At 37.9% G+C, this 60821-nt stretch overlaps 2 protein-coding genes across 2 annotated transcripts; both read right to left on the reverse strand.

The window, feature by feature from the left end:
* Nucleotides 1-4674: 4674 nt before the first annotated feature.
* LOC139710544 (amine oxidase [flavin-containing]-like) lies at nt 4675-39660 on the reverse strand. The gene is made up of 17 exons (XM_071622479.1): nt 39609-39660; nt 36517-36611; nt 28594-28731; nt 26697-26801; nt 24464-24659; nt 23486-23523; nt 22269-22332; nt 21474-21562; nt 21001-21084; nt 14296-14371; nt 12329-12416; nt 11235-11288; nt 10450-10507; nt 8876-8973; nt 7233-7344; nt 5615-5677; nt 4675-5050 (listed from the first exon to the last, which is right to left on the reverse strand). The coding sequence occupies exons 1-17, from the start codon at nt 39658-39660 to the stop codon at nt 4892-4894; spliced, it is 1569 nt and encodes a 522-aa protein (XP_071478580.1). The 3' UTR covers nt 4675-4891.
* Nucleotides 39661-49947: 10287 nt separating this feature from the next.
* Nucleotides 49948-57830, reverse strand: LOC139710535 (sperm microtubule inner protein 8-like). Its single transcript, XM_071622470.1, has 7 exons — nt 57420-57830; nt 56409-56470; nt 52928-52980; nt 52218-52282; nt 51391-51455; nt 50928-50992; nt 49948-50196 (listed from the first exon to the last, which is right to left on the reverse strand). The coding sequence occupies exons 1-7, from the start codon at nt 57604-57606 to the stop codon at nt 50133-50135; spliced, it is 561 nt and encodes a 186-aa protein (XP_071478571.1). The 5' UTR covers nt 57607-57830; the 3' UTR covers nt 49948-50132.
* Nucleotides 57831-60821: the final 2991 nt, after the last annotated feature.

The raw sequence follows: 60821 nt of genomic DNA on the forward strand, positions 1-60821 counted from the left end.
TTGCACATCTACAACCCAAGGCACACATCTGTGCCAAGTTTTATGGGAATCGGTTGAAAACTGAGGAAGTAGTTCGCGACGCAAGATTTGTACCCATTTTTGCCCATAATATGCCGTTACCATGGCAATGTACTTTTGGGTACTGTCAAAAAATACGTCTTGCACATCTACAACCCTAGGCACACATCTGTGCCAAGTTTTATGGGAATCGGTTGAAAACTGAGGAAGTAGTTCGCGACGCAAGATTTGCAACGGACCGACCGCCCGACCGACCGCCCGACCGCCCAACCGCCCGACCGCCCGACCGACCGCCCGACCGACCGCCCGACCGACCGTCCGCTGATTCCTATATACCCCCTTCAAACTTCGTTTGGCGGGGGTATAAACATGTAAAAAGCATTTCCTGATAATCACTCAAGTTATTGGAAAGTTATGACCATATACAAACATAATCACTCGGCAATTCTGGTTTCAGAGCAATCATTTTATCAAAAGGCAAATATAAGAGTATATTTCTGCACTTTCACTGATAACACTACTAATCATTCACTATGAGCAGGATTTCACACAAGAAAATGCAACAACATGAAGCATGTTCATTCTTCATTTGTATCAAGAGAGAAAGTTGTTACTTGCCAGGACTATTTTAAGAAGGTGAAACTGCTTGTTTTAATTCGATGGTAATATGCACTAAATTTCCTTGCACAAAAAGAGCACCCAGGCACTCTTGTAAAGACACCTTTCATGTACAGCTTTAAAAAGTCTAAATAAATCAGTGATGATTCAAATAATGATGAACAAAGAAAGTGGAAATTACAGCTTTGTTTCATTAGTAAACTCAAGAGGGCAGTATTTAAATATTAAAAAACTTTCAGACAACCCTCTTTGTTTTTTATACGCAACTTCTTGCCTTTCACATTTGTTATGAGGGAAATAATAACCTCTGGAATCATGAGAGAGAAGGCAGTTGGAATGGCTACTTCTTGACATGCGTGAAATTAGATGAAAAAGTGAATCTGAAAAAAAAAAAGTTGAGTTCATCACTATGCACAATAAGAATCATATGGTAAATCTAGCCATGCATCAACAGCAAGTGCCTCATAAGTAAAATATCATGCTTGAAGTGATACAATGTAGTCGTATTTCAGTATTCATCATTTCACAGACGAAAGAAAGTTTATGGTCCTGCATCAAATGTTACTACATCACGCTACATAATTTTCTTGTACACCTTAAATCATCCTACATGATATTCTATTACATGTCTGTAAAGATACAGGCTGTCATTTGCAACATCTGACAATTTACCATTGTGATCTGGACAGGCAAGATTTGTTTACAAAACATATTTTTACAAGATCATTCTGCTACTTTTTTCATCTTCTGTTTTCGACGCAAGTGGGCACAAACAGACACGGCAATTGGAATGTCTTGGGAATTCTTGGTACAACTGGAAAAGATGATAAGTCCCTGAAAATGATAGCTAACTTCCATTTTGTCACTCAAGAACCAGAAGGAAATTGATTCAATTTTGCATCATTTCTACATTATCCCTGAATGAATGATTATGATGAAGTATCAAACAGAAAAAAAGGCACTCTCAATAATTTTGACCTGCTTTGGTTTGAGCAAGGAAGGGGCTAATACACACAATGTGAGCTGTCAAAGGGGGAGAACAAATAGCCAAATTGGCATTTTGCAATTTGCATTCAAATTTACGGATACATTTTCTTCAATGACATAGTCAAGAGCTAATCATCCATTGCTTTTGAATATACAGTATCTCAATATGTGGCCCCTGGTTTTCATTCCATCATTTGTTGCTATGTCAGGCAATTCTCTGCAGGCACATTTTATTACATTATCATCAGGCATAATCCTTGTTTCAAAAGTGCACATAGAATTTGAACATCTTCAGACAACCTCATCTATTTGCACATCACATCAAAAGGCAAGTTTCCCTTCCGTTTAAATGCTAGAAGGGCATTCACGCATGGTGAGTTCATATGTAACAATGTAAGTATCTGAGATTTGCAATAAGGCCCCTCTGGCTCTGAAACAGTCATTATCCTTGACGAATGATATGAATACTACTTCAACCTATGACCCCTGTACCAAGATTAGTGGTCTCCTTACACTGATAAACACCATACTACTCGTTAAATTTCTCTACCTCGGCCAAAATTGTTTCATCCTTTCTCATGACATATTATCTAGAGTAGGAAAGACTTCGTCATGTGGAAAACAAAGGAATGCTTTGTGCATGCCAGTCCAGTGTTTACTACATCACCATCCTCTTGAGAAATTTTGAAAATGGTCAGGAAAAGAATGTACTCATATGAAAAATAATTGCTCTACACATGTGACTCTATGTTTTTGCGGACCTTTAAAAAGCTTGGTCATCAAGGGTTGACATTTAGTTTTGATTTACATGGGGCTTCAGATTTTTTTTTTGTGATATAATGGAAAACTACTTATGAATTATGGAAAAGTATACATGTACAATTCTAACAGGAAATCAAAGTTTATTTCAAGAAAATCAGTTTTGAAATGGCTGAGATATCCAAAAACAGGTCCTAAGAAGTGGTTTCTCAATATCTCACAAAAAACAAACAAACAACCTAAAGCCCTCTATCAACCAAAACTATACCATGCCTTTAAATCTACATACACAGAATATAAAACCTATAAAAGAGTTATCATTAGGCATTTTCACATCAGCCCGATAAAAATCCAAGCTCGAGATATTTTTTAATTTCCCAAGTCAGAAAATAGCGCGCTATTTCGAAACATCGGGCTGATGTGAAAACGCCTATTTTGTGAAAAGCCCATCCTAAAAAACAGTGTTTGTGAATTGAGGCAGAAGAGTTAAAGGAAGAGGACAGTGAAAGTTTGAGGATATTCTGATTAGAATGAAGACAGGTATGTTTGAAGTTGTGATCAATTAGGCACAAATTGGCAACTCCATGATGCAGGGCTGCCAACTCTCACGCAATCAGCGTGAGACTCACGCAATTCAACCAATTTTGACTGTCTCACTCTAATAAACGAAATCTCACGCTAAACCCCCAAAATGGAATGTAAAAAAAATAAATATATCTCTAAATTCTCTGATATTCCGAATATCGATATGCCCAAGCCCAAAGTTTCGAGATTTTCCCGCGCGGGTGTAAAGCTTAACCAATAATAATCGTTTTCGGTTCGCACGCAAAGACGAGCTATTGGATTACGATTGGTTTCTACACCATACCGCGTGAGCGTAGCTTGTACTTATGGCAAATTACAGTATGTATAGCAATGACGTGTGCTTTACATCGCTTGACGTACTGTGTACATACTAGTAACGTTAGTACGTACGTTCGTACGGCCGCACAGCAGGCCGCCATGCGCTAATAGCCAGGAGGTCGCTCCACTCCCTCGTGCAGTGTCTCACGCCAAACTCTCACTCAAGGTTGGCAGCCCTGATGATGTAGCACGAGAGCTCGCGATAAATTTTACCCTGTGCATAAAATTCCATGAAAACCTTTTTTTCTGTCATTAATGTCAGAATATTCTTTTAAAGGGATTGTGTATAAAAAAGTATTTGAAGTGATTATACTAAGGGTTCATAAATGATTGGAAATTTCCTAGTTTGGAAAATTATAATTTCATATTTCTATAGCACAGAGTAAATGGGGGATGAGCTCACATTGTGACACCACAGAATTGCCAATGTGTTTGATTGATCCCATCTACAAGAAATCATAACTTTCTCAGTGTTCATCAGAATTTGATCAAACTTTTACTGTCCTGTTCCGCTGTTTCTGCTTCTCTTCACACAAACTAAATTTCAAGGTGGATTTCCCCATTCACTGTTCATTATTTCATGACTCTTGTAATGTTGATCAAAACACATGAAAGTAATTTCCTTGATATATTACTTGTGTGACCTCATTCACATCAGTAAAACATATGCAGGTTATTCACTCAATACATTGTATCTCTGTGAAATATGAGATTTACACAACGACAATTTCATCAAATGTATACCTGTAAGAACACTGCATTAATATTCCCCATAACAGAATAAGAATTACATAAGTAGAAAGTAGCCTGAGCTCCATGTTATGTAGAACATACTCTAGATAGCTGATATCATATCACAAAAATATGTACAATTTGCATAACAAACATGCAGTACTATTTTGATATATCACATAAAATTTAGTTGCATAACTAGTTTGCACACACACACACACACTTAAGAACATTTCAAGTTTTTTTAAAAAAAAAATCTTATTTCCCATATGAATTATTTCCCTTCATACCAATGTCACACAACATTAAACTTAAAAGACATGACACATAATCTAGCCATAACCATAAAAAGCTGGAGTACATTGTATGTGCTGAAAAGAAATTATTGATTTGAAATTGCACACCTTTAAATACAAACCTTAAAACTCCAGAAACTTTGCATCAATTTTAGAGCAAATGATAACGCAGAAACTCCCAGTCAACCAGGCATTTCTTTGCAAGTGCAGGTACAGGGCAGGACATGGATTAAAAAACTAAACGAGACCCACTTTGACACTGTACACACATACATAGAGACATGTCTTGCGTCAACCTTTATTGGTTATGATGTGACATGCCTCCACAAGCACCAAGCATTTTGCTTCCATGCAAGGTTAGTACAGATGCACTCCATATGTGGTTTTAAGAAAAAAAAGTGCTGAACAGTAAAGGATGTTCAGCTTCCTGCACTCAATCTCAAAAATAAGGCCAATTCGAATCTCATTTCATTAAATCTCTCTGTCATGATGTGCTGGCATCTCACACGTTTGGAACACCTCTAGAACCCAGTGGACCCTGTCCTGATTGGCGGCGAGAACACTTCAACCAACAGGCTTTACTTGGCGAAGACCTTCTGAAGCTTGTCCTTGTGCACCCAGGCGGCACCCCCTGCACCTGCCAGAACGACGCAGGTCCCAACGAAACGGAGAAAGCCCGAGACCGACGGAATGAATTTCTCCTTCCACGACACGGCAAACGGCAAGGCGGGCATGTCCTGCGAGAAGTGGTAACGCACAACAAAGTTAAAGTGTTATACAGCTGATCGGTTTGCATACGTGTGCTTGCATGTATTTTACCATGAAACCTCTCATCCTGCCCATGCGTCCATTGTTTAAATCTACCTCATCACACTTTCTCTCTTTTTGTTCAGACTTGCCCTTTAATTTTTTTAATTTTCTACTCTCTTTCTTTTTCTCTTTTCTCACCATGAAGTATTGGTAGCTATACCTTTTCTCATCCTTTTCGGTTTTTTTTTTTGAACATTTGCCATTTACCTCCTGTCTCTATAGGTATAAAAATATATTATAGATAGGATAATGTGCATACCCTACAGAGCAGTGCCTCCCAACCAGTGGGCTCTCTCGAGTGGGCCACAATGTCAGCATGACATGATTACATTAATCAAGAGTACAGTGACAGTGATACAAAAATACTGATCAGAAGTACGATGATAACTACTACAAAGATATGATGAAGATTATGACAATGTTGAAAAGAAAATTAAAAATGACCTCTCAACTAGCTGTTGCTTCAAGCTTTATCACATTATCATTCTCACCTGTGCTTCTGGTTCTTCCTGCCATACTTCATCACTGGATATTTTTCCCATGTTGTGCAAAATCTGTTCAAGAGACAGGCAAAATCATTGATTGTAGTCATGTGAAAGGTGATGCTCAAATGATAATACATGCAATGACACAGAAGTAATCAAAAGCAACTCCATCCTCTTTACCCTTCCTCCTTCCCCTTTCCACCCTTTTATTTAATGATATTTCTTTCTTCTTGACCTTAATCACCCTCCTCCCCAACCACATCTTCTACAGCTTCCTAATGTTTATATTTTCCAAACTTTCACATTCCATTTTGAAGGGATACCAATCCGGAAAACAGCATTGCAGTATCTTGAGGCCTGAATAGGGCCATATTTGGTGGAAAAACAGTATTTTCATCTTTCTTGCAATGCACGTGTTGTAGTATAATTAGAGAAAAAACAGTTTTTTCCATGAAACTTGCAGTATTTTTCGGCTATTAAAAAGACATACAAAATACTGGAAAAAGTAAATAAATAAACAAATAAAGGAATAGTTGGCATATAATGTATCTGGCATTATTTCTGGTCCACTGATAACTGCAGCAGAGTCTATAAATTACTATAACACCCATACAGTATTATGCCTTCATATCTGTGAATCAAGTCTTTCATAATGAAGACTGCATGCAAGATGGAAAGCCAATAAAAAAGTACCCAAAGGCATGCTGCTACTATTTGCATAGCCTTTGAATGTCTTTTAAAACAGATATATGGTGTCATACTAATGTTGTGGATCATCATCATCAATTTACACCTACACCCTATTTCTCTCTTTCTTCTCTCTGTTGCCAAGGTGATCAACACATACAACATCTACACTTCATCACTATCTACACTGTCTTCTTCATCTTGTGAGTATTTACAATCCACTTGCTTGAGATACACGTTATATGACCTATCATTAAATTTTCTTCTGTCTCATTCCCTCTCATTTACAGATGTACGTGTACTGAACAATGATAGACCTACACAAAGTCTACCACAGCGCAACCTATAAAGGCTCATCAAACAGAAACTGGTCCCGTTTACAGTGAGTGAAAAGCCGGGCTCGGCAGCGGCTCGGCCGTGGCCGAGCCCAGCCTTTTCTCACTGTAAATGCAAAACTGGGCCAAATGCAGTACCAAATTTAGTCTGGCTTCCAGACCCTCTGCCCGTACTAATTTGCTATTCAGGATATTAACACCCTCAACGTTGAAAAATAGTATAGTTTAAGGTGGTTTTGTCCTGCAGAGGTCTCTTCGCCTTCGGCAGAGGCAGCGACTTCGTCGTGGGGCGGTGACTTTGTCGCCGTGGAGTCCAGTTGGCAAAGGGTCTGGAAACCAGACTATACCACATTGCGACCGGCGCCCTCCCAATAATAGTGTTTGTTTACAAGCAGAGCGCCACTACGACAATATATTGAAAGGTTTGAATTAATAGCCCAGGCCGAGCCCGACACTGTAAACAGACAAAATTGCGGGGCCGAGTACCGCAATTGAGGCCGCAGCTCGGCCCGGCCCTGCACTGTAAACGGGGTCTTAATCACTGCGTATAATGCTATTTATCTAAACTATCAAAAAAAAAGAAGAAAAGGATGACTACTGACCTCCCTGGCAGCCCTTTCTCCAGCCTGAACTGCCCCATCCATGTAGCCAGACCATTTAGTGGCCGTCTCTGTTCCAGCAAAGTACAGCCGACCGATAGGTTCTCGCAGGGCTCTGCCCAACAGAAGTACAACAAAGGAACAAGTTCTAGGAAATATTTCTAGTATTTCTTGTGCATCTTGGCAATATCACATTAACAAATTCTTTGAAAAAAAGAAGCAACAAAGTCCCTAGCATGCAAATCACTGTTTATAGTCTCAAACATCAATATTACTTAATAACAATTGATCTATTTGAAAATGACTTTTACTTCTTATGCTGGAAGGTACTGTCTACATTAAAAAAAAATAAATAAATTAATTTAAAAATAAAGAAAAAATGACAATAATCATTGTGATAGAGAATGATGTCTAGAGTAATCACATTCACAGGAAATAAGGAAATTCTGGGATGAGACATTTCAATTTTCCACTGCAGAAAGAGGAGGTGATTTAATGTCAGACTGTACACAATGATACATGGTAACTGTAATAACTCATTAATGATGGACATTTCTTTTCCATTTATCACTCAATTCTCCTGCACTTCAATGGCAGCCTCAAGAAATGTTATTGCTGTCATGACAAAATCCAGCATGACAGAAACCAGGAACAGTTTGTTGTGAATAGTCAATTATTTCAATTTTCCTCATACTCATCTATAATATCAATGACTACGTCATTCATTGAAAACTGTCAAAAACACGCCAAGATCATGCATACCATGCCCAAACTAACCTAACAGTTAGATGTGCACAATAAAGATCAATACAATGATTAGTCACAAACAGAGACTTAATTCAGACAATTCCATTGTCAGGAACTTGGTTATTCCGCAACTGTTTTGTCTTAATCCTCTCTGGCTCACACTTATAAAATTTTTACAGCTGCAGAGTATATCATGCTAGGAATCTAGCTTTTGGCTGTGATAGAGATACACTCACTTGAGCACGTTACATACCGTAAAGCAAGAGAAATATTCACGAATTGCACTTGACGACCTTTTTCGCTGCATGAAAATTTTGCTTATTGCCACTGGCGTCCAACGCATTACAGTGTAGACAAGAACTTTCGCATGCAGTTTGACTACCCAAATCTTTGTTGGCTCTTGTGAAATTCGCAAAATTAAAATGCACATGAACATTTCTGGTTTTACTGTTCTGCTTTCTGTCATCCAATCATGAGACAAACATTTGACAATTCTATAGTAGTATCTTAAAGACAAAAAATCTTTCTATTACTAATGTAAAAAAAAAGAAGAATAGTTATTGAGTTATTACTAATGTTTAGGAAAGAAAAACGAATACAGTCAACCTCACCTATGTCGGTACTATTTGGACTGAAGAAATAGCTTCAACTTAAGAGAAAAATCAGACTTATGAGGGATTAGAATCAATAGAATATAAAGTGAAGAGGACTTGAAAAGACCTTCGACTTAGGCGATTACTCGACTTGTGCAAGGTCGACTGTAATAAGGAAGGTTGACTGCACTTTTTCAATGATCTCCCAAAATGACTGTACCTTTGAACCTACAATCTATGACTTATTGTCTGTCTCCCATGAATTCCAACAAATTTAAACTGGGCACCGGTGACGATGAAACTCACTTCCAGTATTTTGTGATGATGCCTGGAACGGTGTAGCCCACGTAACCTCCACCAATGTATGGCTCCTCCATCCAATTCTTTTCAATGTACATCACGGGCTTGAAATGACATGGACCAGGGAACAGGAACCAACACCAACACACACAAACACACACACACACAAATAAAAATGAAGGAATACACAGTGATAAACCAAACAAAAATCAACATCAAACCCACATCCTCTCTCCCTACTTACCAGCAAAAAAAATGCCGTATGTTGTACTCAGAGCCCTTATATCTACACAATGAATACAGGTCCACAAGGCCTGGGTAGACCTCTCTTTGCCTTTATTTTTGCGATGAAATCTCATGCCATGCAATTTGTACAACATTTATTTAAAAAAAAAATCATTGCATTATTAAAATCAACACAAAGAACATGTATGACATTTGACCCAGGAGAAATAAAAGGATTATGGGAAAGGTGAGTTTGAAGGGGACATGCCTGAGCAGTAGGTATCTGTCAAGACTGTGCTTTCGAAAGGTTACAGTCCTTTGGTAGTAAACATGCATCTTTATACATGACAACATAAAATTGCAGGCCTGGTTTGTATGAACAGGTACTGCTATCTTATGTTATTGTGAACAGTCTGAAAGTTACTGAGAAGTCACAGCAAGATTTTTTTATTTCTATTTTTGGAAATAAATACTTCTAGTTTAATCTCACGATGAACAAGTCATCATCTGCATGAACTGAGACAAACTTTCCCTAAAAGAAATTACTTTTCCCAGGTTTAGTGAATTCAACACGTGCATGTTTAACTTTTATCTTTACACACGGAATAGAATCAGACCAACGGAATGGTAAAGGCTTTATCTAAATCATACATACAGTGCTGGAGTTACGGAATTTCCATGTTGCACATGCTTTCTACGAAGAAGCACTAATGGTTGCCAACAAAATAATGTTCCAGAGTAGCTAAATAAATGGTGACCACCTCACAACTCTCCCGTCAGTGTGCACACACGAACATCATTCAAATCATATTGTTGGTTAATGATCTAGCAACTTCAACACCATACCCCTGTGAGTCAACATTGTTGGGTTATCAAAAAAGAAATACTTTGATCCAACATATACAGGTTCTTCTCTTTCATTTCATGTAAAAAATAAAAAATAAAATAAAATAAACTTACTAGAAGAATTCTTAGGCAATGACATCACCTCATGTAATTTCCATTTGTGGTAGCAATATATATTGCTTTCTTGTTTAAAACAAAAACAAAACAACAACATAGAGTCAGACTGTTATTTATTTTTGTGCCTGAATTTGATGAAACTGCTATGATTCTGTCTGTTTGACTGTACTGTGAAGTCAAATTGAACACGAACTGGAATTGCATTTTTATATTCACTTAAAGGTATACATTACCTTTCTTGCCCATTCATGTACAAAGTATACTCATTCTTTGGTATCTGATTTGCGGAGCAAAGGTGTGGCACATTCTTGTCCTTATTTCAACCATAAAGGTGTCCCTTTGACGACTTTATCATCATAACTGAATGAATTTTATAATAGCAGGCAAATTACCTTCAGGGCCTCATCACTCTTCAGTATCTTGGCATAATGTTGACAGATCTTCTGTTTTCTGAAGGCAGGAATGATGAAGCAAGAATAGCACAGGGGGAAAACAAGAACACAGCAGTTAATCCTTATATCAAGAGACATAACTGATTTATTGCAAGACTCCAAAGGTAGATCAGTGCGGCTGACACAATTTTTGCAAAATTATTGCTCAACATGGTAACCAATGGATGTAGATCAGGGGGGGGCGTTTCACGAAGGAACTTGTCGGATAAAAATACAAGTCAATTATATCCGACAGGTTCAGAGAAATCAGCCAATCAGACTAAAGAATTTCTCACAACTTGTCGGATAGAATTGACTTGTCAGATATTTTATCCGACAAGTTCCTTCATGAAATGTCCCCCGAAACACTGCAAGAAAGAAAAACAAAAGAAAACAAAACAAACTAAGTAAAGTGAATAAGAAGGTTACAAACTATCCACAGACTGGCAGTTATACACCTTGGGGGGGGGGGGGTATTTCATAGACATTCAAGGTGCACAGAATGATACTGTGTCGTTATTCTAGCCCACAAACCAAGAAACACACCATATCCCTTGTCTTCTTAAACATTCTTCTCATCAGACAATAGAAAAAAAAAAATGATCAACTTGTCTTGCAAGACACAAAACTTATCTAAGAGAAGACATATGCAAAGCACTGTCAAAGTTTTTGTTGAGATTAAAAATATTTCATTGCTTAGACTGTAGAAAAAAAAAAAGAGGCAGCAAAATCAGACAACTTCTTACCGTTCTTCTTTAGAAACTTCACAGCATTCTCTGGCCGCATCTCCAGCAACGAACCTGCGGTAGAACGGAGGTGTGAATGGAATTTTACATCTCTGTCTACTTGATGGAAACAGCTTTGATTTGTCAACATTGAGACACTGACAAAAACAAAAGCAGAGTGGATCGTTAGCCACCGGATTGAGGAGAGTTTATGGTAACATGATGATGGAGTCTTATTGTCATAAAAGAGCATAATATTGGCGTCTTTATTTTTACAGAAAATTGTACAAACAACATATCCTTTACACTCCATTCCAATATGTTATGTTTATACAATCAACATTTCCATTGTCACCATTGACCCAGATTTCAAGCAAGAATTTACCATATTTTTAGATCAATGTCATCAAATTATCTCCATTATTTGCTTGTTTGTTGCTTGATTTCCTTTCTTTCTTTAGGGAGTGGGTGTTCTTTCTTGTAGGAAGGAGAAGGTAATTGAAGAATATGTATACTGTACAGCCTGAAATTTTTGCATCCAGGCATTTTTCCAAATTGGCATATGTTGGACATTTTTGCATGCTGTTAATTTCGCGGTTGCGATCAAGGGTCTAGATATTGTTACTGATCTGCCTTTCACAAAATAAGAATGAGGTACAAGCGACAATACTACTTCTGAATGATTTCACTCAGTGATTTCTTGTACAAAAACAAGTATGTTACTCCGCATTCAAAGAACTGACTGTACTAGCATGCTGTTATTTCCAGGATATTGTCACTTTATGGCCCAAACTGCAGGCTATACATGGACCTACAGTAGATACTAGTTGCACGCAATTTAGCTAGCTCTGCTGGCATGGTGTGATTTTTTTAAAGAAACTTTATTTTTGCAGTTCAAAGCACTATGTGAAATTCACAAATTTAAAACCATTGTGAAAATTTATGCTTGAATAATATACCCTCAATGCAGAACAAGGCAAAACCAGTAAAGAATTTTTTTTAAATGTGTGTGTAGTCCCATATGCAGCCTTTTATGTACTCTCCCCCACCCCTACCACCCCCAACACAAACACACACACAAACACACACACACACACAAATTTGGCATGCCTTACCCAATGATGGCAGGGTACTTTGCGTTAGGTTTGCAGTCATCCTGAGTCCCACAGACGATGCCATCAGCGACTGCCAGGCCAGAGTAATCTGGGAAAAACATTTGAGGACACCATAGGGCCTACGTTCCAAATTTTGAAAACACTGCCAAGCGATTATGGGCCTACATGATTGAGGCAGCCCACATCACCCTGGTGTCATTTGATAGATGTCTTTATATACCTCATAAGTGAGATTCGTATCACTGATTGGTCAAAAATATATCACGTGACAAGGTGCAGTCCCGTCTATCTTGCCTTAGGGTTTTCATGTAAGTGATAGAAAGGCAAAACCCTCGTGATAGAATTCGTAAACCCTCCGCGACTTTTGTACACATAACAAGTACACTAGACTTCGCGCGCGGTATCCGCAACCCCTCCAAGGACGTTCACTACGCGCATCGTATAAACACATGCAAAATCATCGCACTAGCGCACAGCAGGCATGTTTCAATGTGGCATGGTGATCGAGCGCTCCTCCGTGATTTGAAGGGTGAGCTGGATCAAAGATCGTACACTTTGTCTTTAGGATTTCTTAGGATCCCGAAGCAGAGACAAATCTCAGCATGTTGGAAATATCGAATTAAAACACGAGCGACGGGAAACTGGACGTATACTGTAATCTTCTGCCAAGATTTTATGCAGGAGCTCGCTGAAGACCGTGTGACTTTAACTGTGAGTACCGTGTGTACTGGGTTGTCTACGAAATGCACGAAAAACATGCAAGCAAGCGCAGGCTGTGGCCTGATTTTAGGGCTAACGTTTAGTCATAACAGTTAGAATTTACTTCGTATTTGCCTAGCCCTAGATCTTGGTTAAGTCTGAAACGATGAGGTATATAAAACAAATATTAACTGCTCTGTATTCGGATGGTGGTGGAAATTATCACTCCCTCGGTGCTTTTCATACCGACTCTTCCATCACCCCTCGGCTAACGCCTCGGGGTGATAGAAGGGTCGGTATGAAAAGCACCTCGGGAATGATAATTTCCACCATCATCCTCATGAGCAGTCAATATTTGTATAATGTGTATTGATGAACCTACGTTTGCAGAGTTGTCACTTTATATCACACCAGATCACTCACTGTGCATTGAAATTGTCAGACGAACGGTGTAGCTGCACACAAATTATTCATAACAGACAAGCTGGTTGCACACAAATGGTACCTAGGGGACATAAAGCAACAGCTACAAATGTAAATGCCCAAAGGTGAGCAAGTACGGGACCAACAGTTTTAGATCTGCTTGCCTAGGGGTACTACCACTGGTAAAATACCAGTGTGTAACCAAGGACACCAAGACTCTTGATGTCCCCACCAACCCCAAACAGCTCCTCTCTGTTTGGCATCACAGCCATCATTCAAAAATTTTGATAATACATTGCCCATTTCTTAGTGTATGGTAAAGTGGTAACACCAGAGCAAACAAAGTGCTAAAATACTGTATTACAACAGTCCACTCCCATTATAACGAACACGGTTATAACAAATTCCAATTACAATGAAGTAAAAATCAGGCCACAACATTATCTGCTCTGTGTATTTATACTGTTTATTTGTTCCGTTATAACGAAATTTTGATATAACGAAAGAAAACTGCTAATCCTGAGGACTTCTATTTAGCCAGACTGATTATTATTATTTTTTTGCATGTGTGCAAATGGGGACTTCCTGGCAATTTTGTGAGTGCCGAAATTCGCGATTGATCATGGGGTGATCAAGTGATAACAAGGGGGAAGGTAAGTGTGCACGTCAAATTCATGTCAGGATCAGATTAAATATTTTTGCATGCACAGCGAAGATAATAAAACTCATTAAGTATACGGATACACAGTTATGGACAACATGGAAACTACTGGTGAAAATGACAAAAATACTTGAGCAAAATGATGTATGTAACGGCCAGAGAATAAACAATCTGCAACACTTACTTGAATCTCTCCAGAAAGGACGACTGTAATACACCTGGGTCTTGATCACGGAGCCCATTGGATACCTCTGGTTTAGCTGTGAATTATAGAATATATATGCATATATGAATATATGAATATGAATATAAATATAGAATATAGAATATTAGAATAATTATAGAATATAGAATATAGAATATAGAACATAGAATGTAGAATATAGAATATAGAACATAGAACATAGAACATAGAACATAGAACATAGAATATAGAATATAGAATATAGAATGTAGAATATAGAATATAGAACATAGAACATAGAACATAGAACATAGAATATAGAATATAGAATATAGAATATAGAATATAGAATATAGAATAAAGAATATAGAATATAGAATATAGAATATAGAACATAGAATATAGAATATAGAATATGAATAAATTGGAATAGATAAACAAGAAGTCAGAATATATGTGATGGAAAGAGAGAGTCATAGAGCTTTGATGATCCAATCACTCATCTGGAAGCTTGTAACCAAGATCTAAAATCTTGTCGTCTTCATATGGTAGACCTTGGCTCATCGTTATAATATTTAAAAACATGTAAGTCTTGACACTGCTTTTACGATGAATACCTTCCATAGTATTTCTCACCCGCAACTTATGGAGAATAGGTAGCCATGTATACATACACATACTGAAAACCTCATGACCACGAACTGGTGGTAGCTATAAAATTAAGGGACAAGTTCACCTTCATAGACATGTGGGTTGAGTGAATGCAGCAATATTTCTAGAACACATCATTAAGAGTTTGAGGAAAATCGGACAATCCGTTCAAAAGTTATGAATTTTTGAAGTTTCTGCTCAGTCACGGCTGGATGAAAAGACTACGATAGCTTGTGATGTCACATGAGTGCCACGGTATAAAGAAAGAATAAAGAAAATTCAACATATTTTCATTTTTCTCGCATAACAAAAGATCACTCGACTTCTCTCTTTCAGAAGGCAGGGGGAATAATATTACCCTTATCATACGTCAGTAGCAAGTCGAAGAAACGTGTACTGTAAAAGTGGATATTTTCGCGCGACTAATTTTTCGCGCTCGGCGAGGTAAGAAGAGTTTCGCGTGTTTTTAATTCCGTGGTATCAAGACATCAACTACAGGAACATATGGCAAGCAAAAATATTCGCTTGCTTTTATTTTCCCGCTAGTTTCTGATTGCGCGAAATGTGCAAAATTTTCAACACCGCGAAAATTTCCAATTTTACAGTACTTTATTCAAAAAGTAAAGTTATGTGAAATTCTCTTTTTATTTTCCCTATATAGTTGTACGCATGTGACATCATACACTGTAGTAGTCTTCTCTTCCAGCAGTGACTGCGCAGATACTTAAAATATTCATAACTTTTGAACGGATTGTCCAATTTTCCTCAAACTTTCACTGATGTGTTCTACTAATATTGCTGCATTCTCTCACTCCTTATGTATATGAAGGTGGACTTGTCCTTTAAGGATGGGGGGGGGGGGGGTTCTCATTACAGCAGGCAAGCATTGATACAAAGCCTAGAATCCAAACAGAAATTAATGTGAATGTAAGCCTAAGTACTACAAATTACATGGACATAGAACCAACTAATGTTCATCAATAGTTTTTTTTTTTTTTTTTTAATCATATGACTCAATAGTTGTAAAACTATCAAAAATGTCACATGCTTGCACAACCTAAATATGCACACATGTATAAAGTACCCTGGTACATAATACATGTATAATTACAAATGGTGCAAAATTTGACTAAAGCATGAAACTTTCACCAGTGTTTGTACATGCTATAAGATTCATTTTAAGATCGGGAGGCAAGTCTGAATTGACCTCTGATGACTTCCAAAGGTCAATGACCTCAAAATTTCAGAAAATTAATATTTTGCATCATTGATTAATGTTTAACATGGTAATGATGTACTAAAAACTCATTTTTGTTACAGTGGAATTGTCTTCATGTTCCACAGAGCCCTGACAGGTTTCTGCCTTTGACCTCTGATGACCTCCAGTGGTCAATGACCTCAAAACATCAGAATATTGATATTTGGTGCAATTGGTTGATGATAAACATGATAACGATGTCCTAAAAATTAATTTGTGTTACAACTGAATCGTTTTCCTATTCCTCAGATCAAAGGATATTATTTACATGTCTCTGCCTTTGACCTCTGAGGACTGTGACAGGTCAATGACCTCAAAATATCAGAATATTGATATTGATGTATATTCACTGGTTAACTGTATACCTGGTGTGCAATCATGCATTATGCTATTAGCATTTATGCTACAATAGAAGTGTCTTCTCATTCCACAGAGCATTGGTCATTATCCTGTGTATATCCAACTTTGACGGCAAAGGACAATGTGAGGTCAGACTTTTAGAATATCAGAATTTGTGTAGGATTACATATTGATGTCTGGCTTCACTGGTATAATCCTAAATGTTTCATTATGTACAAATCACGCCTTGACGTTATAATCAAAGTATGCATGCATATTCCACAGAGCACTGGTTCATAGTAACAGGTCTCAGGAATGTGAGCGGTCAATTACTTCAGAAATGAAGCTTACTTTTCTTCAGGGATGGCAGTGACCTCAAATATAATATTTATGTTTGGGGTAGTGATGCAGACTAGCTTGCCGTTTTTGTACGCTTAAATATGGAAGGTGGGGAGAGAGGCACCATGTTTTGGGTTGATGTTTAATAGTTTGTGAACAGGCATATGGCAAAGTCCCTTGAACTGGATGAAAGCGTGAAAGATGCTAACCAGAAAACAACAGGCCCACCTCATCAGGTGTACGTCACAAGTCAAACAACCCAAGAGTCAGTCCAATCAGTCTTCCAATGGCAATATCTTTACAGTTAAGTTGAAGACAAGTTTGTCGCTATGATGGGTGCATTGCACATAGAGTACAGGGTGCATGAGATGATAAGAAAGCTTCTTTTTGACTCGCGGGGTCACCATCCTTTCTCAAGCAGAGGTTCTGAATTATCGGGTCGTGCTCAGTCTGCACACAGTGAGCTGAACACCATATCAAGTATACGCGGTATGCCCAACTGTATATAGGACCTGTATGTCCTACAGTGTTAGCTCTACAGGAAAATATACGAGACTATCCCATGAGACCAACACCCACGAGTCATACAGCCCACGAGTTCGACATTGAAAAAAAAGGTCCATGGAGTCATACAGCCCATGAGTTCGACACTATACAGCGTGCCCCAGAAAAAACGAAACCGGGTTTCCATGCAACTTTTTAACTATCAAAATCATACATTTTCTCTATGAGATATACATCAATGGAAAGATACATTTTTCTTCTTTCATTTGATGTACAACTTAATGCTCATTGTTCATGCATGACTGAGTTAGAACAATGAAAAGTGGTGCTACCAAATTTTCATTTGCATACGCAAATGGTGACTTTAAGTGAATTTTTCAGAATTTTAAAGTTTCGTTTTTGAAAAACAAAGTTCATAACCAAAATATTCATATTTTCTTCTTTCATATTCATATTTTCTTCTTTCATATGAGACCTTACGCATCAAATATGAGTAACGCATGCTTGAGAAAAATCTATATGAAAGCATGCTTCATTTCTACCAATTCTACGGATAGTCGAAGAAAACAAGCATTCAGCTCTCCCGACTTAGCATTAGACAATGAGCTCATCTGCACCACTGAATTCACACAAAACAACCACAGTGCTACAGTGAATGTTGTTCGGGGGGAGGGGGGGGGGGTATTTACAGAGAATGCTGTATGAGACGAACAGCCCTTTGTTGTCATTTATTTAGAATAAGCTATGAGACATAACCAATAACTGAAGAGTAATATCGGGAGTATTCTCAGGCTGCACACAGTCCAAAGGCTACGGGAAATCAACATTACAACAATGATACACATTTTCATGATTTTATACCTCAACCTTATTTCATTGTTTGCACTCCTCTCTACATTTCCCTCATGCGTGGTTAGTCCTTCATCACTGAAAGTCTTTGAAGGGGGAGGCAAAGCAGGAAGAGAGGGTACATCACTTTATTTATCACTGAACTTGCGCTTCTAACATTTCAAAGGAGCAAGTGCAGGGCAGAAAGTCTTTTTTTTTGGGGGGGGGGGTTGGGAAGGGTTTTTTTCAGTCTGTTACTCCCACCCTACCTTCCCACACATTCCGCTGATGAACACCCTTTGCTCTGTAATTAGCTTCATGGTCAGGCAAGCTCATGATCACGTGCTAATTTATGACCCTATTCACAACTGAACCCATCTGTAACATTCCTTTTTATCCCCTCCCTTCATGTTTGTGTAAATTCATTGAAGCATGAGGGCCATTGTTATCTGCCAAGTCGGGTAGGCGTCAGGAAAGCTAACTGCTCCTTTTGTACTATCTATCTTTCTCAGTAAAATGTAAGGATATTTTCAGATTAAGTTTTCTCGAGCAGGCGTTGATCATGTTTTACGCATGGGATATCATATGAAAGGAAAAAGAATGGATATTCAAGCTATGATTTTGTTTTTTGCAAAAGACTGCTGAAAAAGTCTGAAAAGTTCATTCAAAGTTGCCATATGCTTGTGCAAATGAAATTTTAGTAGCACCACTGTCTATTGTTCTAACTCAGTCATGCATGAATTATGAACAATGTGTTGTGCATCAAATGAAAGAAGAGAAGTGTATCTTTTAATCCATGTACATCTCATAAAGTAAATATATGATTATGATCACAAAGAATTGTAATGAAACTCGGTTTCGTTTTTTCTGGGACACGTTGTATAGGTAAAAACAGCCCACGAGTCCAACATTACAATAAGGGGCTTAATGTGTCAGTCGTGTGGGCCTTGTTTGCTTAGTGTTGAACTCATGGGCTGTATGACTCGTGGGCTGTATGATTCGTGGGTCGGTCTCATGACGTGCACCCAAATATACTCCCCAGCTAGGTCCAAGCACCTCAGAATCATAATGGACCCTGAATGTCGTCATGAATGACGTATTACAGCATACCCAATATGTACCGCCTTAATTAAATGAAGTTATACCTGCAAAACATACCCTTATGGCGTCACCAGGGGATATGGTACCAAGTACAACAGTACACCCTTAATGGTATTTTGAATAAATATTCCTCACATTAGTCGGGAAATATCAACAAAATGAGACTGTCGAGATTTACAATAAGGAATTCACTAAAATAATTAAAGTCAGATTTCATTGTATTTAGTAGTGATCTCTATATATTGTACTGCCGAATTTACATCCTTCAATTTTGAAAATCTATAACAAACTAGATAAATTGAAAGCACATAAATTCAACAAAACAAAAATTCTACATCAAATCAATTTCCAAACTTTCTTCAATCCCAATATACTTCAAGAGATTGACAGTTTATATCAGGGTAATTTTTAGCATTTCCCACATTTTGCACTTATTGACACTGCTTTGTGTGTAATGAAATGGGAAAAATGCATGGAAAAATAAAAATACATGTTTATGTATTTTACGTGGAATCAGTTCCAGTCTGTTGTCTTGGCAGAAATGCATCAATCTTGCAATGTTGTTGTTTATTATTTTCCCTCTCCATCTTGAGTATATATGGAACGTGTTGACCAAAGTTGTTGTGATGTCGGAAAATGTGAGGCTGAATTGCAGGTGGCCTATTGCAGGTGGCCTTTAATTTGTTTTTCACATTATATTGACATGTTTAACAAACTATAACTCATCAAGATGCCTCTTGAAATGCTTTGAAAAACTTCTGCTTGATTTCACATGAGCGGATGATTATCAGTTGTCTTCCTGCTATCATCTTTGTGAAACAAAGTATTGTTTCTCTTCAAAAGATTGCATGCCAATTAAAGATAATAAAAAGTTTTGGTACCTCAAAAGTGTCCTTGAATTTCCTTGTCTTAGTTTGTGTTTCAGGTTAAAGTACCTTTCATATAACTAGCACTGTGAGACTTACTCGCCCCAAAGTGCTCTCATGTCTTAGTAATCATGCAATTAACTGCGACCAGCAGCCCCATATGCATAGCGACCAGCAGTCCCATATGCATAGCGTAATCGGGCTTCGCATTGTAGCATTCAGGATCATGACAGATTTAGTATCGCAGGGTAAATGTCAACTTAAAATCCCATAAATTCTTCAATTTGAAGACTTACCAATTAAGTTGAAGTATTGAAAACAGGCTTCGGGCAACGTTTGGTTCTGCCTATAGTCCCTTTCTGTTCGAATTGACGACTGAATGTGACTCGGTCGACAGGACCTCAGGAGAGCTACATACAGTACACTGAATACTACAGCCAGTGCATGCGAACACATCACATGCAGCCCGCACACAAATTTCAAATCCATGAACGGATAAGATGTTTGTGTGCGCATGCGCTGGCCATGGTATCCAGTGTATGTAGCTCTCTTGGTCTACTGGCCGTCAAGCTACTTGGTAAATACAATAATCTCTCTTTGTTGAAAGAGGGACAAACAAAAATATAATGAAATTCATCCCCTGTATCGTCAGATGAACAGATAGTACAATGCAATTCATCTGGGAACTGCATGTTGTAGCAAAATCAGTCCGTCCTTAACGGGTTAACAGTTACTGTAACCATAGTGAGAAACTGTTTTGAGAGGCTGAAACTCTTCATCTCGCCTAAAAGCAGCATAATCCTCCTGGCCAACACTAACCTGATTTCTGAGGGGTGGAAGAGCCGGCGTGAAGGCAATCTTGTTCTGCATAGCTGGTGGAAGAGCAATGATTATGTATCTACTCTGCAAGAGGAAGGGGGGGGGGGAGGGTGTGGGACAAAATGATACAAGAATGTTAATTTCCTCTGCAGAGGCCTGTTCTAGAAAAAAAAATGCTTTAATATTTCCCTATTGAAGAAAAGAAATGAACCTTTAAAAAACAAATTAAGCAGAATTACATAGCACCTCTGTATGGACTAGTGAAGATTTTAAATATGGCTCTCGTGACAGCCAAAAGTGATTTTTAATGATCATCATCATCATTATAATAGTAATCATAATCAGTATCATCATTACCATCATCATCATTGTTATAATTCTATATACTCAACAACTACTACACTACTATTACTACTACCGAAACTATCACTATCACTATTTTACCGTTGCTAGTAGAATCATTTTGACACAACCTTAAATGACTTCCCATTCAGCGTAGTCACTGTGACCGTGTCGTTTTCTTGGCTTATTGTGGTGACCGGGTGGCTGAGTAAGACGCGATCTGTGGACAGCATACAGACAATGAGGAGCTTTTACTGACTGGGAGACTGGCAAAGAAACAGACTGACTGACAGACAGACAGACAGACAGACAGACAGACAGACAGTGGAGTATAACACCATGAAGGGCATTAACCCTTAACCCTTAACTGTAATTTTGCTCGCCTATTGGCACAGATGTCTAGAAAGTAATCACTGTAAATGAGTACAGGTTACCTCCTCCCAGATTCCTTATTGTGTAATCATGGTCTTCTCGTTTTCCTGAAGTACAATGCTACACCTGAGTAGGCTTTCTAATCTAAATCTACAACTCAGTCAAGTTTGAATGGCTTACTAATTGCCAATGAGAAAGCTTGGTGAATTCAGCTAAGTGCCTGGGCATGCAAACAGCTGAAGGAAAACTTGCCTAGAACATGCATGTGAATCGAGTGTATGCAGAAAAATCGTAAGAACAATAACAGCAATAGCATTAGTTTTGAGGAAAATGTGATCATTATGTTCAAATGTTACATGCATATTTAAAGTTAGGAGTAAATTCATGTGCTTTCCTCACAGGATAACAAGCCCACAAAAATGCATGAGGTCACCAAAATGGCACAACGCAAAGAAAATGCAGAGAAATTTATTGATATCATCATCATCATCATCATCATCATAAACATCATCACAACTTATCATTAACACTATCATTATTGTGGAGGCACTCACCTTCACCAAGTCTTGCTGCCATGTTGAGACTTATCGTCTGACTACCGCCAACAAATTTCCTCTCCTGGAAAAAAAAAAAGTAAAGAAAGAGTAAGTCTGAGGTAGCAACAAAAAATATCAAAGAGATTTATGCCATCAAGTCTTGGAATAATTTTGCTGCACAATCTACCTCCTTGCCTTCATCAAATTGGCAACTTTAAATTTTACTGTGTAATCTGTATTTGAGAATGGTTTGATAGGTAAACTTGCTGAATTTTATCAAACCTACACTAAATCAGGGGAATGTACAAAGTGTCGCCAATTTAAAGGTTCAGCCAAAAAATAGCTTTTAAAGGATTCTATACCAGTCCTCTGCAACAGAAATTAACAATGACATCAGACCAAATTAGGTTCAAATACTAATTAATTTCTTCAAGATTTGTAAGATAGATTTGAAATAAACATATCTTTCATGTTATGTTTTGAGCCACTAGGAAAATATCAGATAATGGAATTCTCAGTGAGAGAAACAGCATTATTTCCTTTGGGACTGTGCCCCTAACAGGAAACAGTGCTATTCCTGCCACCTTAAAGGGGATGGCTAGTAACTGATCAGTGGGAATCAGTAGGAATGATGGGGGATGGTTGTTCCAATCCTTGTGGGATTCATTTAAGAGTACATTATATGTCTATTGTTGTGCGAAAATTATTTGCTTCAGAATGGTCTCATATTCAAGTAATGTGCAGTTTAATGTTTCCATGTTAGCATGCCTGTACAGTGACGGGGCATTAAACTGCACATTACTTGAATATTAGACCGTTCTGAAGCAAATAATTTCCACACAACAATAGATATATAATGTACTCTTAAATGAATCCCACAAGGATTGGAACAATCATCCCCCAGCATTCCCACTGATCAGTTACTAGCCATCCCCTTTAAAGTCTATTATTTAACTATACCCTCTCTGTGCACTGCTTATATATTTTTTTCTCCACTTTTTCTCTCTGCAAATATTCCTAGTATGGATCCAAAAGGGCATGCTCTACCGTAGCTTCTGCACAAACCAGTCTCCATACTCTGCAAGTACTACTTACTTTACCCGCCAGTGTCTATGCTGGTTTTATCTGAAACAAAAGAATGAATTACAAACAAGAAAAAAACTAATATGTGACGTAAGATGACTAAGAATTAAAACTGACCAATATACCAGCCCTTGGCTACTCGAGACACTCACCTGAGCTCCATTTTCAGTTGAAGTGAATCGGAGGAATCCTGCCATTCCAGACGGCACAAAGAGAGCAGACCAAGAAACAAATGAATGAATACAATCATCACAATTGATTTATGACAAATAACAATGGTAAATGACAGTAGTAACAAATAGTATAACATAATCAGATGATGTCTACCACTAGTAGAAAGAGCGGTATTCCACTATAAAGCCCATCTGGTCCTCAACTGGTTAATTCCGTAAAAAGCTCTTATTTTCATGAAAGTTTTAATTTTTGCAAATTTAAGGAATGACTGTTGGGCCTAGAATTTAATAATGCACAAAATTATTGCCACCTGATGCACAAACAGAGTAAATGGACAGGTGTTAGTGCATGATTATGATAGCGTCGGTGTCACAAAAAATACCATCTCATTGTGAAAATGCCTGTGACCTCCTCATTCATGAAAATATCGGTACTTAAAAAAGGCAGCTTTTATAGTAGCAGAAGAACAAACAAACAAACTAGAAAAGCACTTGTAGAGTGCAGACCTCCACTGAGCAGCTCATTTACACCCATTACACAAACATACTAAAATCGCCCAATTTCCCAATTGCAGAAGCATTTTGTATACGTCGTCACCTTCCAGCTATGCAGCGCCTCCCCCAGGTAGCAAAGCACGTACTTAAAAATGAGTACAATGCAAACCTCAAATACACACAGCTTGACTACCATGTTCATTGGCTCTACTTGCCAAAATATTGAAATTCCTTCATAAAATCAATAAATATTCCTGGATCACTAACAAAATTTAATCATCTCTTCCTTGCGTTCACTCTCAATCTTTCCTGCAACTTTCATTCAAATCCATACACAACTTTTTGAGTTATTTTGCAAACAGACAAACCAACACCAATGAAAACTTAACCTCCTCCTTCCTTGGTGGAGGTAACAAACAAAGATTAAATAAATCGAAAAAGTTTGGAAAACGGTGCACATACCACATCCTCCCTTGATGTACCAGAGAAAGTATAAGAGAGACAGCTCGGTGTCTTCACAGCAGAAGCCCAGCTGGCACTGTGACTTGACCACATCCCTGGTCAGCTGAAACCAGAAGGTCTTCTCTGCCCACTCCTTGACCGTCATGCTGTCCCACTCCTCCGCCTCCGGGAAGTCCCATGGTGCCGCCATGTTGATCTGGACACAGAGGTTAATTGCTGAAATGATTTCATTTTGTTGCTGCTGCTGTACTTTCTCCTTGTTCCTGGATCCTACTAATTGACGCAAACTAATGTAAACTAATACAAACCGTTAACAGTGAAAATTAGGGTGAATTACAGCACCTGGACCTGGCTCTTCACAGGCCACTTAGTCGTCTCGAAACAGATATCGATCAAGTAAATCCATCCTATCGAAGAATGACTAACGTCATGTTTACTTCAGTATATCAAACATCTCACCTCGACAGTCAACAATTACTCGGAAAAATCATTTTATTGAAATATCATCAAATTCATACTTTTTTATCAAACAGATGTCGTTTAGATTTTATTTTGCTTTCAAAATTCAGAAAGTGTAGAACAGAATGAAGCGCAGAAACACGGACTTTAATGATCGATCATTGAAGGCCAAAATACTAATTAATGCATACTCAACGCAAACTTCGAGACACAACGCTATCCTATGTGAAAACTAAGCAATATCGATTACAAATATCGGAAAATGACACCCCAAAATACTAATTCATGCAAACTCAAAACAAACTCCAAGACACAACGCTATCCTATGAGAAAACCACCTAACTTGATTCTAAATATTGGAAAATGACACCCCGAAATACTAATTAATGCACACTCCGTGGTTTTCACATAGGATATCATTGTGTCTTGGAGTTTGCATCGAGTTTACATTAATTAGTATCTCGGCCTTCAATGATCGATCATTAAAACCCATATTTCTGTGCTCCATTCTATTCTACACTTCCTGAATTTTGAAAGCAAAATAAAATCTAAACGACATCTGTTTGGTAAAAAAATACGAATTTGATGATATTTCAATAAAATGATTTTTCTGAGAAATTGTTGACTGTCGAGGTGAGATGTTTGATATATACTGAAGTAAACATGACATTAATCATTCTTCGATAGGATAGATTTACTTGATCGATATCTGTTTCGAGACAAGACTAAGTGGCCTACGAAGAGCCAGGTCCAGGTGCTGTAATTCACCCCAATTTTCACCGTTAACGGTTTGTATTAGTTTGCGTTAATCAGTATTTTGTGTTAGTTTGCATTAATTAGAAGTTTGCATTGAGTTTGCATCAGTTTGCGTCAGTTTGCATTAGTTTGCATCAGTTTGCGTTAATTAGTAGGACCGTTGTTCCTTGATTGATAAAACACTGTTTTCTTTCTATACTGGTGTACCGGTATTACCAATCTGTCTACTTTAACAGCAATCTATGTGTTGTTTGAAGGTTTGATCCTGAATCTACTTGTTTATACATGTACAATTGTAAGTCAATTCTACCATTTCTTTATCTACCTTACCCTCAGCACATGTTTTAACCTCCAGTCTTTCTTTCTTTCTTACATTCTCTCTTTTTCTCTCTCTTTGTCTCTCTCACATTTACATATTTCTGGGTCTGTCAGTATACCACATAATGCTTTTTCAATACATCACCCATAACCTCTGCAAAACGGAAACGAAAAGAGGAAATGAACAACTGAAGTTTATCTCAGTGTCACAGATAAGCTTCCGATAAATATAAAATGCAAAGCAACACAACAACATATCACATGAGCAGGGCTGCCTATCTCTGCAGATAAAATATCATATATTTCATGTATATACACTCACATACAAACACATACTTTACCCTGTGCACGATTACAAACATAGTTTGAAGACAGAATCGTGTCCAAGTTCAAGAATGGGGCAATTGCTCATTTCATGCTAAATACTGTTAAATCAAATCTCATGAAAACTAACATTAATTTCTTACATAATACATGTTTTTGTTTTTGTTTTACTTTTGATGAGAAAAAAACATACATGTATTATTATGAAACATACTTGCTAGAGACCTCTGCCTGTGCATACAACAAAGAAAAACATAAAATACAAGACAATGCAAACAAACGATTCAGCACAATACACACAAACACATAATACAAAACAGGCTTAACACATATTGAAACGAACTAACAAAAATTGCATAAAATGAAAGAACCTAACCTTCTTTCCCATGTCATCAATTGCATGATACATGTGGTAGAGATCCATCACCTGGAACGGATTCCATGAGTCCGGAAACATACCATACATTGTCCTCCATTTGCCCTATTGCCACAAGGAAACAATCACATAGAGGCTTTTGATACTGTGGTAGTGATCATGTGTACACTACACTTCAACCTAAGAAGGCAAACTTCTCAATAACGCAGAATAAGTCAGTTCAGAGTTCGCTCTGAATGTGAACATGGGTATAAATGCTCTTTCTCTTTTTTTCACAATTTACAATTTACTTGAATAACCATTACATCACAGGACGTGATGCTTCTAATACCGTAGCTCAAGTTTAAAAGCTAACATGTCATCTTGGCACAAATTATCTTTTTCTGTTCACGTAGAAAGCTGTGGTTTATACAGCACAGTTTTTTTTTTAATGCTTAAACTGCAAAAGATGAACAGCATGGATTCCATTATAAATGTCATCATATCTTATCACTTGCTCTTAAAGAAGCCCAATTATATGCCATCATAAGTGCTCCTTTTTACTTTAAATGTCTTTCAACCATTCAAACTTCACTGCACATATTTGAACGATGAATGCCTGCAATGGTGAATAATCATTCCAACATTTACAAACAAATACTCACAGAATAGACAGAGATGACTGTAAATTGTCCTAACACTCTTCCTGTAAGGATCACTTTCTACTTTTATATGAATAATTAAAAAGATACAATATGTCATATTTTGCTTTGCATTTACTTGCTCTATCACCTGCATTACATAATGCACCTAGCCAAGTTCAACAAACTGTTTGCGTTAGCTTTGCCTGAAAGTTATGTTTCCATTCCTCAGTGGATATAATCTCTTTTACAGGCAAACTGTGGTAAAGAAGCAATAGGTGAAACTCTACATGACTTTTTTTTCTCACACATTTAGAACGCAAGCAATGCATCCTGTAATTCAATAATAATGGTTCAACACAGATGCAAATTAATGAAAACGTATTATACTTTTTCAGCCTTAAGGATGGGGGGGGGGGTGGGAGGGGGGGTTTAAACATTTAACATGGCAGGGTTAATCAAACATCCATAAGTCAACATGAAGGAGCTGGTGTGATAACTTTACTACACACTCGGTATGCTCCTGGTCACGTCACACCGTTTAACTAGCATGGACTTTGCTCTTAGATGTTCTGCATTAATTTTCACTAATCCAATCCAGCAAAGGGTATCAGGAGGGCATGGACCAGACCGTCCCTTGTCTCAGCCTCTTGAAGTGCTAGGCGATAAAATGGATAACATTCATCACAAAACTTCCTAGTCCCAGAGCAGGCAATTTACGTCGACAATGCAATCCAGTCGGTGACATGGAGTTCCATGGCAAAGTTGGCCAATTTACACCTCACGCTTATTTCCCGGAAGCTTCTAACTTTGCTACAGAGAACATAATTTGCTTTCACTTTTTGGTCACATGAATACACTCCAGAAGATAACCAGAGCTTAGTTAATTCTTCAGCATTTATCTTTGTGTGTATACGTGTGGTTACTTACTGTACTTTGGTAAGTTTTTTTCACCTGCAGATTCTCTGAACTCTGAGTCTGACACTTCCAACATTTGGTAGTAATGCAAATACTACATGGTATCTTTTTGATGAATCAACCATCAAATCATGGCACTACTACCAAAATATCCCAATTTTTGCCTTTGCTTTTTGATGTCACATAATATTCCTACACCTCACACACCCCCTCCACCAACATTCAACATTCTTACACCCTATTAGGGCTTTGTTAATTGTGAGATGCTATGTGGGATGATACAGTGCATTCAAGCATCAATTTAAACCTTTTTCCTCAGAATGTGTAGGCCTTATGTATGTTTAGTTGATTTTACTCACTCTGTGGAAATCAATTGGGATGCCATCATCATAGCAGAAGAAGTTCTCCACTCCCACCTCCTTGGAGAGCCGGTAGATGCGGTCCTGGGTGGGTCCCATGTATGCCCCTCCACAGTCCACATAGTCGATGGCTTTGTCCTGCATGAATAGATGCAGGGGAACAACAGTTAAGAGAGGTCAAAGGTGAAATCAGGATATATCCAACTTCACTCTCACCAGTTTACAATAATATCCCTTTCTGCTAGACCTCACAATTTGATGTACACTGTACATACACAACCGAGCACATAAACATTCTGACAAAAATACATTCACACAACAATGTTTAAAAGCATCTATATAGTTATGCATGCATTACATGGATGTACAATTTATATAGAGTTTTATCAGAATAATTGCAAAACTACTTGTCCCAACTGTTATAGTGTTACACAGTGCAAAAAAATATGTTTGCTAATAGAGACTGCGGAACTACCCTCTCATAGAGTGGACTGAACTAATAGGCAAGAGGAGTTTGGTTAGTGTGTTACAGCAAAGTGAAGGCATAGGGGAATTCTGTGTATGTTCATATTGAATGCAGCTGGCAGAACTAGAGGTGACACTAAACACATCGATGAGATTTGCTGAAAATCATATCAGACAATGCAAGCTACAAGTGTACATGTAGCATTACTCTGTCAATATCATATCAATATCATGCAATTTATTTAAATATTCCAATGACTTTTGGAGGGAACAGCTTGTTCGAATGTACTTACTAGCACATTTCATGGCAGTTCAGTAATATTTGTAAGTCTGAAAGCAAACTTGATTCACAAATATGGTTTATCGAACAATGATTGGCCAATCCATGTCCAGAGGTACAGTATATTCCAGGTGAGTTCTGCTCAGTTCTGGATATGTGCGAGCATAATCTGATCTGTTAAAAGGTTTGAAGAGCAGGAGGTGCACCAATTTGCATGCCCTTCACTCATTTCTGCTGGTAAACTGCTCACTCTGTACTGTGTATGGCACACATCTTTAATTCCATTGCTTTTAGGGCAAGATTCATAGACTTCGCTATGGATCTAGAAGCATATCAATGGGCATCAAGGCCAATATCACACCACAAGATACAGCAACAATATGTACACTCTCTTTTTTGCGACTCAATATCCATAAGATTTGGGCAATGATTGAATCGGAGATCCGCTATTTAAAGCAAATAAGAAAAATTGAGGTCAGCCTGCTGGAGTATTCACCCTTAATAACTTCTCCCTGCTACTGACTGCTACATAGTGCAATGAGCTGTGAATAATGATCTTCGGTGAAAGTAATCATTTACACTCTAATGAGGGCTCTTGTGGGATTTGGATTCCATGATCATGCCATTTTTGCACCACTTTGGTGTCACACTGCAGAAAAACCTAACAATAGCTAGTGCAGTGGTAGATAATGCATTATTTCTGGCAGTGTAAAATATATTTGATTCTCCTTGCCTGTGTTTGGCAGAATTTTTCAGACTTCCTAAGTCCAAAGTCTGCCTTGCCGTGGATCTGAAGCTCCTTTGTTTCTATTTGGTATAACAACAAAAATTAGCTACAATAAAATGATAAATAAATAAAAGGATCTATTTGACCATGATTTGATCAAGTGTTGAAGGGCGCAAGCCATAGGTCTTTAAAAATATTTAGCTTTCATATGGAATGTAGCTCCTAATTATAGTTTTGGGAGGGAGATTCTTTTCATTGTATGACTATACAGTTGCGGATCCAGAGGGGGGCGCAACTGGCGCACTTCCCCCCCCCCCTATTTTTCTTTAAAAACAAAAGAAACAAAAAGAAAAAAATGAAATGAAACCTGGAAGTGGCATCAGAAATATTAGTTGCGCCCCCCCCCCCCCCCCCCCCCCCCCATAGAGAATTCCTGGATCCGCCCCTGCTATACACCATAAATTCTAAAACCTAATTTTTAGAAGCGTACAAATGATTACAACAGTGTTGTGTTGCACAGCTCACAGGCAAACTTTTGCCTTGATTGATGAAATGTCCTGGGTGATGAGGCGGTGAGGCTGTATACTATGCACTGACTCACATGAACATGATGGATCTGGTCAAAGATGAATTCAATACTCCTCAAATTGATTTCACACCTTGTGGCTCACGACGGACAAGATGCCACACAAGAGAACTGGATTCATAAAATGCTTAGAATATGAAATGATCGGATTGCATCAATCGATGGAAAACCTCATACAGCTGAAGGTCTCAGGGTTGCTCATCGGCCAATAGAGACTGGCCCTGGGATTGTTTTGACAGTCCCTGATATTCATCCAGGCCAATCGTAACAAGCAAATACGTTTGGTTGAATAATGTCACGCATCTATCCGTTCATGGCAGAAGAAGAAACACGTGCCTGGAGCATCATCAAGGTCGGGATTTAATTAATTGGGATTTATAATTCTCAATGCTTCCTGATTACACTCAATGTACATGCATCAAAGAAATCAATGTCATTTGTTCTATTCCTATTATTCTGATCAAAACAAACCAGCATCACAATTAATTTGGGATTGAATATCAGGGCCCCATTTCATAAAAGATGTTAGGATGGCAACTCTTGTTGGAATGGCAACTTCCAATAGCAACAGCCAATCAGGAAGTTGGATTCTTGTTGTTGTTATGACAATTGCCATTCCAGCAAGAGTTGCTATCATATCAGCTTTTTATGAAATGATACCTGCTCATTATGACTTCCCTCACTAGAAGTTTTAGAGCCCCTTATACCTTCACACATAACAGAGTGGTTCAGGATGGGAAAACTGAAAAAAGGCAGTCAAATGCAGTTATCCCGAGAAATGTTTTTGCATAATATATTTCAGTGGTGCATTTTTGTTCAATTTCACTTCAAATATCATATCATTGGCTGACCATAGGATGACAGGATATTGGTCATTTCCAATTATTGTGTAACATTATCAGTATAACTGCCTTCAATCTGCAGTACAGCTCATAAATATATCTATATCTAGTCAAGTTTTCCCCATAAGCCTACTTGGAGTCTGTTAAAGGGATGGTACAGTATTGGTGGAGATGAGAATTGGGCTTTTAACTTTTTGCGAGATACCGGTACCAAGAAAACAATCATGATATAGTACAGAGCATACCATTTTAAGAGGAATTCAAAGTTTATTTGATGAAAATCGGGTTTGGAATGACTGAAACATCCAAAAACAAAGTAAAACAAAGCGATCGTAATGAAGTGTGGGTCCCACACTTTATTAGAATCACTCTTTTTGGATATATCTCAGCCATTTCAAAACCAATTTTCATCAAATAAACGTTGAATTCCCCATAGAATTTCATGCTCTTTCATATTTCATTTGTAAGAGGTTTCTCATTATTTCACCAAAAAATATTAGAAACTTGAAATTAGGTCTCAACCAAAACTGTACGATCCCTTTAAGCTGGTAGATTTTATTTCTCTCATGGTTGTGGGACTGATTTGTTTTTTTCTAAGTCTTTTCTAACAGTGAACTTTTTTTTTCACTTGTCCGGTGTTAGGCTTTTGTGAGCCCCTAAAGTACAATTGCTTGCTAAAATCAAAATGTTAACTCATCCTTGCAGTATCAGGTACACTGTAATAATAAACACTATCTGTCAGTTGGATGAGGAATAATGACTAGATTTTCTCAAAATCGAATAAATAGGAATATACAACCTAGACCTAAAAACCATATTATAATGTTCATGGAATTTAAAAAGATATAGGAGAAAAATTAAGGAAAGAATTCTGGTGTACACTCATTCATTACTTTGTAAACACAGATGATGCTCATCAGAGAGAGAGAGAGAGATAGAGAGAGAGGGGGGGGGGGGTTGAAGATTTTACCAGACGATTCTGAGGATATAGACAGCTGTTTTATTCTCATAGTCATACTTACAAGCATCAGCTTTACATCTGACCAGCTGTCCCTGGTTTTGGGATCAGTACAACTATTGGAAACAACAGACCAGTTCCGACTGACCATGCTTCATGAATAAAATGGTAAGCTCTAGACTTCCTGTGGTAAATGTCACATGCTACACCTCTCCTCTCCCCCCCCCCCCCCATGCATGAGATCAATGCAAAAACAATTGCTTTCTGAGAAAGAAAAAAAATCCCTAGCAGTCAAGTTCCTCTTTCTTCTGATGCTAAGTGTTTCACAGCCTGACTACAGAATGAAATACACATCTTGTAGTACTACATAGGCCATCTGGGAAAGGTGAGTGTTTCTCTACAGTGGCACAAGTTTCATTTTTAAAGCCACAATATGAATCTCTCATTAACCCGTCGAGGATGGCTGATTTTGCTACAACATGCATTTCCCATATAGACACCTACCTGAGTATACTAGGGGACTGTTAGTCTTCAATGGGTTAACTTTTATAAGCAAAGGTACATATGGACTTCAAATTTGCTGATTTATGCTGAGTGCAATGAATGGCACAGATATATAATCTTATCTAGATGTAACCTACCCCGAGAAGACTTATGACTGCAAATCAGGCATATGCTCACATTGTATCATTTTATGATATTACATTATGATCAGCCAGCTGTGATAAACTGCAAAGAGAGATGACAATTCTGCTGGCGTTCATGTATTTGTACGGGCACAGTCCACTTTTTGCTTTATAATATTTAACTTCCGATCATTTATCACATACAACATAGCCATGTGATTTGCACTGAAGCATTAGACGTGTAAAGCTCCCCTAGATGCATTTCTCTATACGCACCGTAGGTACAAAGCCATTCAATTCTCACCTTTCAATAAACTTTCATTATCTTTCTAACTGTTTGCCATCTACATCTTTATTCTCATTGGTAAACTTGTCAAGCCCTGCAGCAATTTTCCTAAATTCATAATACTGGCAACTCTGAATTTTATTGCACATTTCTATATTGGAGAAAAATTAGACAGAACTGGTCAAATACATTTAAGTGATATGTGCAAACTAGAAATGTCGCTATGGCGACTGGTACGCCTCCGCCATAATGCATGATTCTCCTAATAGGTCTAGATAGTACATGTGGACAATGTGTGATTACATTTTCACAAAATTGGCAAAATATTAAAATGACAAGTTTGTCACAAATGTGTTGAATGTTCACTTTCCTTGACCTAGGTTTAATCGGATGAATAGGAGAGCATGTATTTGGAATTTGAGGACTTTAACTTGACTTTGACCCATTCATACTTTTATGCATTGAGTAATTTTCAAGGTATGGAGAAAAAGTTTTGTCACCCATCTGAACATAATTAGACTGGTCAGGCAGCTCAGTTTTAGAATTTTTTAAATCGATCAAACACAATGTTAATCAGTGGCTTTAAACTAAAGTTTATGGGTCTAACATCTGTAATATTATGAAAATATTTTATTTTTGTTATATCATAAGGACCTTTGTGACCTTTGACCCCAAAATACCAGTGAATATTTGTCTTGTCATACTCTACCCTCACACCAAGTTAAACGTTCATGTCTCATAGTATGTAAAATACTGTACCAAGTTGTTTTTTTTCACAAAAATAACCTGTGACCTTTGACCTTTGACCCTGTGACCCTAAAATCCAAACAAAGTATTATACCCCCAGGATATACCCTCATACCATCTCCATCTTGAAAATAGAAGCAATCATCACGCCATCCAACAGTGCACTTTTGAATTCCAGGTCTGTATACCATTAACCCGTTGAGGACGAGTTCCGAGTATACTCGGGCAGGGGTCTATGGGAAATACATGTTGTAGCAAAATCAGTCCGTCCTCAACAGGTTAACTGACCTGCTTCCATTAATTGCAGTCCTATCATGGCTATACATGTATGTGTGTATGTGAAATAGTGAGAAATATCAACTGTCTGTTTTTGAAAGCAAACAAACAAAATACAATTTAAACTAAAGTTTTGTCAAGATAGACAGTATTATATAACACCTAATTAGAATGTAGCTATCTGATTGGCCGACTGCCCATCACGTGACATCACATGCTCTGGCTGTCAGCTGTGCAATTTTGTTTGAGCAAAAATGGATAGCACATGGCTGACGTCACCCATTTCCATTGACTCCTGTGTTAAACTCACAATTGACTCGAAGTTTTTGTTCCATCGCACAGCGCTGATATCACAATAAACATTTGCTGCGGGCACTCAACAATTACAAGCATGCTTACAAGCGCATACTTTTGTCACTCATTTTTGTAAACAACTTAGTTTCACGTACATACACGGTGACTACTGCGACTGTGCAGCTAATCATTCGTCTTTCATGGAAAATGGTTGCCATTTCTGTGCTAAATTCAAGAATCTGTGTGGACCAAATCTGTTGACGTTCGAGGTGTTGTATAAAGGAAGTGTATGGTCTTTACTCGTGCAATGGAACAAGATTTCGCATTTGGTGAAAGATGAGGCGCACTATTCAACTCGGCTTCGCCTCATTGAATAGAGCGTCTCTATCTTTCACCTCGTGCAAAATCTTGTACCATTCACTATTTTATCTCAAATACAATACCAAACTTCCTGTGAATGTAAGCAGAAATAAATGAATGCAGTGAACTACAACTTTTTTGAAGCAGTGCTTCCATAAATTTCTGGGGTGATATTCTGAGCCCGTTTGAACTCTCCTTGATCTGTTGTTACTCCTGTTGCAATTTCTGTTATATCTTTGTTTTATCTGGTGCCCCTTTGCTTGCGCATGCCATTGTCTTTACAACAATAATTTGTGTATGTAACACGCATAATTTTTGGGTGAAACTACAGCCACGCTGTTATACGGTATTCTGAAGACTGTTTTATCTTCTCATGTAACTCTTACCACTTCCAAATTCATGCTTGTGAGATGAAACAGGTTGGAAGATGTTTTAACCCAGTGAGGACGGTTTGATTTTGCTACAACATGTATTTCCCATAGACACCTACCCAAGTATACTCAAGACTCGTCCTCAACGGGCTAATGTTGTCAGTGGTATGTCAATTCACTTGAGCTTTTATTTTCATCCATCTAGCAGAAAGTTGATGCAGTTAGCAAAGTATGCAATTGGGTTCTGAAATCCACTCTAAATCAGTCTATCTCTCTCTCTGTCTCTCTCTCTCTCTCTGGTATATTACTTCTTTCTATGAACATAATTTTAAACCTCGAAGTGAAATCTATCCTTAATGAAACTGTTTTCACATGTACAATACATTAATTAGTATAAGGCAAATAGTGCATATGGATGGGGTGTGTCATAGGTCTATACAACGTATCAGAGAAACAAAGTAGTCCTCTCCAAATGCTACAGATTCATGTATAATGGGTTCACAAATGTAGCACGCTCAGTAAAAAAGAAACAAAAAAAAAATTGAAGGGGTGTGTAACTATGATATCAAGTGGCTTGGTGGGACACAATGTCTAACACTGACAACAATTGCACAAGAGATAAGAAAAAAAATTCAATGGACACCGAATTCCCTGAAGAAACATCAGTTGTCGTTGTTGTTTTTTCTGTCTTTTTTAGGCACTGTGGGGTATTGGTACCTTATCATTCTGAGCAACAATGCATCCGTTGTGTGTGCTCAGACAACAAGGGCATCCATTGGCAGAGATAACAGTGATCTCTGAACCAATTCAATTTTTCAATGGATTCACAGATACATATATTCCTCTGGAACTAAAATCCGACAGATTTTTTTTTCTTTTTTATTGGCAATTCTTTATAGATGATAATGGTTACACAAAGACTCATGTCTCCTGCAAAAGACGAATCTCCTTCCATGATAATCTGTGTTAATGGAATTTCCGCACATGACATAACATTGAAGAGAATCCGAGAAGGCATGCCTGGATGGCAAACACACACTGGTAGTTCAACTGTGACTTTAAGTAAACAGCTTTGAACAATTGAGGTGTAGTTCTTTGCACTCACATAGTGATTCAGCGTACGACCTCCGACCCTGGCATTCGCCTCCAGTACCAGAATATCTTGCCCGCTTTCTGATAGTAGCTTGGCGGCTGATAGTCCTGCAAAGAGATGAGACATTCATATTGTGCTCTTCAACCATCATGATCTTACATCCATGCTGTAAGAAGTTAAAGCTTTTTTCTATTAAATGAAGCATTGGAAAATGAATATTTTCTTTACTTAAAAGGATGGTACAGTACCGGTCGGGGTGAGGATTCAGCTTTTAACATTTTGCAAGGTACTCAGAAATCATATTAAGTAATGTTACAGAGGATAGAGGTCTAAAAGGAATTCACAGTTTATTGGATGGAAATTGGTTTGGCCTAGATATCCAAAAACAAAGTAAAACAAAGTGATCCTAATGAAAGGTGGGTCCCAACTTTTATCAGGATCACTTTGTTTTGGATATTTCAGCCATTTCAACACCAATTTTCTTTAAATAAGCTTTGAATTCCTTTTGGAATTACATGCTCTTCTATATTCAACAGGAGGTTTTTAAAAAACAAAGGGAAAAAAAAATCATCATCACAAATTGTTGGAAACCTGAAGCCCCTATCTCAACCACAACTTTAACATCCCTTTAACTTTGGTACATTGGTACAAGGAGTCATGAATGCAACATCAAATCAAACAGTAGAGTATCATGCACCATCATAAAATCACATGTAAACACCATTACTGACAAACTTTTCACAATAGTCCAATTTAACTGTGATGGAAACCTACAACAGGGTCATCAACAAGATATAGGGGCTTGTCAGAGTGACATGATTTTTCTCTGCTCCAATTTATGTCCAATTTATTAACCCGTTGAGGACGGGCTGATTTTGCTACAACACACATTTCCCATATAGACCCTTGCCCGAGTATACTTGGGACTCATCCTCAACAGGTTAATACTTCCATTTTCTTGCTATATTCACTGTTTCTGTTTAGTTTTGAGGACAATTTTTATGTCTGTCACACACATTGTGGCTATGGGTGGCCTTGGGTGGATGCCAGCCTAAAAGTTGCAGTGCCTCAGTATTTCCAGGATTTAAACTTGAATGTTTATTAACTCTGCAAATGTTTTGGATAAACCTCTCCATAAGTTGATTTTTTTCACATGTAGCTGAAATCTGAGAAGGCAGTTTGCTAATTTAATGATACAAATGATAATCAACACTTAGCAGTAGTATCTGGTAGATATATTATCAAATAGGAAGTATTGTTTATCCGTGCCTTAAAATACACAACAACCCTATCATACTTCCTCCCCTGCCCAACCCAAATCCAACTTCCCTTTGCAAACATCAAGCACCCACTATTTTCATTGTTCCCTGTGATGCTTTAGGTCTATGTTTATGCCTGTGGGGTTTAGCTGCAGCTTGCATAAGCATCAAGAATAATAGCACGCACAGCTTTATACACAGTGATTTGTGAAAGCGTGGTCAATGCACGTCAACACAGCCATGGTAGAGCTATGCAATATATCTGGGGTGTCCAGCAACCAGCACAAGGAACACTTTGCCGGCAACAAGTTGAACATTTGTTTGTCCATGTTTTCTAGTAGTTTTACAGTACTGAAATTTCTCTTTCCTCGGACCATGGAATATTTTTCAGGGTGAGGAGTGGGGTAGCTGTGGGACCTGGGAGGGGGTCAAGGTTAATGGTAAACTCAGCAGTTTTGCCGGGGCCCCTGCTTTACAGGGGAATACTAAAGAAATAGAATTATATATGAAGTGAAAGAGTGGGACACATTGAACAATTTGTCGTTTACATCGTTTAAAATGGCCTTTTTGAAGTGGAGTTAGAGGATTTTGAAAATTTACACCTGTCACTCCCCTGAAATCTAGGTCACAGCGTAAATTTCGAGGCTTTGCCGATGACGTCATGGGATGAAAGGAATCGCGCAAGGTCTCGGGCGCTGCAGGCCCCCGCGTGCATAATGCATGCATTGTATCATACAAGTTGTTGTAGATAGTATTTGCATACAAAGTTTAAAAGTTTGTTTTTCGATGATGCACGACATCAGTGATGATCAGGATGATTTCTTGGTGGAATTTGAATGTGGGAGCGATGATGAACTGAGTGATACAGTACACACTAGAGATGATAACGATGATGAAACCAGTGATGATGACCCTGGTGAAGTTGGAGAGATAGATGTTGCTGACGAGCCGCACGGCGGGGCGCAGGAGGGAGACGCTACGGGCGAGCTAGTGGGGAAGGCCCAGGGCGGTCCGGTTGAAGCTGACGGACTTTTGTAATAGTGGAGATTGGCAGTATGAGCCCTTGCCACACGGCAGGCCAGGGGACAATGTTGGTGACGCAGGACCAATGCCAGGTAGACTTCAAAATTTAGATTCGACAAAAATTCACTTTTCTAGAATTATGAAAGAGCAATGGACCAACCTCTTTCAGAAAGCAGGGGGAATAATTGCTACCCTTAACATATGTCAATATCAAGTTGATGGAATTTGTAATTTTCATGAAAAATTGATTTTTGTAGAATTTTCTTTATATTTTCTTGGTATTGTTGTCCACTCATACGTCATAACCTCTAGTAGTCTCCTCATCCAGCGATTCCAACACCAAAACTTTAAAAATTCATAACTCTTGCATCGATAGTCCGATTTTCTTCAAACTTTCACTGATGTGTTTTTACTAATGTTGCTGCTTTCACTCAATCCACATTGCTCTTGGGGTTTATCTTCCCTTTAAAGGCCGGTGTGTTTAACATGCTCTATGCTTGAAATGGGGGAATAATCCAACAAAATATGCGTTTCCTTTAGTATTCTGCTTTAAAGCTCATTTGACATGTTCCCTAAGGTCCACTTTAACAGATGTATCTATTGTCATTATTATTATTATTATTAATTATCATCATCATCGTCATAATTATGATAATCATATTTATGTTTATCATCATCGTCATCATCATCATAATCATCATTAGGCCTATCAGTGGTACCATGAAAATTCATAACTCCACGAACTTATTATCAGTACAGATGGCCATGTCATTGTGAATGCAATTACAATATCAGGTGATGTTCTCATGCTATTCCACTTACCACTGATACCAGCACCTATGACAATCACATCTCGTATCGTTTCCTCTGTCATGCTGAATAGGACTTATGACAAGGCGCACGAGGAGGCTCAATGAACAGCTGCTGAAATGGAACCAGATAAATGAAAGTGGTTGAGGACAGAAACATCAAACAATAGTTACAAAGTTAAGTTCACATAAATGAATCTTACCTTGAAAGATTAACTCAAAGTTTTAAACTTTGATGATTAGCATGTCGTTTTAAACTATGATGTGCATCCATGTAGCATCTAATTAATCTTTGAAGAAAAATTTTTGAGCGAGAGTCCAACGTGATGATTAACCCACAGTACTGGAAGACTATACTTGCAGCACTTGCCATAAACCTGATGTGTGCAATGATACAGAAATGCGCAACATGCACTGGAGGTGGACCTGTAAGCTAAAGGGGAAATAGGGTTCAAGGAGAGATCACACTAGGTCCCATTAACTTTTGAGTTGGTTCATTATCATCTTCACACGACACTATAATCAGTAATCTACAAGTGGAGACACATGCTGTTCGTGGATAGAGCGTAAACTCCGTGATGTCCAGTAATTCTAGTCCTCGACTAATCTTCAAGATTGTTAATCTTCCAGTGCATCCACACGGTGCTAAACTACAAGCTATTCATCAAACTTTAAATCTTTGAATTAATGTTCATGATTACAAATTTTGTGTCAACCTAATTACATTGTATCTTTATCTCCTTTAACATGCCACACCAATTGCAAGTGTGTCATGAGAGAGTTACAGTTTGTCACTCAAAACAAATTACCACATCTGACAATTGTAATATTAACAGTTTGACAATTCTGTAGACTTTGCTAATATTTTGAACTGCACTATGAATCATAAAGCAGATGTTGTACACAATACAGTGTACAATCAAAAAGGAAGATGCATGGTATAATGCAAATAGATTTAATGACAAATTGCTACATCACAAGATAAAATGTTAACAATGCACAGTCTAGGGCTATTGCCATCAGGCCAACTGTATCAGTACCACAGACCGATAGGATGGAGAGATCCGAAAGGGGATCTAAGGTCAAATCATCAATACCTGTTTTCGCCATCCCTGCTTAGAGGTGATGTCTTTCACTGGCATCCCTGATTTAAAGCTGCTCATTTTAGCACAGTTTGCTTTCTTTCAAGTTGAGCACTGGGAAAAAGCAACACCCACTCTTGCACACATCACAGTTGAATTGAGCTGAATTGAAGTGGTTCATTGATTTAACAAACATTTATTCAGTAAAAAATAGGAGCCAATGGGCTGAATTGCTGTTCAATTCAAAATAATGTCAAATCAAACACCGGAAATTCTCAATCACAAAAGTTATACAAAACCTCGATATACACATTGCTATATCACGGTATTTATAATACAAGCTTGCTAAAACTTAATAACTTTCAAAAATATTACAACAATGCACAGTGAATTTGGTTCATTACACATTTAAAAACGACAACCAAAAAAAATTGTGAAATCATTCTCATTAATGACCGGACCAAAATGTTAAAAAAAAAAATCATTTGATCCTGACACGTACTTGATATCCTGTGATCCATTAACCCGTTGAGGATGGACTGATTTTGCTATAACACACATTTCCCCTATAGACACCTGCCCGAGTATACTCAGAACTCGTCCTCAGCTGGTTATCATTATGTGAAAAAACACAAACTACATCAAGCATTGGGAGAAAGAAAAACAATGAAAGGAGTGAATAAAGATAGAAAAGAGAAGTGGACAGGAAAAGTGGACAGGAAAAGATAGAAAAAAAAAATGATTGACACAGAGTGAGAGAGAGAAAAAAAGCAAGATCTACTTTGTGTGCATGTACATTGCAGGGCCTACTGTTAATCCAGTTATAAATGGAGAGTAAAATTGAGGTTACAAATATGACAAAAATACACCCCAGATCCTTTTCCATTTTGACTGTCTCAATTTTAAACCTCACCCTCAGTCAAGATTAAATTGATATAATTTGTGCTGATGGTTTCTATGGCCAAGGCATATTCGTACAAACGTGTACAGAGTTTACCCATAACTGTGGTATGACATTTTCTATAGATGATTGAATTTTAGCATATCCCGTCTACAGTAGGCCCTACTCCCATGATTTAAAAAAAAAAATCCCTGGAAATTTCCCATCGCACGAACAGCTGCCAACTCCACAAAATCCATCCTTGATTGTTCTAGTGTGGGTTGCATATTTTCTTCTTCTTTCAGCTTGTTAATGTTAGTGACCATAAATCGACAAAACGATTATTCTGCCACTTTTGGTAGAGGTTGGCTGTGCACTTTGCAGAAATTCTTAGTAAAATAGCTTTGATGATGATTGATATTAGGCCTAATCCAAAATTGCAAATAAGGCCATTAAAGGGACTCAATTTCAGTAAACTTGGAAAAAAACAGTAATTAATATTATTACAGCAGAAATAAGCAGATAATTATATCTAATTAAGAAGACTAGAAATAAAAAAAAAAAAACTAATAAATGGCTTGCAGATGATATCCCTGCCATGAGTCTGACAAAATGATAAATCGGATAAAGAAATCAGGAGACCTACCGTTACAGTAGGCCTAGTAGTAGGACCTACAAAAAAAAAATATGCCTAGTTACACAACAGATTGACTGTAAGTATGAAATAGGCAAAACATTATGAGGACATGGGTCCTGTTGCATAAAACCCTTACCGCTGGACTTACCGCTCCTTTCTCAGAGCTACCAAGTCTCACGCATTCTGCGTGAGACTCAAGCATTTAGGGGCCATCTCACGATCTCACGCATGACACCCATTTTTCTCACGCATCAGGCGAAGTTTGTAACTTGGGCCTATAATAATGAGCATAGCTCAAAAGATTACAGTGATAGTTGCAACTGAAGGTATATTTCCCTTTTGTCTTTCAAAATAAGTAAAAAATAGTCACTTAAGTATGCACCTGATCGCACCATTAAGAGCTAAAAATTGAAAAAACTCCCTACCGTGCGTGGGAGGCCACAGGAGGGAAAAACCCCTCCCACACCCTCGCTCGCGCGCACATACATAAATCATGAAATTGCATGCCGAGATGCCGAATCATGAAAATCTCACTCATAAAATCTTTTTGAACTTGGCATCCCTGCTCTAGCGGTATTAGAGTCTTCAAATTAGCGGTAAATTTTATAATCCTTGATGCTGATTGGCTGTGACGCCTAATTTTGACGGTAGTTGCCGTTGAAATTCAATGGTAAGTTTTATGCAACGGGTCCCTGGTGTACTACTACTACTATGCGTAAATACAACAGACATCATACCGGCAGGCTGGGCGCTTGCCTAGCTGCTCTTTCGCTGACACTTTTCTGCGGCCTCGCGAGGAACGCATAGTACAGCCGCTCCAGATCGAGACTAGTGCCCATTTATTCATTGTACAACATTGAATAATGTGCACAATTGCCGACGTGACAGCTAGGAATGGGTCTACTTCTGGCCAACTACATCTCATTCATTATTTTTCATAAAAATAACCAAACAGATGATGAGACTTACCAGAGCACAACTCTCACAGCTCAGCAGACGTCGTATTACGCACAGAATTAATACCGTATTCTTTACCTACAGTGCAGTGGTACACCTTCCTCATCGTCAGAACACAAACAACTCGGCCTTGGACTGACTGAACACAGGTGGCAGTATTGTACTTTTTTGCTGCTTTTGACTATTTCGCGTTTTGAAAACTGAAGTAGCGCGAATTATATTGCCAATTTAGCATCCACAGAGTACAAGTACCAGTATAATGTACTGTATATTGTGGAAATACCACTACTAGTCAGTAATCGCTCTCTCTAAAAAAAAAATAAGGAATAAAAAATAAGGTTATCCAACTTTGGAAGACTACTCTTTCATGATAATTGTCAGCTATGGAGAGAGCAATGCTGGTTATGAGGAAAGAAGAACTCTTTCTCTTTCATTGATATCTAATTATGATGACGAATTAATGTCAATTAAAGACAATGACAAATTGCACTTTCTTCCAGTTGAGTATCACAGCACATGAAGGAACAATGAATGATCTCACTTAATGGCTGAGATCAGTAAGTGCATGAGAGTGGCCAAATGAATAGGCCACCTGTGGGGAATGCAGGTTTGTATTAGGTTTGTGTTGGGGACGGTTTTTCTAATAATTATTTTGTGGTCCAAAACCTTTATCATGGCCACCTGTCCAATAACCTGGTCACTCCTACATAGGCCAACCCCTTCTCAGTCAATTTTTCACTATTCATTTTCAACACATACAGAAGATTACACTCGAACTTGGAAAAAAGTAAAATTTGTCATTGTTGTCTTTAAAGAGGAAATCTACAAAAAAAATAATAATAAATAGACTTCAAAACAAAGAGAAACAGATATTCCATATAGTCCTCAGAACGATTCAAAAATAAAAATGACCAAAAAATGGGATAAGAAATAAGGAAGATATGACAGTTTTAAATTTCACGGGCGTTGGGGGAAACATTTCTTGACCAGTCCTTATGAATCTTCAAGCAACGTGATGAAGTCACGCTCTCACAATTATTATTCATTTCATTCACAGAAATGACAAAAATCTCATATTTCAGCTCAGAAAATAATGAAAAATGCATTAAAACCACCCAAAGAAAACAAAGAACAATTTTTTAAAAAATGTGATATATCTTGGTATGAGAACATGCTTTTACTTGTATTAACTATAAAAAAAAAAATGTTTTTCCGAATTAAAACATTATACATGAAAAATTGTAAGGGTATGACATCATCAACTCGCTCCACTGATTATTTAAGGACTGGTCAAGAAATGTTCCCCCCCCCCCAAAAAAAAAGGTGCAATTTCAAAATGTCATAATATATATGACATTTTGAAATTGCACCTTTTTTTTTCGGAAAACATTTCAGGAAAAGATATCATTTTCCTCATTTTTTACCTGATTTCTGCCATTTTTGTTTTGTTCTATAGGGAATATTTTCCTCTTTCTTTTGAAGTCTATTTATTTTTGGTGTGGATTTGCTCTTAAATTTGATGTGCTCAGTCATGCATGACATTTGTCAGCAAAATTGGGAGAGAGGAAGCGTTCCCCTTTGAGACGGACATATAAACAGCTCTAATAGCTGACAATTATGAAATAGTAGCCCTCGAATTTTGGATTGCTTTTTTTTTTCATAGGCACTGTAGAGATCAGTGGAGATCCGACAACAACAACAACAACAACAGCAAAACAACAACGACATTATAATGTCCATTGTACGACACATGGTACATTTTCTATATCTTTTGTCTGATCAAAGTTTTGGAATAGTTTGCCCAAAAATGTTCAAGAGGAAAGAACAAGATCTTCATTTCGAAGAAACCTAAAAAATCACTTGCTAAAAGAAGTTTAGTGATAAAAAGAAATTTCAGTGTTCAGTTTAATGTACTTCTATAGTACAGTTACTTTAAAAGAGTAGACCTTGCAATAAGCAGCTTAAATATACATGTAGCTATAATGGGAGAACCATCCTCGACTAGCACTTGTGCTAACTTTTGGTTCCCCCTTTAACAACATTATCTTCTGTTTTTCTACTATTTTTTTCGATTATTTTTTTTTCAGAACCTCTGTCTATGCAATATATGTCTACATTACATACTTATTCATTCTCTTTGCCTTTTCAGTGATAAATGTATCACAACGAAACCAAATCTATTATAACACATGTATTCTAAGGTAGATATAAGTATGTCAAATATATGCTTGCAAAGCTGTAAGAACCTTGTACAGAATCATTGTATTCTCATAAAAAATTCATAATTGTTGTATCTTGCACTGTGGAATTTCATGTTATCATGTTATCATATTCATATGTATGTTGTTAATAAACTCAACTCAACTTGTATTCTCTTAAAAATTTCATGTTATTGTATCTTACACTGTGGAATTTCATGTTATCATGTTATCATATTCATATGTATGTTGTTAATAAACTCAACTCAACTCAACTCAACTCAACTTTAAATTCAAATGAAAGTGTCTTTGAAAAAAAAAGTTCGGGATCAAAACTTAACAAACAAGAAATCAACAAACAAACAATTATTAAGGGAAAGAAAGATTCGGATTCCTTTGAGGTTCGAGCATGGCGCTTACTTTTCACTGCAGACTCTGAGAGGGTTGTCTATGCTCTTATTTTTGTCATATTACTTTGTACAATGTATCGGAAAGTTATACTATTGGATGATGGTTAGATGGAGTGGATGGTGGGTTTTTTTCGTACTTCGAGAATTTTCTGTTTCCTGCAGTCATTGATTTATCTATTTAGACCAAAAAAAATCACCAGTAACCTTTAGTATCGTGACATTTGTCAAATTGGCTTTCCAGCCGTGCTATACGGCCAACTTCCATGGGGAGGGGGGGGGGGGGAGGGAGCACCACGTAACTCTTATCTACCACTCCCGGGCTCCTCCCACAAACCTCCCCCTCGAGGAACTCCAGCTTTGCTGACTACCTGTACAAACACTATCATGACAATGTTATCTCGATGATATTGACTCACGTAGCATCCGTGGACTTGGAAACGAAAGAACCGTCTGATTTATCGACGGTGGAGATGATAATGCTGTTGAGAATTCCACACTGTGTTTGACTTCACTTTGTCAGCGTAGCAGAACCGACCAAATCGGAATACACGGTAGGAACTGTTTTATACCACAGTCCTAAAAAAAAAAAGTAAGAATAATTTTTCTTCCTCTTTCAATATCCAAAGTTATATGGCATGTTTCAAATGTATTTTCTCAAACCTTTCAGCCGCAAATGCATGTGCAAAGATGATAAGGTGAATAATCTTGCCTATAGTATCATCGCCTCGAAAAAAAAAATCTCATTTGCCTGAACGTAAATCTATTGATGCTGTATTACTTTCGCTTTTTTTTTGAGCAATGAATATAAAAAAAAAAAAAATGTTTGAGATATTACATTCATTTTGATGCATATGTGTAGGTCAGTTGTACCACACACACACACACACACACACACACACACACACACACACACAAATCCTACCATATAAACATTTGACGATAAAGCATAAACTGTAAGGAGATATCATAATTTTCTCCCACTAAACCGTAACTGTGACTGTTTAGTCTAGAAACATTTTTATTATTACTATTGTTCACATTTTGTCTTTACGATACATACTTAACATTAACTATAGTGATTCGAACTTTTACATCAGTTGCTTTCATCCCTAACTCACATTTTAGAAAAAATTTGAAGCACTAAATACAAAGGTGGGTTTTTGTTTCATCTGTAGATGGTAAACAATAAAAGGAGAAGATATGAATTGGAATTACTGTACGCTTGCAATGATCTAGTAATGGTTTGAAGGAGGGGATTATGATATAGTCAAAGTCATATTATCAACAAGAATTGTTCGAAGAATATTGTTCACGTGAAAACTGATGTTGCAAGAGCTACGAAAAAAAATAGCATGTAATGGATTGAGATGTCATTTTTTTTTATTTGGTCCCATTTTCATGAAACTCACCACATGCACACACACGCGCGCGCACAATATACATGTATGATAGGATTTGGATTACTATGTAATGCCTACACACACACACACACACACACACACACACACACACATACACACTCCGGTATTTATGGTGCGTTGGAGGATTTTGATAAATGTCATATCTTCACAATCATTATAGTGTGCCTAGGCAATCACCGAGCGTAATGATTGCAAACGATGCAGCAGTATATGTAGTGCAGTAACACAGCACAATCAATGAAGAAATTACAATAAAAAATCAGCTTTTGTGAAATATTTTATTGCAACGGACAATAATGCTAATTTCATGGACAGCATTTCCACAAGCACATTACAAACACGAAATAAATTTAGCCTCGTGCAATGAACTCTCTAAACTTGTTATTCATCTCCAAAGGCAAATATCCTATGTATTTGATTGCAGTAATGGGGTGAAACCCATGAACTCCAAATACTGAGTACCCGAGTAATGATTAAAGATTAGGCAGACTGAGATTTGAAAGAGGCAAGTTACACAATGCATGAGAACAAAAATTCAACTGTTTCATCATTGCAGTTGTAAAATTAACACGTATAAAAGATACAAATTATTTGTAGGCGCGGTCAGACTGACAAAAGATCGAGAAGTTTAAGATTGTGAAGTGTTCGCGATCTTTTGTCGTCCGTTCACACGGCACTGGCAGCCAAACTTCTCAATCTTTTGGTCGAGGAGTTTGGGTCATAGTACGCGTGCGCAAGAAAGATAAAGAGCGCGCCGTCTGATTGCTTTGTTGGTTGTGACGTAACAATGAACACCTGTATATCACCCTTCTGAGGCGACGCCCCAAAACAGGTGGTGGGACTGGTCACGTGACAAACTTCGCGCAGTTTCAGTTTCTAGCGTTCACACAGGCAAAAGATCGAGAAGTTTGGCGAGGGTGGGGAAATATCCATAGCTTGAGTGGAAAGTTTGCGATTGAACTGGAAAAACTTCGAGATCTTCACTAAACTTTTCGATCTCTATCCAGTGTGACCGCGGCCACATACCGTCGTCCGGGCACATTGATAAAAGCTCGAGACGTTTTGCATAGTCTGGCACGGGGGAAATATAGCTGAAGTGGGAAGTTTCGCGAGAAGTTTCGCGGGAAGTTTGCGGTCACCGAGTGGCAAAACTCAAATCTCAAAAATCCCGCCCTTAAACTTCTCGATCTTTTGCCAGCCTGACCGGGCTTTATTTTAACGAACGTACAATCTGAATATTTGAATTTCTCAAAATCACCTAAATGTATTAGACTTACACATTACCTGAAACTGCGTCAGCGAAAACTAGATTATAAACCCAAATTCCAATATACAAAAAAAAAGTATTTGGCAAAACCTCCTCTAGAATATTCATCGTTTAAATAATAACATGCAATCAAAGAATAATATGGTGACAAATAGTGGTCATGATTATCAGTGATATTATTCACCATTTTCATCTTCATCATCTTCGTCATCAACAACAAACTTTAGGAAGACGCTATTTTACAGTCATAACAAAGAGGAACATATCTGCTTGCAGATTGAAGATATAAGAATTGGTATGATATAGTTTTCCTCGAGACAAGTGACGTAACATGGCCGTATTATAGACACTACATTTTAAATTTACCACTAAATAACTAAAATCTCGACATCAGATTTTAGTAGCGAGTAGTGTGCAATGGTTACTCAATTCATACCTTCAGATCAATAACCATTTAAGTCAACGCTTTTTAACATCATTATTTTTTTTTAAATCAGCTTGTTATCATTTTCCCTAATGTATAAACCACGATAATCATGTATCCTGCCATGCTATTATCCCCGGGTGACTATATGAACAGCAGGAATAAAACTCAAAGCAATGCATTTGCTGATGAATACTAGTCGAAAATTATATCACAAATAATTTGAGACAATCTTCAAAAGTCGCTTTGTTCTAGTTTAGTTTTTTTATGGGGGAAAACTTCGTTGCTGAAAGAACACCACTGTTACAATACACAAAACACATACACAATAAATTATATATATTTACATATTTTAGTAATAAATGTAGATGGACGGATTGTAGAGGGGAAAAAATGCATGAAACACTTATTGCATAGCTCAAACCAACACACAATGCCCACTCGAAATCGACATTATACACCTGTGATAGATGTTTACAAACAACTGATGTAGTCACACATTCTTGAGTGCAACCTACATCGACATAGTTGACAAGTATTGACGAAGAATCTAAACACCTGTTTAATATCACAGCATGAATGAAGGCGACATTCTTTCGCCTTCGGCATAGAAAAAGGCACCTGGCCTATTGTTCACATAATGAATGCGCAGCATTTCAACTTACGTAATGTGGTCATAAGAAACTGCTGTGAGCTTTAATTTTTATACAACACTGCTCTCAACAAAATCTAGTCGGGCATTATCATCGTCTTCGTTTTACTCCTCCTGATAATAATGCTACATCTTGACTAGAATATCCCCTCAATATGTGACATCCAACATTACATATCATCTCCTTAAGATAAATATACCAGGAGAATAATAATCTACTGCGATAAGACGTTGAATATTTAGGTTGGCTTTAGAAAAGCAAAACAAACCACATTACAATATTTATTCATCAGTTGCAATATCTGAATTGTCGCTTGTGTAGAATGTTTGATTTATTTTTTCTTCAATTTTATATTCATACCCACACAGCAATATTATGTAATTTGAATTTTGACTTTTGCTAAAATGCTTTTGTTTTATTTAAGAACCTTCGCAAAAAGATAACAATTTGTCTTTCGCTGACATCGTTCTTAGAGAACAATAAAAGAACCAATGCATGCATTTCGAATTCCCTGGTCAGGTTTATGAAATTAATGATAAAAACAAATATCAATCATGCAGCCCCTTTGATGGCAGGTGGACAGATAGGTTACAATGTTACATCGCGTCTTAGCGGAAACAGTCCGACGACATGTTGCGGCTGTACTGCGGGAAGGTGTCTCGGTAGCGGCTACTGCTCATCGGCGGCGGCGATGGCGATGCGGTGGCGATGGGAACGGAGTGGTGAGGTCGAGGCGAGAATGGGAGCGAATAGTCGAGTGGAGGAGAAATGCACAAGGAGGGGGGGGGGGAGAAAAGAAGGGACCATCATTAGCAAGAGAATATCATTTTAACATGCACTACATGTGTTTTTACATCATCAGATTTCTTGTTTGTGGGCAGAGGAATTCAATCTAAACCGAAAAGCTATTACGATCTACCCGCTCCTTTCTCAAAATGGGCACGCGACGGGAGCAAAAATATTTCAATTTTACAGTCATAGACATTTTCACTGAGTGACTTGCAGGGACTTTGCTGAGTACATTCTAATGGACTTCTGTACATGCGTTTGTCAACTTGTACGTAATAAAGTGTGTTTAATTCAAATTTGATTACTCCTTTTCATTTCTATAAAAGCATACATCACATAATAGTAAATATTCTATACATATGTAAATATCCACTATCATAATTATTTGACACCATGCATGTTTGTTTGTTTGTTTGTTTTTTAAAGCAAATTTTGTAAACCAATCATGAAAGTGGAAATAAATGAAATGAATATGACATGAAAATATATATCGTTATTCATACTTTTATTCTCAAATGTAATGATAAATGACATGCACGCACAAAATAGCGGTACTGTGGTGATGGGGGGGGGGGGGTGGTGGTGGCTCTACAGTTTGTAGAGGGCGCACTTACTAGATGTTGGCTGGCACTGGTCGCTGTCCGTATTGATCGAGCCGGGGCTCTTGCTTGAATGTATACTAGAGAGAATAATAGAAAAGCCGTTGATAGATAATGGAAAATTGTACACATGGTCATGCACATACACGCTGACAACAATGTTACGAAGCTGTGTAAGATTTAGGGATTAATTGCCGTGTTCACAGTATAAATTATGTTCCTTAAATGGAATAGAATCTTAAATGGCATTGTTGGAAATGATCGATGACATGATTAAATTCTAATTATTATTACAGGTACGTTTGAATATGCCTAGCTTGAATACGCAAACACTCCACAGCTGGCCAAATGTAATTCAACTTCATAGTGTGTATTTGGTTACTTTCTTTTGTCGTCTTTTACAAGTATGCTGGCAGTTAACTGAATACATCAAAAGACATTCCATATACATTTTCTGCACTCAACAGTTGACACCTACCCTCCACGAACCGCTGATGGCGGGCTTCTGATATCTCACAGCGTAGCCTGAAAATCTCAGTTCACCTGCAGAAGAAAAGAAAAAAAAAACTCATCAATCATCAAATAGACATATGGGTAAATTTGGCACCTTTTGTCACTCGATGTTTTGGTACCGATGTTTGCGATGTGTATAAAAGGCCTGCATCGTGCATGACTAGTTTTGTGTTTGAAACAAGCGTTTTTCCTTCGCAGTAAATTCATATTGAATGATGGTTCTTTTTTGATATATTCGTCTGTTTTGAAATTCAAATCATAAAGTGATTTTTTTTTTTACTTGTAACCAGTCGCTATCAGATTGCTGGCAAAGGAAACATGTTTGTTACTTTCCCTTTCTTTTAAATAATCTAGAGTAAGTTATCAACGCAGGTGAGATAACAGCAATTAATAGTTTGATGATAATATACAATGTAATTTCATATATACAAATGTTTTCTACGAGCAAAAAAAAAATAAATAAAAATGTTTGTTTTTGCATGTCGACACTTCTCTTCCGGTGAGTCCTCTTCTCTTAGTCTTCGGCATCGCTTTATCGCCCTCAAATGATAGTTGTGTCTAATACATTATGTACATTATATATTTGACTCGGGGGACATGTTTCCAAACTTTTCACAAGTAGTACAAGAAATCTGTATTTTCTTTATTATGCACTTTCCTATGAATACAAAACAATAGTATACGATGTAGAAAGGGTTGCATGAACAGAGTTTTGACATGATAAAAGTAATAGAGCATCAAAATATTTACACTTTAAACGATTCAAAAGACAATAGTTATCTAATCAATTACCTGCGTTTTCTATTTTCGGGAGCTCCTTGATGTCTTTTGCCTTAGCCCAGTCTATTCTTATCGACCTGTGAAAAACAAACAAACAAAAAACAATGTCATCTTATTGTGATTTCACCGGATTTTTCCCTCTCTCTCTGTCGCTCTCTGTCTCATTTGAATGGATGCTTTCTACGAAGACGCACTTGATAATTGAAGAGATAAAAGAAATAACCAATTGTAAAAACGGAGGAAGAGTCACAACAGGAATCAGCTCAACTCGATCAGAAGCTACAAAATTGCATAACATTTACTCTTTCCCCAAACATTTTATCAGGTCGATTTGTCACCGAAATAACGTTGATGTTATACTATTTGCAACTTAGGATAGGCACTGTTGCATATACATGTAAGTTGAGATCAAACATCATATTAAAGGCAGAAAATCAAACTAGGTCTGTGAATACTCAGATCTGATTGGCTGATACCTGACTTATGTTTGAATGCATCTTTTTAGGAAGCAGGGCCCTGTTTTTGTCGGAGCACTTCCAGAAATCCAGGTTTTAAAAAAAAATGGAAAAATCTGACACGTGTGGATAGTAATTGTGCTATACTATTATAGCACATACACATCAATCTCTTCGAAATCAAACTTGCGTCGATCATTCATGTTTTTGGATGAACATGAATGACGAACAAAATCATACATTGATAAAATGACAAAAATACCATACCTGATCTCGTCTTTCATTGACTCCCTCAATGACCTTCCTGTATCTGTGATATTCTGCGGAGAAAGGGAAAATTAGCGAAAGTTGAGAAAAGCGGATGTAGTTTTAGTTGTTGTTGTTGTTGTTGTAGTTGTTGCTTATGTTTTGGGTGGGGTTAAATTATCATTTCATTTTACTGCTGCGCCAGGTGACTCCTACATTTCATGTGGCTTTTGCTTCCACATCAGGACGTCAAATTGTAACGCGAACCTTTTTGTCACCATGGTGATATATGAAAAAATATCAACGATCTGAAAGGTCACGAATCAATTATTGACAGAGCATAGACAAAATGTCTTCCCTCACTCTACACATGAATAATGCAAACACATGAAAGCAAAAGTCAAATAAGCAAACAGGTGCAATTCTGGTGAGCACATAAAAATCGTTTAATAATTGATGGCATGTACGCGATGAGCAGATCCACATGTATTATAGTCACTTGCTTTGCACACACGGCATTTCGATATTGGTTGTCACGACCACGGAATTTGAATGCTTGTGTTGTTAGGACACAGCCGGATATCAAATTGTGTAGTCAGTCTACAGAGAAACGCATAAAATGTCTATACACTGCACGCGTATAGATGTCAGTTGTGTTGTTTTTACGATAGGAATGCATAAGTTGATTTTCCCCATGTCCTATATGATGATTAAGTGAGAAAGTGACAGATTGGGATATCGTACCTGTAACTGTGGTCTTCTGTTTACATTTTTGCCCTCCCCCCCTCCCCACCATCCCAGTCAACATAATGTCAATAGGTGTTTTCACATCAGCCCGATAAAAATCCAAGCTCGAGATATTTTTAATTTCCCAAGTCAGAAAATAAAGCGCGCTATTTCGAAACATCGGGCTAATGTGAAAACGCCTACTGAGTATACAGAAGATGTACACGTTTTCCAAGCATGCATGGCACTCGTGCAATGAAACATTGATTCTTTCCATGTTTGTCCTTCTCCTGTTTGTAAAACTATTGTCCCTACGTGTCAACGTCATTATTTTTACAGTAATCTCGCATTTTTCCTAAAAAGGAAACCCCATTCTACGAATTTACACTCTCCAATTAACACATTTTTCTTTTAAAGAAAAAAAAAATTATCCATCGCACAGAGTCAAACCAGTACAAACGTGCAAGATTTCGTAACGTTACATGAAGAAGAAATCAAAGTTTTACAAATTAATAGAATAAGACTTACTGTGCAGTTCTACATTATACATTTCTTTTTTAATGAGCAAACTAAATAAAAGAGTCGTGAGGCGAAGTTATCATCATTTAAGCAAATTTTCAATCTGTGAAATATGATTGTGACTGGTACCACTATTTCACGAACACTTGCAAGATTTGGGAATTCCATGACTTTTCTTTCTATATATCCTATTCAATGAAACATGCAGTGTTCTCTTCTCGGTTGACGTACACGTATAATTCTTTGAACTGTAGTCTATTTGACTATCGAGCGCAGTTTCTCTTCGAGTCTTTGTGGGGGATGTCTAGACATACCCCAAGAGGCCTTTCCACATACTCATATCCTGTCTATCATTCGTTCGTCAACATGCTGCGATTGTGATCATTATTGTGTTCATGTCCGTGTTCACTTTGACGTTGTTATGCCACCTTTACGGTTAGCGAAGTGTCCTTGATTGCTTTGAAATCAGTATTGAATGCTTAATGTTTCCCTTAAATCGATGTTGTATCTATAACTTTATACCATTTACATGCACGTATAGCAAACTAAGCATTATAATCATGTGTTTCATCAAGTGAACGGACTTGCTGATAACAGAAACTAGTGTGTATTCCTCAGGGCTGTGTACAGCCGAATATTAGGCCTACATGCACAGTGTGCATTTTAATCTAACTCGTCAATCAACATTTCCATTTACCACATACACTGCGAGGAAGATAGCATATCAACATTTCGGAAATTCTGGGTATACCATGGATTTAGTCTCAAATCCTCTCAAAGCTCGCTCGGCACATCAACGTTTGCTACAGCCCAAACTCGATACGGGATCGTTGCTATAGTTACGAGACGCGCTACTTCTGGCCGGCTTTTCTCACTTGCTAGCGGACGGAAATAGAATACAGGACAGGTTTTGCAGTTTCTGCACTGATAAGCCAGCCACAGACTTGACACATGTGGTTGTCTTGGTTACGCTCTCGGCTCTTTGCATTGGCATGGAACGAAATGAGAATGATTTATGTCATCGTAGTCTAAACACTCGACGACATTTTTTTTTAAAACAATAACTTTAGTCTACAACAGACAAACAATGTCATTCTTCATGAAAACCATTGCTGTCGTTCAAGTGATTTGGGGGAAGTAAGATGATGTCATAATGTGCGCATGTTGATGGCAGTTATATTTACGCATCTGAATTATTTTCCATTTTTTCTGGGATATTTTCCATAGGTATAATATCTGGCGCAATGATAAGATGATATGGAACATGTGGTGCTTTTTTTTTTTCGTCATTACTCTATATAGTAAGATTACCTATGACTTTAAAGATCTTATGGAAAGAATGTGTCATCCCGACAGAAGTGTTGTTTGACGGTTTCTCTGAGGAATTCTTTACAGAATGACGGGGATACTTTGTTTTCGTTGATGTTTATGTTAGAAAGGTGCTTTAATCTCTTTTTTTTTCAGTATCAGCAACGCATGCGTGGGGCCTATGCAGACACGGCCATTCTTGGGATAGATTATCCATATCGATATGAAGAAAAAAAAATGATACACTGATATGCAAACATTGATGGTTTTGTACTAACATTCAGCCCTCTAGAGTGAATCTTTGTTCCTCGATTAAATTTCTGGCACGTTCAAAGCTACCAAGGCACCCGAACAGATACATTCTCAGCATGGGCAACAACAGCTCTTTATACCATTCACTCATGTGCTCCGACGTGCGAGATGACAACTGAGTATAGTGCCGAGACTACGCGTTGCAGGGGGTATTTATTCCATGCATGTTATCATACAATTTGCAGCGCCCATCACAAATTCATCACTCTGCGTGCATGTCATGGTTCCATTGTTACGTTTCTATGGGCGCCATTTATAGGTGAATCGCTTCAAAGGTCCCAAAGCCAACAGTGAGGATAAAAATCGAATGGGTTTCTTTTCAACTCATACAGCCGAGTGTGCATTATCCGGGAAAGTGTCGTTTTATCGCTTATTTAATGCAAATTGCCGCATTTACGGCTTTGATATTGTTGAGAGGCGACACATTTAGTCTCCCGCAATGCTGGATGACTGGAACAAAATAGCTGCAGCGTTTTCCTTTCTGTTACCTCGGATGCATTATATTATTGTCCCTTCATTTTCTCTTTAAGTGCATACAAAAGCGTTCAAGGTAAGCAAGAGATATTATACCAACGCAGCTAGACACTAATATTTTGGCAATTTTGCATTAAAAAAATCGCACAAAGGTTACACTTACCGCTCCGTTGTAGATCTTGGCGGATGGCTTGAAGTATGTTGCTGTGGCGTTCTGGAAGTCGACTATACGAGAGAATGAAGATAACAACATTGGTATGAAATAAAAAACGATTTCTACACAATAAAGACATCGAAAATGGTGATACAAAGCATTCATTCATTTCCTAAGATTATAATTTTTATGCTTATAGATCTTCCTTCTATATAGAAAACAACCTATAATGTGAAGAATTCATGCAAGTATGCGACATTTGTGATATCTCTATTATACAATTCCTTTATTTTTCGCACACTACATATACCGACTACATATTTTATGTAACTCTACCTTGGCAAGTTCCCCAAGTCATCAGAATGTTGATACTTTTCTTGAAAGCACTGGATTTGTGGCAAAAATGTACAAAGCTTGTTATACACATCTAGACCATTTTTATGATTTTGATAAATTTACTGTAGGGCCTAGAGTACTTCCAAGCAATATACAGACCAACAGTCTGACTATATACGTCATGAGTATTACACGAAATGGTACATCGTTTAATCAGGTGTCTAAACATGTTGTAATAGACCTATTGTTTTCGAGTAAGTCCAGACGTTGGTTTGCTTATTTTGGCCACTAAACCACACAAAGTAATACTTGATGTGCATGCATAATGAACACATCGTAAGCATAATTTTCCAGCAGTCTTTATCTGTTTTGATGTATCGAAAACGAATAGAATCCTTAATAGAACTTTCTTTTCCATCAAGCCCCTATGATACTTAAAATATTTCTTTTTAAGCAACGCATGTCTGACCTTTGTCCTTTTTAAAACTAATATCAAATGGACATATAAAGTAATACTAATAGTAACCTGTATTTTTGTCTGTCTGTTGTTGTTGACTTGTGGTTTCTACGTTGCACTGTGCTATTGACGTTTGAAATAATATACCTGTGTTTATTCCCCTAGCTGATATACTCGTGTATTATACAATACGACGTGTTCATTAAAGGTTGGTTAAGATAACTTACGAGGTCCGATGACAGTGGTTGTTCGGCAGTGTTCATCAGGCAATCTGTGGGCAGCTGTGTCCATGTCCATCCGCCTGAAAGTTGGGAGAGAAGGGTGGTAGAGACCCTCCTTCACGGCGGCTAGTTGAATCCTCCTCAGCGTGGGGTAATTTGGCACATAGTAAGGGGCTTCGAGTGCGGCAGGCATCTTCTTTTCCTCGGAAAATGATCAAGTTCTCTCGACAAGTTAAAGAATATTCTTGCGGCCAATGCTGGCAAGATTTAGATTTTAGGATGAGGTATGCAACAGGTTGAATTTTCCTTCAGACTTATCGTGGTCAAGCGCAATGACTTGGACTTCGTACACGCTCCGAAGTTAAGAGATAACGTTAAGAACGCTCTGTTTAAGTTCCAAACACTCCACTTGTTGCCCATGCGCTAAGAACTGCCTTGTGCGGTAATCCGCTATTGTGCCCGCAAAGTTTTATTGTTAGGCGCGCAGCCAGGCAAGACCGTCCCCTTGGCAACGCGTATGTCTTGTGCTCAGGGCGCATGCGCGGATGTGGGCACTGTTTTATTTATCTCACGACATAGTGTCATCGCTTAGGATCTCCGCACGACTAATTAAGATGATTGCTATACGGAGGTGTAGCGGGGTAGAACGCTGATCCCTACCGCTGCTTCAGTGCACTTGGTTGAGTTAGTCAGTACGAGAAGGCCATCCACCCGAGTAAATAAACTCACCATACTACAGAGCTATAAAGTGTCATTTCCGTTTCCCATATTTATGTGTGTGTGTTTTATGGTTTTATTCTATCATTTCTTTTTTTAAAGAGACGCTGTACAGATCATAATCGTGAGAAGCTGGGGTCGTAAAATCCGACTGCTATCCGATTTATGACAATGGAAGGTGATAAACGTGCAACACAATTATTCATAGCTGATAAGCCCGTCGCGGGAAGGCACGATGAAGCCATACCATCACGATGAATCTCCGTTCACCGTGGCAGTTAGGCAGGATCCCTCCCCCGTCCCCTACTCACGGTAAATGATTAAATCAAAAGCAGACCGTATGCTTGGAGTGGTGTGTGTGTCCCCCCCCCCCCCCCCCTACCCTCTCTCCTCCCTGATAGTTCGTGTTGTACTGAAAAAATCGACACCAAGCATCCACACGATGCAAGCATGGTAAATAACGTTTTCTGACTGTACAGTTCTGGTTGAGGTGAGGATTGTAAGCTTTTAACGTTTTGCGAGATGTTCAGAAACCACTCAATGAGAATCTGATGTCAAAGAGCATGCAATTCTTAAGGATCAAAAGTTTATTTGATGAAAATCGGTTTTGAAATGGCTGAGATATCCAAAAACATGGTGAAAAAAAAAAGATCCTAGTAAAAGGCATATCCTGTCGTCTTTTATTATTATCATTTTTTGGGATATCTCAGCCATCAGGTTATCTCTTTCTTTTTCGCACGCTCTCCTTCTCTTTTCTCTCCCCTATCCCCTCTTGTTCTTTGGAAACTCAAAATTTTGGACTATGGGAAAATAATGTATATAATATAGTATCAAGGATATTCATTCTTGTGGAAAAGAAGATGAAGAAAATGCTAAGAAAGAGGAAGAAGAGAAGAAGAAGGAAAAAAAGAAGACCAGTGAAGAAAGATAAAGAATTGCACAACAACAAAAGCAACAGCAGCAGCAACAACAACAAGAAGAAGAAAGCGCCGGGATGCAGAACTCTGTGGCAAAAGCTATAGGAACCCCTGCCAAGCCTGCCATTATTAAACCATTTATGAAAATTAGGTAAAGGAAAACAAAATAACAAGGGTGTTAGTTCGTGTTTCATCCCCTCTTGTTTCTAATAAGAGCACGCCCACCGTGATTTATAGTCACTCCTGCAATTCAAAGCAAGAAAATGTTCGCTGCATGAAGCATCGCGAATGAAGCATCGCGAATGGAGCGAACGGCCTCTTTCACGGCAAAAAAATTTCGCGAATTGCCACTGGCATCGAGTGTTTGATATAATGCAGAGAAAAACTTTCATATTGTGCATTTCAATTTCACGAATCTTGGCTTTCTCAAGAAAGTAGAGAAAATAGAATGCACGCGAAAATGTCTATTTTTTACAGTATGCGCCCTAATTTGAGTCAAATTTCTAAAATGATTTCTTCAAGTATGATGTTATGAATTCGCTTCATATTGTGTTATATTCGCATGTGTATTTACGCGTTCAACATGTGCGCTCTAATGCCAACATACACTACTTTACTACCCAAATAATATCATATATAGCTATATCATAAACAGGGAAATAGTGAACCACTGAACCACACTTTGGAAAATGAAAATAAACAAAACTGCCAGTGAAAAATTGTGGAGCGCCATCTCGAGTTCATCACAGAAATATCGTAATGCATTATTTTTGCAATGTACATTCGATCTTGCCTTCCTTACCTTTCGTTTAGGCTACGGTCACATCTCAGGGCGGCGACCGGCCGATTTGTAGCTTGCTCGGTAGCTCGGTCACCGCTGGAATTTTGGCATCCCAGCACAATTTTTGGAGAAGTCGAGTGGGCTGTAAAACCCCAGCAATGGCCGAGCGATGGCCGAGCGATGCCCGGTCGATTTCCCGTCTGCCACAGGTCTAGTTTAGGTAAAAACTTGGCGAAATAGGGGGATAGAGTCCGAGCAGTCACTGAGTAATGCCCTACCGGCCATCGGCCGATTTTTGCCGGGTGGCCGACCGGGGATCGGCGGGACATCAACCGGTGTCCTGTACACCTCAGCTTTGTGAAACCAAACAGAAATTAGGAAATCAAACAGAAAGGAAAGAGAACCCAAGATGAAAAAAAAAAATGTAATCACTCATAGATTAGACTGTTCTAAACTATCCCTGCTTGTTACTCTATTTTCACCTAATTTTCTATTTCTTATTTAATTTTATGTTTTCATTATCCTCATTTCTTTTCCTGCATCATTTCTTCATTTGATAAGCCTAAGTGAACAGAAAATAACAAAATCATATACATTGTATTACCATGTCAACATAGCAACCCTAACAGTTAAGTTCATCTCATCCGCCCCAAAGTGCCTGTCCCTGTCTTCCTTAAAGGGAAGATAAACCCCAAGAGCAATGTGGATTGAGTGAAAGCAGCAACATTAATAGAACACATCAGTGAAAGTTTGAAGAAAATCGGACAATCGATGCAAAAGTTATGAATTTTTAAAGTTTTGGTGTTGGAACAGCTGGACGAGGAGACTACTAAAGGTTATGACGTATGAGTGGACAACAATACCAAGAAAATATAAAGAAAATTCTACAAAAATCCATTTTTCATGAAAATTACAAATTCCATTAGCTTGATATTGACATATGTTAAGGGTAGCAATTATTCCCCCTGCTTTCTGAAAGAGGTTGGTCCATTG

The sequence above is a fragment of the Diadema antillarum genome, unplaced genomic scaffold (assembly GCF_040938485.1).
Source record: "Diadema antillarum isolate AM-2024a unplaced genomic scaffold, OU_Dant_1.0 seq00001539_RagTag, whole genome shotgun sequence".
NCBI lineage: Eukaryota > Metazoa > Echinodermata > Echinoidea > Diadematoida > Diadematidae > Diadema > Diadema antillarum.

Bases quoted from the DNA above. Each gene is read 5' to 3' on its own strand.
- LOC139710535 (XM_071622470.1), bottom strand. From the start codon at position 57,606: ATGCCTGCCGCACTCGAAGCCCCTTACTATGTGCCAAATTACCCCACG. The intron at 52,981-56,408 runs GTAAGTGTAACC...CTTTCTCCGCAG, and splicing joins CCAAGATCTACAACGGAGCG to AATATCACAGATACAGGAAG. The intron at 50,197-50,927 runs GTAAGTGCGCCC...GCCGATGAGCAG, and splicing joins CCAGTGCCAGCCAACATCTA to TAGCCGCTACCGAGACACCT.
- LOC139710544 (XM_071622479.1), bottom strand. From the start codon at position 39,660: ATGACAGAGGAAACGATACGAGATGTGATTGTCATAGGTGCTGGTATC. The intron at 14,372-21,000 runs GTTAGTGTTGGC...TATAATTCACAG, and splicing joins TTCCACCCCTCAGAAATCAG to CTAAACCAGAGGTATCCAAT. The intron at 11,289-12,328 runs GTAAGGCATGCC...GTTCTACCGCAG, and splicing joins AAGTACCCTGCCATCATTGG to GTTCGTTGCTGGAGATGCGG.